General features: G+C 36.0%; 2 protein-coding genes across 2 annotated transcripts; both read right to left on the reverse strand.

Annotated features, from left to right (window-relative positions):
• Positions 1 to 13562: 13562 nt before the first annotated feature.
• Positions 13563 to 15078, reverse strand: LOC145572203 (protein FANTASTIC FOUR 3-like). Its single transcript, XM_081631207.1, has one exon. The coding sequence runs from the start codon at positions 14645 to 14647 to the stop codon at positions 13673 to 13675; it is 975 nt and encodes a 324-aa protein (XP_081487333.1). The 5' UTR covers positions 14648 to 15078; the 3' UTR covers positions 13563 to 13672.
• Positions 15079 to 29646: 14568 nt separating this feature from the next.
• On the reverse strand, positions 29647 to 53585 carry LOC145570443 (putative transmembrane GTPase FZO-like, chloroplastic). The gene is made up of 11 exons (XM_081629520.1): positions 52972 to 53585; positions 51378 to 51943; positions 51197 to 51265; positions 48136 to 48333; positions 45676 to 45807; positions 36870 to 36956; positions 36023 to 36454; positions 35478 to 35642; positions 32554 to 32784; positions 32252 to 32367; positions 29647 to 30207 (listed from the first exon to the last, which is right to left on the reverse strand). The coding sequence occupies exons 1-11, from the start codon at positions 53489 to 53491 to the stop codon at positions 29925 to 29927; spliced, it is 2799 nt and encodes a 932-aa protein (XP_081485646.1). The 5' UTR covers positions 53492 to 53585; the 3' UTR covers positions 29647 to 29924.
• Between the last annotated feature and the right edge of the window lie 18504 nt (positions 53586 to 72089).

Raw genomic sequence — 72089 nt, forward strand, 5'->3', positions numbered from 1 at the left:
GATTTCTAAAATCCATCTGAGCACGGCCATGCATTTTTCACAGTCTCGCTCTTCGAGAGGCCTTGTAAACAACAAGACATGTTCCCTATTGTTAGTAGGGGGACATTTCCAGTCTTGTAATGTAGCTTCTCTTACTAAGAGGACTCACCCGCCCGATATCTGTCGTTATAATCCCCAGTTACGGCAGACGTTTGGCGGATACCAAAGCGGACCAGTACTCAAACAAGAGATCTCCCACTACTCATGGTCAAAGGAAAAGAGTTCCGATAGTAATAATGAGAAAATACTTATGACGATTTTTAATCTCTTAAAGCATCCTCATAGGTCTGTCCAGTATGGTTCTAAACCAATACCTGTGCAAATGATTTGTATCCTCACAACACAAGAAACGGTGCTACAAATCATACTACACACTAATCTCTGATGGTCATTATTCGTCCACAAAATACGACCTTGATTAGGGATAATTTTCGATTAAAATATTCAACGTTCACTTAATAGGTGTTTCTTTATCCAAGCCATTGACTTGATACCCTATTTTGAATATTTATTAAAATCGAATGGACTCATTAATTAATTCTAAACCACAACTAAATAGTTTTGTGGAATATTTAGAAATATTTTATTCCACTATGAAACTTCACAATGTTTCATCTTATGATAAATGGTTTTTCCCAAATGTTTTAAGAGTAGTACTCTTCATAAAACATTCATAGAAATCACACTCATATTTGATATGCTTGATTTCTTTCATGCCATTATGAATGTTGTCGTTCACTTATTGCATAGGTTTAGTTATAATTACTTTGAAACCTTAGCATCTTCATTATCCACCATTTCCATAATAAGATGATAAAATTTTGAGAGTGTTAATGGATTATATGTGATTCAGGATTTATTGTCCAAGCAATGGCTCCCACTCATTTTCATGATTTGAGACCTTCTACTTGACAACCTACAATCATTAATGTTCAACAACGAACCTTTCCATTTAACATCTATCTTATTATTGCCTTTAAGGAAACAATATTCTCAACATATATTTTAGTAGACTCCCCGATGATGCCTTGCTTGGGTTTTACTCCAAGTGACTCACAACGATTTGGGATACCCTAATCACTTGTGATCATGGAAATTTTCCTTAAATTCCCGCACATTATACATGGATGCACATCCATGTTACCATTCTCAAGCCACGACACTTCTTGCCTCGTGCTTATAAATGGCTTCCTTGCTAAGGAACTAATCCTTGTTAAGGTTTGTGCTTGCAACATCAAAACTCAAATTATATTTGTTTCCATGCGTCAAGAACTCATCCAACTACTTATCTAAGTTCTTTGGATGTTCTTGACTATAATCTAATGATCTAATACTTAGATTAATGTTGATTGGTATTATATACGTACTTCATATGCTCTAAGCATGTAAGTCATTTGACGATTCCATATCATAGCTTTACATGATGGATTTAATTCTAGAATTATTCTCAATTTTATTCCATCCATGTGACATTTAGCTCATACAGTTACACTGAGTCTTGCCAAATTGTTCGCTATATGATATGATTGAAAGTCTCTTACTTGAGTCTTTCTTGTTTGATTTAGTACTTAGCCTAGCTTATACTTAGTTCAAACATTTACTTAGCTTCATACATATGGGTCGAAAGCCTTTCAAAGTCCTTCATGTTTAACATGGTAATTTCCTTTACTCATTTAAACATTTTAATTAAGTCTATACCATAGAACTTAATTCCCAACATGTACTAAGTATTGTCTTTAGCTCGGTTCATTGTTGAAAAATACTTTTGAATCTAAGCATTTAGCATTTGATAGTTGTTTCACAATAGAGTTCGTAAACATCTTGTTGGACCATTATTTTTGCTCCCACTAAACTTCTTGTTCATCAGAATTTCTATGTTTCTCCATAAGTCAATCCTCTTATTAACTTTATGAGAAAACACGTTCCAATTTCTTCATGCAATGCTTTCTTTAATCCCATGACGGATTCCATGTGCTTGCTTTCAAATCTAGCATTATTTAGATTTTCAAAACCCTTATACTATTCCATAGTCACTTCCAAAATTCCATTTTGGGAAGGCGGTTTTGGTATCTATTTTGCCATATTTCATATGCACAATTTTGCTAGATCAATCACGAAAAGACTTGAGCATTCCGATTGGTGAATGGGATTTTATTAAAATCAACTCCTTGAAATTAATTATATCCTTTACAACCAATCTAGCTATGTATGCATATACATTTCCACATTTGTTAGTTTTCTCCTTGAAAACTTATTTGCAATCGATGGATCTTTCACCTTTCATGCAGATTAATCAAGTTTCAAACATGATTTTCAAACATGGAGTCTATTTCGGATTTTCATGGCTTTTAACCATTATTCGGAATTTGGATTTGTCGTAGCTATCTTACAAGACATTATTCCTTTAATATCTAATAGTAAATAGTATGCTTGTAAGTCTTAGGTTTGTTTCTAACTTAATAGAAAATTTATAGGATTCAATCCAAGCCTTAGGTGAATTCTATACCTATACGGGGTAATTGCAACAAACACTGAGTTTTAAGGCGCTTTCAAAGCCCTTTTATTATGTTGATCTTACTCCAACATCTTTAATGTTTTGTGAGTAATGAATTCTCTTTTAAGGCACTTATAAAGTCCTTTTGAGTATTCTTCATCAAGCATTATCACGAAGTCCTTTAAGGTCTTCCGAGATTCTCAGTTCTAGGTTGTTGCTAAGCTCGATGGTCATCGAGTCATTTTCCTCCCACTTGTCGTTTTGGAAACGTGTAACTTTCCAGAAAGACACTACTTAGAGCAACAAACAATTTTTTTTGTCCTCAATTAGGATGTGGAGGTAATACCCGTAGTCTCACTTGAATGCTTACAAAGAGACATGTATATTGTCTTTGGGTAAAAGTTCGTTGTGAAACAAACAGTTAGCTCCTACTTGAGCTATCTTAGTCTTTATTGAGCCATTCAGCTCCCACTGAGTCACCTAGCTCCCACTGAGCCACTTTGCTCCCACTGAGACTAAGAGCCTTAGACATATAATTGAAAAGACTTTTAGAAGTTATTTCTATCCATAACTAAATATGGCGTCCTTTCTTAGCTTCGACATTTTGTTTAGTGTAACATTAGTCATTTGTGCAAATCTTTAAGAACTTTATAGGAAGGGTTGTGAACCATCATCGTTCGAGTCATTTTCAAATGACACCGAGGTCTCCGTGAAGACACACCATGTTCTTTGTGGAGTTTTTTATGAAATTTTCCATTCATAACTTTGAGATAGTCATGCTTGGCTCAAGCAAACATCGCTCGATCTAATCTAGACGTTTTGATATCTTGCCAAGTCGATTCTGTACTTCACTGAACTCTTGAGCTACTCAAGTCAAGTATGTTCACATTTGATGAATATAGCCATATCCTTTCAAATTCTTTGTGAAACGTTGAAGTAATTGAATCCTCTTTAGCCTTCGGAGTCAATTGTCTATACCGAGAACAATAGCTCTCTGCTTTGTCGGTTTCAACAAGTAAGACTTTCTTGTCTTAGAACGATTCCAATTCGAGCAACTATCAAGAGCCTATCTAATAGAGCCTTGAGTACGTTCTTGTCAATGTGACATTTCTAAAGATTTTTGGAACGCAAATCAAGCCCATAACTTGAGCTTAGTGAGTTTATCATGTTAGGGAAATGTTTGTTTATAATCAAGCATTCTTGACTCAACGCTTGGATAGCCATGCCATTCAAATAAATCTCGCAACTATTGCTCATTATTTTGAATGTGAGTCTTTCCGTGTGTAAACGGATCAATTCCTGATTATGGAACATAATAACCATTACTTGTTCCAGCCTTTGGCTTAAAAGGTTTTTAAACAAAACATACGACCTTACAACTGATGTAGCTCTTCTTGCTTCATCCTAAGCTTGTAAGTCGATAACTTAGCTTAACTTCAATAGTTTGAGGTCACTATCATAGTGGAACACTCAAGCAGTATCCGATACTTGTGAAGATAACGAATTGCTAAGTAAACTACAATAACATGAACTCATGAGTTGAAATGAAATCTAATTCCTTTTCTTCGTTCCTTATTTCCTATATTTCTTATCATACAATATCTCATAATCTTACTTTAAGAATCATTTCTTTAATTACCTTGACTCTTATACTTTGTTAGGCATAATCAAGCACCTAGTGCGCCGTAAAACAAAGTTCCATCTTTTCCATTAATTCTTACTCGAATTACTACATCAATGAGTCCTACTCAATTATGTATGATGCGAAAAGATACGTTGGTTGTCAAACATTGACAATCTTGAGTTTTCAACTCAATACCTCATGTTTTGTCAAAACTACGTAGTATTTTGATTACATGATGTCCAACCGTCCTTTTGGACTTAGTTATAAAAGTCATTTATGAGAATTGTATTTTAGAAATGCTTTTCCTGTCTTTGAGAACTATTCTCAAGGATTTCCTTTACCAATCATGGAAACAATATTATTTGATTTAGAGTACTATGAATATAAGTGCAAAGTATAACCATTTATCAAGAACATAATAAGTTTGAAATTTAATAGCATTCATGCAAACTTAAACGTCTTATTTACGCATAAAAATTGTCCCTATTTGGCGAAAATAAGGCGATTCCAAGATCCGAAGAAACAAAGAGTGGTTAAGCATGCTTTGGCTTGTCTTAAACACTCAATCTTCTAGGTAAGCATTGCCTTGCTAATGGCTCTAAGCCACTCTTGGTTAGACAATCGTCGCATCTAATGCATTTTTGACGATGTATCTCTTTTGCCACGGTATGTGAGGACTCCTCACTCATACCGATGAGTTAAACCAAAACCAACGTGCACACCCGGTGTGCCTTATGCCCCTTAAAGGAGTGATGGCACCTCGCTTTGGCGTAGCCTACCATCACCATCGTCCGGTTAGTAAGTGTTGTTTTGGAAAGGCAAGTTACTCAATATTATTAGGGACCTAGGATTTCTATGTTGGTTGATTTAAGTGAACTTAACTAATCATCGCAACATCAAGAAAACCTAAACATGCATCTAACGAATATTTCACACACATATATATGACCATAAAATATAAAGCGAAATAATAGATGCATATTGGCAACTAGCATGACCCCTTGAAATCTTCATATCTTCAAAAGGTCTTCATTTGCATTTCAAGGCTTTGTCTTCCAAGATACGCCGTCTTCAAGACTAAACCAAACTATGCAAAAACTAGTGTCTATAACTAGGAATAATCTAAATATTAAAGTACAAAAATACTTAACGGTGCGTAGACCGTATTTAGATTTACAAAAATACATAACGGCACGTAGTCCGTATTTTCTATCCTAGTCGGGTCCCACTAGTTGCCATTTCATAAAACCTGTGAGAGAGAGAGAAAATATATATTCCATTCATCCTTCACTATTTGTGAATGGCACATGCAATTTACAAAATTAACAACAAGTAAAATGCATTCAAACAACGCGCGCACTAGTAACTAATCTAGGTGGTTAATCCGATTAACACGCCTAATTAAAACTAGTCAAAGTTGTTTAACCGATTATATAAATTACGTCATTAGTAATTGAAGCTCCCACTAAATTCCGCATTTCCTTAATTAATCCAATTAATTAAGTCGGTAGCACCCAAATTTGTCAAAATGAAATTTTGCTAATGCCGCTTAAAAACCCGAGGCCTAGCCTCCCAAAATTTTAATTAAAATTAACAAAATTAATTAAAATAAATAAACGGCAAAATAATTAACATCAAGCCTATTACGGCTAATCACCTCACCACACCAAGCATACGCACACACCAAGACCACGAACACACGGCACACGGCCGCAAGCCGCTGCCACAGCACAGCCGCGCGTGACTGCTGCTGCCGCGCGTGAGCTGCTGCTGTGCGTGGCTGCTGCCGCGCGTGTGGCCCATAATCGAGGAGGCGAACCACCTTGGCAGCCACATGCGGGCTGCTGTGCAGCTCGGCTCGCCATGGTGGTGCATTGCCTCGTTTTGCGTGCCACTACCTTGGGATTTGATCCCTTTTCCGCGAGACAAAAATAATTAATTCTAAATTAATTTTAGAACTAATTTAGTGAGCAAAATAAAATTTTAAACAAGTCTAACTTAATAAAATTTTCAAAGTGCAATAACCAAAATAATTCCAAGAACCATCTTTAATTAAATTGGTTTAGCTTGGTGCAAAATAAAATTGAGGTAATTTCTCACTTTCAATTTAATCAATTTAAATTAAACTTGAGAATTTGACAAATTAAAGGGAAGTTGGAAAAATATGAACTTTAATGTTCAAATGAAAATTCCAACATCTAAAATTTGTGAATCCTTGAAAATTATATCTTCCAACATGAAGATAACCAAATTTCTATCACAAAAATCGAAACTTTATGTTTCTAATCAACTCAAAATGATTAAAACAACAAGGTTCAATTCAAAATAACATGGAATTTAGTGGTATTCAAAGTTTCAATCACTTATCACAAATAAAGATTGAATCTTTAACACTTAGGAAGCTTCAAAAATAAAATTTTCACACTAAAAAGCAATTAGTTTGCAATTATGTGAAAATAAATCAATCTTTAAGCATCAAATACTAGCAAGTAAGTGTGCTTTAAGGGGACATAAAAGTGCAGAAAATTATGCAAATAATCAACCATATAATCAACAATTTATGCCATTAATTTCAAGGTTAGAAAAGACTTAAAATTTTTCGTCAAAAACGAAAAACCCCTCGAAAAAGGCATTTCTGGTCAGAATTTGGCTAAAATCACAGTCCTAACAGGGTAAAACCCTTTCCAAAACACGTTTTCCACCCAAAATTCACTAGTCTTGGGCGAAAATCTGGGTTCTGGGCCAAATTCGACATTAAAAACGGGATTAAATAAATAAAACCGAGCTACTAATCTAATTAGCAACATAAACCAGAAAAATAAGCCAAAAAATAAACCTTGAAAAACATGATTATAAAAATAAACAAGCGGGGCTCCGATACCGCTGTTGGGGTTTAGTGAGTCCAACTCACCGCGGAAACAACCCCTCCCAAGGAACCACTCGCAATAATTAAAATCACAAAGCATAAATAAATATTCACAAAGAAAAGATAACGAATCTTACCCTCGAAGCGAGCTTCGCCCAAAACCCGGGGCTCTTACTTAAAAGCTACTAGCACGTCAAGCGCCGTGCCTCCGACAGTATCCACCCACAAATGGGCGAACACAACTTTAAGGTCTAATACCTTGGGGTTAGCAAGGTCCGACCTTAACCAGAGTGTTATGTGAGTTTAAGAGTTTTCCCAAAATTATGGAATGCTCTTTCTAACTCCCACTCAAGCATCATTCCCAATGCCCATACTTGGGTATTTATAGGAAATAATGGGAGTATCATTTACTCTCCCATCAATGTGGGATAGTATGATTTTTCCATTTTATTTTAAAGCTAAAATAAAATAAATAATCAAGCTAGTAATAAATCAACAAGTGGCAAGCTCATGTGAGTGGTTAGGTGAGGACCACTTAGAGAAGGGGGGACCAAACTTGCTCCCCACTCCCTCTCCCTTAGCCGTCCACCTCATACCACACACACTCAAGGACCACAAGCCACATGGCACTCACCCTTGGGCACCAAGGCAGCCAAGGTGGGCTGCCATGTGCTGCTGTCCGTGGCACCCACGAGCACGCAAGCCCAGCAGGCCCAACACTCGCATGCGGGCTGCTAGGCGCTGCTGCCCAGCACGCCCAGCATGCTTGTGCGGGCTGCTGTGGCTTTGTGCCTTGGCCTCGCTACTAGCAAGCAATGGCCCTCGCCATGCTGTTGCTAGCTGTGGCTAGCTGGCGCGCCTAGCGTGCTAGCTGCTGCAGCTTGTTGCGGCATGGCTTGCTAGCCAATGCACGCACAAGGCAGTGCCTAGCATGCTAGCAAGCACTAGGCAGCGCCTGGCTTTGCGATGCTAGCATGGGTGCGCTAGCACGCACTAGCCAGCCTAGGCTCGGCTTGGTGCGCATGCTAGCCACCATGCTAGGCCATACGCCCTTAGCACTCGGTTTGCTAGGGCATTCCGATGCTAGGGGTATTTTGGTCTTTTGTTGATTTATTACTATTTTCGTCTCGTCTTTCACTATTTTTCGACTCGACTTCCGACGATTGGTTTCGACGCTCTAAGCTCGAATTTACCGACGTCTAAATATTTAACACTCAGGCGACGAATTAATTTCTTCCGAATTAATTCGTCGATTTGGTTCGCATATATTTGCTTGGGTGTGACCCGAAGGGTTCAGTCAAGATTAAGCTGTAATATTAATTATATTAATATTACTGATCGGAAGCGGCCTCCACCCAGGCATTCCGATCACTTGACCTTACTGAATATATTAGCTTTCTAATAATTTGAACCCGCTATCAGAATAATACACTTGTTCGAAGGACATCATTACTTTCAAATTCGACATCTTAAAAACTATTTTTTGAATTCCATACGCCCGAAAAAGTTAGGACGTAAAGTTTCGACGTACAATTTGTCTTGTTCTTAGCTTTATTTCTTCTAATCCTATTCAAGTAATTCAAAATCCAAAACAAGATCTGAAAGTTGTACCTTTTATTACTAAGGCATGAAGGTAAGATCCCGAAGGTGATATTAATTTTTCTAACTCTTTAATTTAATTCTTGATTTATCATTTTATTGAAGTTACTAACGATTAGTATCAAAGTTGCACATTCGGAGTGAGTATCTATTTTTTCTTGATTTAATTTACTCCACTTATTTTTATTGCTTTCACTACTAGCATCATTTTGAGACGTTGTATTAGAATTTTATTAATAATTATTTAGTAACATGTTTAGAATGCATATTATTCGTTCTCTAATTATGATTTAGTTGCTTCCAGTACGTATTTCTATGCATGCTTATGTATTTATTATATTTGCTTTTTTTTTTTAGGGAAAATTTATTATATTTGCTTTGATCACCATAATGCATGTGTTTAATCAAGACATGTAATTTAAAATCAGGCCTAATAAGATAATTTGGACAACTAGTCTAGGTTCCTATTAATCTTGTTGTTTAATTCAAGTGATCACAATAATTAGATTTATGTGTGCATTAAATATTCATCCGACTAAGACTAATTAGTTTGAAGCGAATTAAATCTTGTTTGTATGTCTTTTGAGTTGCAATTAATACATGTCGTATAAGAATCGAATAGAGCATATGGATAGAATTGATGACTTCATGACTCAATCCATACCATCATCCTCGAATATCCAGTTATGGTTCAAGACCACTATAAAGTTAGTAATAATCTCATAGATTACTAATGGGGTGTAACCTTCATGGATCAAATCGTTGTTGCCTTCGGTTTGTCCCTTTTCGTGGTCAGTGGCGAATCCAGGATTTTGAAGGGTGAGTCACCATCAATAATTGATCACTTGTTTCAATCCAAAAATTATACTGGTATTAAAAAAAAAAAATTATTTTTCACCAAAATAATTTCAATCTAAAGGACATAAAAATCCATACTACATTAGTACTTAAAAATTCAATCTAACAAGTCAAAAGTACTCCAAATAAATAACATGTTACAAATAAATGGTACTTTAAAATTATTACATTAAATTAACTTTATAATTTTTTACTTAATTGATAAGCTTTGTGGAAAAATGTTAAAATTGGCTGCACAAATATAGTACAAATAGAAACACAAATTATTAAAAAATTATACAAAAAATAAAAAAATAATAAAAAAGTAAGATAATTTAGAGACCGGTTATTAAATATAACCGGTCTGTTTAATGAAAACAGAAAGCATTGTAAAAAATCAATGGCAGCATAAAAGAGACCGGTTATCAAAATACTCGGTCTCTTTGATATTTAAAAAAAAAAAAACTAAAGCAGCCTCATGTAGGCTATGGAGCAACAAATAGCAGCATTAAATAGATCGTCTATCTGTAATAGGAGGTCTCTTTGACATTTTTAAAATTAAAAAAAAAAAAGGAAAAATTTTAAATTACCACCCAAAAATATATCCATTTTCAAAATAACAACCCGTTAAATTTTTTATTTTATTTTACCACCCCTTAAATTAAAAAAAACTACTCAGATTACCACCCTTTTTAAAATTCTGGTGGATTTTTCTTATGGGGACCCCACCCAACGACTCTTAGTTGTGACTGGAAGAAGATGATCAGTAGTAGTGACAATTCAAATAGTAAGTTCTTGGTTTTTTTAGTTGTTTTCTTTTTGTTTTAGGTTGTCTTGTACTCAATAGATTGGTTTAAGGGGGAGGTGGAGTGAAGACATTGTAATGCTTAAACATAACCGTTACTAGCCGTTAGGTGGGTCCACATAATAGAAACCCATCAGAATTTTAAAATGGGTGGTAATCTGAGTAGTTTTTTAATTTAAGGGTGGTAAAATAAAATAAAAAATTAAACGGATGCTTATTTTTAAAATGGATACATTTTTTGGTGGTAATTTAAAAAATTTCTAAAAAAAATCAATTTTTTTTTCTAGTCAGTCACGTGCACCACTGTGCACATGAATAGATCCGCTCCTGTTCGTGGTTGTCTATAACGATCCATGAATGGTTTACACGTTCCATACAAACATGTTGGCGGCTTCATTCTTTATCGTCCCTTTCGTTATGTTGTCAAATCCAACTTCCTATAATATCCAAATATATTCACAACATGCTCCACGTAAGCGTACTTCGAGTGACTCCTAAGCTTACCTTTTCATATCTTTACTTGTGGCTTTTTATTTGGCGTTTTCACGGTCGAATTAGATCATAAAAAGCTAAGATTATAGTTGATCTCTTTTTTTTCATTTTTTTTATTTTTTTATTTTTAATACATTTTAGCTTTAATTTCATGATTTTAATTATTTGCATAATTATTTGCATGATGATGCACTCAAACTCAAGCGTTAAGTTCATTATAAATGTGAAAAGAATGGGTAAGGGAAGAAAAATAAGAGGAGAGAGTAGTGAGATGAAAGAGAGAGAGAGGTACAAGAGAATTAGTTCTAGAAATGAAAGTAGAGAGATGGTTTTACGGCTGTTGTCGAAATAGTACATATGGCTTGAGCCATTGGTCCAATATTGTGACCATCAGTAATTACTCCGATGGCTTTTTAAACCATCGAAATAATAGAGTATTTTCTAGTAATTAAAGGTGTTCCCTTAGATTTTTAAAGGGGTTAAGGTTTTTTTCTTCCTGAAAATCTTTTTCTTTTTATAAAAAAAAAATAGATAGATTATTAGCGATGGCTTTAAGGTATAGGTAATAATTATATCAAGACATTTTTTTCCCTGTAAAAAAATGTGTTATTTCTATAATTTCAAAATATTATTTATGGCTTACTAACGGCTTTAAGCAGTCAATACAGGGCTTGGGCCATAGGTTAGTTTTACGAGCGTCGTTAATTCAACGATCATTGCTAATTATAAATTTATCAAAAGTTTAAACCGGCAGTTCATAAGCCATCGATAAATTGGCGTTTTTGGGTAGTGGCGTGTTAAATTAGTCGGCAAGTTACCCAAGACGGTTGAAGCTTTGGGAAATTCCAGGGTAACGAGTGGACCGAGCATGCCAATGCGGTCTAGGGCCCTGTTCTTCTGAGCTTCTGGGCAGAGTAGAGCAGATTAAATTTTAGCAGAGTAGAGCCGAGCAGAGCCGAGCCGAGTAGAGCAGATTTCAACATTATTATTAATACTATTATTATTATTATTATTGTTATTGTTATTATTATTATTATTATTAATGTTGTTATTATTATTCTTATTATTATTATTATTATTATTATTATTACTATTATTATAAATACTATTATTAATGTTATTATTATTAATGTTGTTGTTATTACTATTACTATTACTATTACTATTACTAAGTGCATATACCATTGATTTAGGTGAGTGAAAATATAAATATATGTATACCATATTTAACATATGTTAATAGTAGAAAGATAAAAGACAACGGTTTACTTATATTTATTTCACAAAAATTTTAAAATAAAATGATTTAATGAGTAATAATGATTTTACTTATAAATTTGTCTTAATCATATATTTTATACCCTAAATATAATAATGATATACAAAGTATTACTTGAAAACAACCTCTTTTTTTTTTAATTCTTAAATTGTATGGAAAGATTTGAAAAATAATTCAACTCAATGAACTAACAATCAATACCCACATACATATAATGTTTCTACACATTGTGATTCTAATATCAAATATTTAAAAAAGAAATTGTTATTAATTGTTATTATTATTATTTATTTTTTTGAAAGAATTGTTATAATTATTAGAAATTATTAATTAATAATATTATTAAATATTAACTCTTAATAGTTTGAATTATTAAATATTAATAATGATAACTATTATTATTATGATTAATAAATATCATTTATCATTAATATTAATAATTATTATAATTATTTTATTAATAATTATTATAATTATTTTATTAATAATTATTATAATTATTCAAAATAATAATTATTATCATCAATACAATATTAATTATTATTATTTAATATTAATTATTATTATTGTTATTATTAATTATTATTATTGTTATTATTAATTATTATTTGAAAATAAAGTATAGCAGAGCAAAGCAGATTTCTTTTGAGCAGAGCAGAGCAGCTCTAAAGAACGGGGCCTAGGTGGCATTTGCAGCAACCATGCCTGAATCACACTGACAGTTCAGTCGCAGCGGCATTCCTTAATACGAGACAGCCGGCTCAGGTGCATTCTTGGCCTGGCAGATAGAATTATTCCACATAAAGTTGCGGAATTCTTACCAAAGTGGCTAATTTCTTGATATGTTTCTCTTCTAAATCAAAGTTTGGCGTCCATTTCCGGATTGTTAACTAGCTGTCACCAATCATGTACAGTCCCTGAAAAAGTACAAAATCTATCATAATCATCATGATTATGTTTATAAACTTAACGAAAAGATTGGTGTGGAATAGCTCATAGTCAAGAATATATTTCTTTACCTCAAATTATGTTGTAACTGTAATCTTGCTTCTTTAGTACCTTCCTGAGTTCCTGGTATCTTGTGATCAGTGGCAGAGCCAAGAATTTCAAACCGGGGAACATGGTGTGATTTCAGGCAGCAAATCCTGCTCTTGAAGTGGTATTTGCTACTTGGTAAAACTCCTGCATTAGAAGGAATTGTTCCCAAACCTTCTAATAAATGATACCCTCGTCGAATTTGTAACAGATGGCCAGGTTCTTAAATAAACTGATCATTTCAGTAGCTAGTATCTGTTTACAATTTATAATGTTTGTTTTCAACTTTAAGAGTACCATGTCTTGATTGCAGGAAAGATTATAAAAATAATAAGCATATACTTCATCAAGTTGCCTCATTTTAAATGCAATCATCTCAATTATCAATTATGAAACTAACATATGATCAATGAAGGCCTAATCAAATCAACATTATAAACTTCCACTTATCTAAACAATAGCTAGGGGGGGGGGGGGGGGGGGGGGGGGGGGGGGTCAAACTAGCTCCCTCGTTCGACATATTAATATAATCAACTCAACTGTATAGGTGGAAGATGATAACAAAGATTAAGGTGTTCTTAAAAATTCACACTATAAATAGATCAAGAGCTAGCAACCCAAAATGGCTCCCAATTTTGCAGTTCTTTGCACATCCTAGCAGCTCGTTCTTCGTTCCACCGGCTTCTTCTACTAAAATTACTTGATTCAACTTCATCTACAACATTTCCACTACTTTCTTCCATCTCATTGTATAACTGTCCATCATTAACTACATACTCATCATCATTGGCATCCCCTTCATTGTTGTCGTTACCATCATAGAATTCATCTCCGTGGGAAGATTCTCGGTTGCATTCATCTTCGGCCTCACACGAGTTATCTAGGAAACGAAGTGTAAGCCTTCCATTAGTCCTCTCAGCCTTGAAACAACTCTGACTGGTGCCAACACTAACCGCCTTTATAACTAACCTCCCATCTTGCCTTTGAGATTCGACTTGAAATCCACCCGAAAAACCACTCCTAAAGGTACTTATTGGTGGTGGGAAGCTACTGCTGCTCGTCGACCTCTCTTTGATCATAGTAACACAAGACATTCTAGGAGATTTTTCGAATTCTGACACGAAAGATGAAGAGATTAGTTCATCCCCACTATCACTGATAATGCTGCCAGTTTCACTCCCTAGGCTTTCAGTACACATCTCCAAGCTTTTCTCACTCAAAACTGAAGCTGATTTTTTGACAAGAGGATGAACATACTCTTTCTCTTTATCCTTGTCTCCCTCTTTCGCAGTTTCGAAAATATGAGTTGGGTTTGTAAGAGCTTGCAAGAAACTCCAACCACCCAAATCACCATTTCTTGAGGTCTTCTTTGGGTTGATTATTTCACTACAAATGTCAGTCTTGTGGGAAGTTTGTCGTTGGGAATGTGAGTTGTCTGACCTTGGAGACCTAGGAAAACTTACAGTAGACAGTGAAATCTTGGGCGCTGGCTGAGATAATTTGAACCCGATGATCCGTGGCTCGGCAAGCCATGGATCAAACTGTGATTGCATCCCTTGGCACACACTTGTTGACATAGTGTTAAAACTGAATACAGAGGAAATAAAACAGGGAAAAAAAAAAAAGACACAGAGTTGATCAAGCTTTTAAGGCTAGAAATTAAGTTTTGCTGATTTTATAAAGCAGAAATAAGAAGATATGAACATGGAATTGTAGTAACAGGAGAAATGAGGAGAAAAAATGGTTTGATGTGAAGGAGAAATGGAAGAGGTTGTTAATTTATAGGCCAAGATTAAGCACTGTAGTAGTGATGAGAGAGGATCGTCCATGCCCACCAATACTTCTTTTTTTTTTTTTTTTTTTTTTATTTTTAGCTGTTGAAATCCACCTCACACTACATATATTAAAATAAAAGAAAGAGAATATAGGAATAAAATTAAATTGGGTAAGAAAAATTTTAACCAGGACGGTTAATTCATAAATAGCGATTATAATTTGTAAAACACTCACTCACTCATTCACACAAGGAAGATGCTAACTTATATAGATGTCTTTATTGAATTCATTAGTACAATAAATATTCTTCGTAAATCACGGGGGGTTTTTATTATCTTAAGACTCTTGGCCTTGTGAAGATTTTAAGGAACATTATAAATATAAATTGTTTTTTGTAAGGGCAATTTCGAAAGAGATTTTTGTGTTCCTCACAATGATAATTTTGAATTGTAGTTAGGTGATCTTGACTATACCTATGGATAGTGCTGTCAAATTTCAAACCAAAACCGTTTAACTGTCCGAAATAAACCGACCAAAATGAGAACCGAACCGATTAAAAACCGTTTTTTTGAAACCGAAAACCGACCCGAACCGTATGTGAACCCAAAACCGAACCGATCCGAATAACGTTACACCGTATAAGAACAGAACCCGTTAATGAACCGAACCAGTTTTAAACCAAATTGAAATCAAACCGAACCGAAAAAGAACCGAACTGTTTCTAACCCGAAACCGCTTTCAACCCGAAACCGTTTGAACCGGGATAAAAACCGTTTACACCGAACCGTTAACAACCCGCGACCCGTTTGCACCGAACTGCATATAAACCGAACCGCTTATAAACCGAACCGCTTGCAAATCGGATCGTTTATGAACCGGACCGCTTATAAACGAATCGGCTATAAATTGCTTACTATAAAGGGAATATTAAAATCAAGTTAAAAGGTGTTTTAAATGAAATTTAATTATCATATTACAAAAATTCTTCCTGCCAAATTAATATTTATTGAAAATTTATTATCATAGTATAAAATATCTTCCTGCCAAATTATTATCATAGTATAAAATATCTTCCTACCACTAAAAATCCTCCTGCCATAAAATAAACCAAAAAAGAACCGAACCAGTTATAAACTGAACCGAAAAAGAACCAAATCAATTATAAACTGAACCGAACTAGTTATAAACTAAACCAAAAAAGAACCGAACTGTTTCTAACCAAAAACCGTTTTCAACTCGAAACTGTTTGAACCGGGATAAAAACCGTTTACACTGAACCGTTAACAAACTGCAACCCGTCTGCACCGAACCGTTTACTATCCGGACTGTTTACAACCCGAACCGAATTAAAACCGCTCAAGAATAAACTGAAACCGAATTGAACCGATAACTATTTAAACCGAAGTGGAACCGACCCGCGAGGCACTTAAACCGATTTCAAACCGACCCAATTTAATACCGAACCGATTTCAAACCGAACCGGAACCGAACTGTCAAACCGTTTTGACAGTGCTACCTATGGACAATAATAATCGTACTTTTTTTTTTTTAATACATAATTTATGTTGTTGGTGGTGTGGGGAAATGTATATCGAAAGGGTTTTGTTTATTTTATTGTTGTATCATTAGTTTTAGGCATAAACAAGTAAAAAAAACACATAGAAAAACCTTCTCTTTTTTTTCATTTAAAAGAGTTCAAAAAAAAAAAAAAAAAAAAAACCTTGACAATTCACTTGACCATTATTTTCCCTCCTTCCCTTGCACTCTATTTATGTCCTAATCTCACATAGTTATTGCACCTTTTATTTCCATCCCTTATTCCTTTACATTTTGTTTAATATTTTTTTTTTTTGTAAAAAAAAAATAGAGTCATGAAAATTTAATAACAGGCCAAGGACAATTGCATAAAAAAAAAAAAAAAAAAAAAAAACTTGAAAAGAAAAACAAAATCAACATCTAAAATTTTACAAAACACGGATTCATCCCATATAATTTTCCAAATCAAATCTCATCACTAGCAAAAAAAAAAAAAAAAAAAAAAAAAATGTAATAAAGAGACTTTAATGTTTTCGTCTTGAAAGATCAATACTACTCTTAGCATGATCTTTGGATCAAGAGTTACACAAGCATACAGCCAATCAAACCTCTTGAATGAATAGCCTAAATCATAACCTTAAAATGGAAGTGTTTCCCTTGATGTTTTCTTTCTTTTCTCAAAAGAAGGCAACAAATGGGACAGAAAGCAAAGCAATCTTCCCTGATATTTTGTTTAAAAAGGGATGGATGCATGTTGTTGCCTTTAGCTTTTTTCTTCTATACGTTTCACTTACATATTGGCACATTGAATTGGCTTAGAGTGCCTTTTTTTACCATATTAAGGTCTTTAGTCTCACAAACATATTTAGATTAAGTATAACCAATTTCTCTAATAAATAATTTCTATCCTCCTTACCCGAGTCTCATTATCAAAATATGAGAAAGTTAAGAATAAAAAGAGAAGGAAATTTAAATTTTAAACCAAGATGATGTGTTAAGAGATTAGTGGTTTTCTCATTTCTCATTCTAGCATATATATATATCACAAAGTCTTATATGTTGCTGGCCACACAGTATGGCTATCCATCATAAGAGTTACTTTGTTAGTGTTATAGGGATTACTCGTTAAGTTTTATAGGGGTTACTTCATCAGTGTTATATAAAGGTTACTTGGTCAGTATAACAAGGGTTACCTGATCAGTATTATAGGGATTACTTTGTTTTTTTTATAAGTGGCCACATGGTGTGACCGGCCGCACACAAGACGCGTTGTATTTGTATATATGCAATGAGAATAGCGTATGTTCAACTAGCTTCTAAGACGGTTATTTAATTGAACTCTTTTTTTCTCCAATTTAAAGCCTCGATGGTTCAATTTTTCAAGGTTAATAATAAAAATAATCTGGCGCGACTTTTAATCCAAAAACAGATAAGAGTAATATATAAAACAACACTCATATTTCATCCTATTATTGGAAAATGTGTACATATTTGTTGCAACATCATTATTTTTTGGCAATGGTTTATTTCTTTCCCTTAATCACATGAAACTACGTTAATTTAGGGCCACTATGTTTAATACAATCCTATTTGCGCGTGTATAGATTTACGATAATATTATTATGAATTAGGTTTACATCCAATTAGTCAAAGAAGTGAGGTGTATTAAATATTTACATCTATTGATACTAAAACACATAAAGTGAATCAAGTAAAGAAAAAATGGTCAAGAATAGCCAACCTTAGATTATTTTCGGTCTAAGATGATCTTGAAACTAAAAAACCATAGGAAAAAAAATGGGGAGGAGAGGAAACAGATGCATGCGGCTAGGTTCTACATAAATTATTTATTTATTTTTTTAATTTTTTAAAAAAGGTGCTTCGCAACACATAGAAATTAGATCCTCTTCTCAATATTGCATGTAATCTCATCACCATATTGAATACAATGTAGAAGAAAATAAGAAATTTTAGTGTCAATAAAGGATCTAACCCTTGATAACCAAAACTAGTTGCATTAGCACTAGTTTTGTAGGCCGAAAATATTTGCAAATGAATTAATTCCTTGTGTTCAAAATTAATGGTCATGTTTGTATATCTAGAATAAAGTCTTGGTTTACGACTAATTTTCTTAACATGCTACAACCACTTCAATTTACAAAATAGTATTCACATTAGTGTCAGGATGTTAATTATACACTCGAATGTATCATCCACTTAATATATGCAATCATATACAAAGTATTTTTTAACTTGTTTCAATCGTCTCCCCCAAAAGAGGATCCCCTCCAGACATTAACATTCATAGACATGTTTATGTAGGGACTAGAGCTTAGAGAAATACAAGCAAGTAAAATGATATTCAATACTTTGGGAGGTTTTTCACGACTTAAATGAGTTTCTTGTCATATATGTGCTACTTATCTACTAAGTACTTTAAAACACATGTCTATAAAATAAATACTAGCTATTTGATTGGAGTTTTTATTAAAATACATGTTTATACTCTATTTGTCCCGTAATAGCCGACACGTTTGACTTTTATTCATTATTCATTTTATTTACTTTTTTCGAATAGATTCATTTATTTGCTTTGATCGTATTTTATTAGTAATGTATTAAAATAATTTTTATCATGAAATATATTGTTAAATAGGTATTAATATAAAATTTAATAATATCGACTCTTTATATTTTTTAATATAAACAAATATTTAATTTAGTCATATATATCTAAATTTAAATTAATGTATTGACATGTGTGTTAAGTTTGATTGTGTCAATTATTTTAAAAAAGGGGTTGTATATAATTACTATAAAATTGGAGTTTTTTCCCTCCTAAATTATCCCCACTTTCTTTTAATATTATTGTCATTGATAATTAGAAGAAAGCAAGAAACTTTATTGTGGAGCATTGTCACAATTATCATAAGATAAATGTGACAGGGATGTGTATGTGCTATGATGGATACATGACCATACAAGAAAGTTAGAAAGGATTGGTTGAGGAATGAGATAATTAAGAAGAAAGTATATATAGGATACATCCATTGAATACAAGATGAGGTAGAATCGTCTAGAGTGATTTGACCACGTATAATGGAGACCAAGTGAGACTCCGATAAAGAGGTTTAAAGAGTACCAAATTAAGTGATGGGATCGCGAGGATAGGAAAAGAAAGAGTGAGAATGATACGATTACTTTGGGGATTAAGGAATGATATGATTATTTTGAATGATCGAAATTATGGTATTGGATAGGGTGGAGTAGATCTAGGGAGAAAATTCACGTCAGAGAAAATATGATTATTCTTTGTATTATTTAATTTATATTATTTACTTGTTTTCATATTATTTTATCTCAAATTGTGTTTTGCAAATTTTACTTTGTTTGTTAAGGTTTTCTAAAACCCCAATGTGTTTTACTCACATGTTTTTCTTCTCTTTATACCCCTTACCACTAGTTTAATTAAAAATTTTGTTCATACCCTTTTTGGTTCTTAGTTCACAACACACTTTTAACCCACTTTTATTCAGATTAATTTGTTATCTTCATATGCTTTGTTTTCTTTGCAAACTATCCCTTATGAGTTATGACTATTTATGTTATCCAATTCCAAAATCATTATGTAAGACTTTCTTGTTGCTATTGTTGATAATTAATGACATTTATTTTTCATAATTGAGCAGATTTTCAAAGTATGAAAATAATGGAGTAGAACCTAAACATATTTGAGTAAATCTTACCCTTAATAAGTACCGTATTTATTTTAACTTACAATTAAAAACGGTTACTATCATAAAATAAAATATAGGCACATCTTTCGAAAATGGGATATAAAAAGCCATAGAGAGTTACAATAATTATACCTTTTCTGTATTACTTTTTCTACTTCTGTACGGACATCTTGAATCAGAAACAACTTGCAATGTCTACGAAAATAAAAAAATCCATTAAAAAATATTGAACAATAAAATGAAAATAATAAGTAGCGGTGGTAATAGCAACAGCAAATTCTAAAAGATCCACTAGTTGAAAGTAGCAAGGTAAGCAAGAATGCCTTTGTGGGCTATTATTATTTAAGAATAATCTAATTTAGGTAAGTGTACATAACATGCATATCAGCTTTTTACTTAAAACTTTTCTCTTCTGTAACGATAAAAGGTTACTTTTTAAAGGACATGCACCAAAATCAGGAACTTCTCTACTTGAGTAATAATAGGTTCTTAGCTTGTCAATTATTTTAATTATTCATAACCCTCGACAATCCTCACCTAGTTTAATTTTAAAGAATTGCAACTTACAAGATTTTACTATCACATGATAACAGTTTCCTTCAATTGGGGATGTTGTTTATCGAGGTACCCATACAAACTCTCACGGGAGATTAGTCCACTCGCCAAAGGCGGTGGGAACTCCTCGTAGTAGTACCAGAAAAGAAACATGATTACAGTTTCCCCGATATCCCGGCATATTAGATCTCATATAAGGCTCTTTCTAGGTGTGTACTTATATTCATGTATGTGTCTTGGTGCAAGTTAGTATCATTGTTTGTAGTTATTTTTGCTTAAAATGTTTATAATACTTGTTTCATAAGGAAATGGCTAGCCTGGATCAAGCCTTACGGACTCAATTGTCACGGGCAATTTATGCTTGTCCTCTCCATGTAATTAAACGTTTGTCTTATTTTTGATTTTTGTTATTAGGTCATTTCTAAAAATAAAATTAGCCTATCATATAAATTTTACAAGATACCACGATTTTATTCTCAAAAAGATTACGCACCAAAACTAAATTAAGTAAACTATGGCTTTGAAGGCAAATAATTATGAACAAAAGGGGTAGAATGATAATTAGTAAAATTATCCATGCAATGTTTAAGTAGATTACAATGCTTAACTTTACAAAAAAAAAAAATTACACATATTATCCCTACTAGATTTTATTTTACATCAAGTGAGGACTTAGTCACTTCATTTTTAGGCATCATATTATATACAAATCGTCATTGATTCTTTATACATCATGTTATATATGTACTTATGTTTCAAGTTTAGCTATACTCATCTTACTAGTTTATTAGATAATCAATTAATCTGTTCCAAATTAATTAGATAACACATAGTTTGATTTTGTTTACTATTCACATAACTTCTTTTGACTTTGTTTTGTAATTTTATGTTGAGAAAAAATATAGTCAAATGGAGTCATGTTAGATTTTATCTCAACATCTATTTTTTGAATATCAAATTTTTATAATTTTTTGCTACGATGTAATCAATAATATTTGCATTAGAAAGTATACGTTGGCAAACGTGCCTAATTGAAATGTGTCATCTAATATGAATGGAAGAAGTATTGTTTAATTATCAGGCTATTATGTGCTTCTTGTTTAATTGATTTAGAGAGATCGGGTCATAATTACGATTTTATAAGTAAAATTTGCAATTCGATAATTCAATACTTGATTAGTCAACAAGGCTTATAATTAAGATTTGTTTTATAATTATTAATAATTTAAGATTATATACTATGTTACGATATTTAATAAAATTTGCAATTCAATAATTCAATACTTGATTAGTCAACAAGGCTTATAATCTTTTGTAAAAAAAAAAAAAAAAAAAAAAAAAAAAAAAAAAAAAGGCTTATAATTAAGATTCGTTTTATAATTATTAATAATTAAAGATTATATACTATGTTACGATATTTAAATTCACGAGTATACAACTTAGCTTCCTGTTACTTTGATAATTGATATGGTGATTAAGTATGAAAAATTATCATTATATATTTGCATAAAATTATTAATATTACAAAATATTTGACTTGTATAGTGAAAGAAAACATTTATGATTAAAAAGGTTTCATCGTTCCGTTTAACTGATTATATATACACATAATATCTAACCGTTCAATGGTGTTGAAATTCGAAAATTCTACTATGGTCTCCTTTATTTGGACCATCACTATACTGAATTATCGTTGGCCGATTTTTTAATTTTTTTTTATCCTTGGTCAAACCTTAATTTAAGTAATTTCCTTTTTTAATTCTTTTTTTATTTTCCAAAATTTAATTACTGTATTTTCAAAAATCATTTTATAATTTTTGAAAATAATTTATTAAAATTAGTATTTAATTAAATAAAAAAAGATTAAATTAAAAAAAAAAAAAACAAAATCAAAAAATTGTTCATCAATGTTCTTCATAGTTCATCATTATTCATCGACATTCTTCAATGTCCTTCAACTTTGTTCAACAATAGACGAATTTCTCTATAAATTAAGATCTAATGCCGTGCGCCATTGTTCATCGACATTCTTCAATGTCCTTCAACTTTGTTCAACAATCGAATTTGCAAAATCTGGCATTATAAAGCATATTGGCGTATATTTTTAATTCTACAAAAATAAATTTCACTAGTTCAATATCAATCAATGGTTGCAAAAACATCGAATTTATGTATCCGATCACAAAAAATTTGAAGAAATTCGGTAATCTACGTTCTTCAAGATAATCTGATAAGAAACGTATGATTTTTCTTCGAAACGCTATTTGATCCAAAAAAAAGGAGACCGAATTACAAATCGTGTTTGTGTTTAAGGAATTTACCCACATACAGATAGGACATTACCTATTATATACATTTTAAATATTAAACGATTATGACCATACATGATGATGGAAATAACCAATTATTTTAAAATACTTTACGACCTTTGCAAAATATTTGTAGCTAAACATGTACAAAAATTAAAATGAATATATTTTAATGATTATATGTAAAATTAAAAAAAATGGAATCAATATCTTTTAGGATATCTTTTAACATTAGAAATATTATTTAAAAAAATATTTCAATCACCAATTATAATAAGGATAGTTTCCTAATTTTTTATCTTATTATTATTGTATAGAATTTTAAAATCAGTATAATTTTTAAATTTCAAAAGATTATATTCTAATATTTTCTAAATATTAGAACATATATATCTTATTGATTTTGTCGACATATCCTATGATTTTGTAAAATTATTTATTTTTATCACGCCTAGAATTATGGTAATATATATCTTTAATAATGCAATAAACATGGAATGTTTGATAAATAATCGTGTAAAATGAATTTAAAAAGAGGATAAAATTTGTAAATAGAATATTAATAAATCTTAGGATAATAGCCGATTTACTTTCCCTCAAATTTTAGATTTTCCTGAGATTTTGTTATTTCTTCCCGCAATTTAGTTAATAGAATATTAACAAAATCTTAGGATAATAACTTACGTACTTTCCCTCAAAAAAAGATAAAATTAGGAAAATACCATAATTTAATTAAGGTTTATGATTTTAAATCTATCTTATTTTTTTAAGGAAATAATTTAAGTCTTTCTTTTCTAAAATAAGATCAAATTTCAAAAAAAAAAAAAAAAAAAAAAAAAAAAAAAAAAAAAAAAAAATATTGACATGCTTATCATAAAATAAAATCAAAATGTTGGTTTCTCTCAGCTCCACGTTGAAAAATCATAAAATTGGAATTTTTACAATATCCAAAGTACATATGGTCATTCGTCAAACTCAATAAACTTTCTTTTTTAGGTAATAACCAAAGTACATATAAGTTAATTCCTGAGCTATAAACAGATCACAAAATTCACACTTGTGTTCTACGTATCAAACAAGGTTTATGAGAAGAAAATTAAAATAAAAAATTGTGTCATCTTCCTCTAATCGATTTGCTCATTATACATCTTTGTATCCTAAAATATCATCTTCTTCCTTTGATCGATCTGCTCATTATATAGGTTTGGAAATTATTTTTTGTTTTTTGGTTTGTGTAATTTGAAATTCAGACCATCTTTCTATAAGATAAAAAAATCATGTATTTAAAGCAACCAATCAAAATTGAAATTTAGATTAATAATGGAATGTGTTAGATTTAAGATCTATTTGAAGAATATTGCCTATATGATGGCTGTTGATTGCTTATTTTTAGGAAATATTGTTACTAAATGATACATAAGTTATCCCATATAAATTGTTGTCCAAATCTTTTTCAAATATTCTATTATAATATCTAACGTATGATTTAGGAAATAAATCAATGATATACAATAGTGTTGCTATCAGTTATTTTTTATGACACATAAAATATAGATTATTAATTAAAAATGAAACTAAACTAATAAAAAAAAAATACTCGTAGAGTCGTAGTACTAACCATTGGGTAAAAAACTAGATACAAAAAATCACATTTAACATGTAACGCTATTTTGAAAAATAGGAAAAAGAATATTTTCGATTCTCATTAATATAACTAGAATACGTGTATATACAAAACAGAAGCATGATATGTCCTAATTATAAGGAATACAACCAGCAATAGTAGCATGCATTTAGCCTAAATATAAGGGGTTGAATGTTGGCTTTCTTAATTTATAAATACAAAAATATATTTACTATATTTAACAATTTGTCATTGTATTCTTTCAAAAAAAAAAAAAAAGTTTGCCATGTAATTGCTCACCTCCACCTTTTTTTTTTCATTTGGTTATTATATGGGATTTGTCCAATATTAGGATATGACATTACTTATATATTTAGAATTGGTCTCAATCTCCTTAATTATTGTAAAATTATAATAATAACACAAACTAGTATCCAAGTAATCCAACTATTGGGTCACACGATAGATAAGAAGATAATCATCTAATTTGACAATTAGGTTGCCATTAGAATAGCTCTAAAGGTGGTTGGTTTGATTGAGAGTTAATTAAATTTTGAGGAATATGCAAACAATAAGTGATCATTGATATCAAACTTGGTATATGTACATTGTGATTTGGCTAGTGAATGAGGATTGAGGACCACAATCCTATTTGCTATCAATTAAGAAAAATATTAGGATATTAATGCATGCATAGTATGAACTAATAATTAGCAATGTCCAAAATAATGTATGGTCGTAGACCAAATAAACAATAATACTGCGTTTTATAGGTAATGACCTATTAGCATTTGGGTTAATGCCTTATATGCAAACAAAATTGAAAGCTATATCTTTTTTTTTTTCGGATCAAACAAGTATTCCAAAACAAAAATCGTTGTCTTCTCCAATTTGCTCACAAACCCAGATTTCGATAAATTGTTATATATATATTTTTTTTTAATTTTCGCATACATATAATGACCGATTTTGCATCCCTTGTTTGTGATTATCCAATTAACATATATTGTTTTACGATTAAAACAATCACAAATTCATACACGAATCCTAATTTCGAATGAACTCTTCACATGTAATATGTAAATCGATGCATATTTTCAATTTCGTTGATGTGCGAGTGTATTTATGGGACAAAGCTTACCATAATGGTGGTTAATCTCATCTATGGATGAACAAACTTGAAGAACAATGATGAATAATGAAGAACATTGATGAACAATTTTTTTGATTTTGATTTTTTTAATTTAATGTTATTTTTTTGTATAATTAAAAACTGATTTTAATAAATAAGTTTCAAAAATTATAAATAATTTTCGGATATTCAGTAATTATATTTTGGAAAATAAAAATTGAATTAAAAAAGGAAAATACTAAAAATAGTATTTGACCAAGGTTAAAAAAATTAAAAATTTGGCCAATGATAATTCAGTATAGTGATGGTCCAAATAAAGTGGACCACAGTAGAAACATCCGTTGAAATTAAATTATATTGGTAAATATGTTCAGTTACCTTGTCTAATCAGGATGTCGTATCAAATTAGTTCAAAATATTAGTGATTATTACGATTTATAAGTTAAATAAGGTTAATCAATCTTTTAGGAGTAATGTTTTTATTAGTACAAAGTTATGGATAAGTAACATTTGTTTGGATCAATAATTCAAAACAACCTGATAGGACGAATAGACAAAAGTCGCAAAACCGTTAGAGAGCACAACCAAACAAGAATCGTCTGAAGTCATTTCTTCCATTAGAATAAACTCAACCCGTGTTTACCTCAATAATATCAATATATAATGTTAATAATATAATTAATCTTCCCTTTATAATTCAAACATTTAGATTAAGATGACAAAATTAATTGTAGTGAGGTTACCAATATACTTCCTCCGTTTTCAAATACTTACTCTATTTCTCCATGCGCGGAATTTTAGAAGAATTTAGAGAAAGTAATAAAATATAGAGGTAGTGGAGCAGGTGAAAAAATAAAATTTATAAAAAGCAAAAGTAATAGAGAGAATTGGAGGAGAGAGAATATAAAATTAATAAAATATGATTTATGTTGGATCTACAGTCAACTAGGTGAGAAAAATGAATTTAATATTGCAAAACCTTTCCAAATAAGGAAGTAGGAGCTAGTATTTAAAAATGGTCGGAAATGGATAGTGGAGCAAGTATTTAAAAACGGATGGAATATTACAATAAGCAGTTTGTAAACGGTTTAGTTTATAAGTAGCTTGGTTTATAAATCATTTAGTTTATAAATCATTTGGTTTATAAGCAGTTTGGTTTGTAAACGGGTCGGTTTGTAAACCATTCAACGAAAACGGGTTGCGGTTTGATACAATTTCGATTTAAACGATTTTTACTTTTTAACACGGTTCAAACGGTTTTGGGTTAGAAATGATTCATTTTTCGGTTAGATTCTACTTCAATTCGGTGGGTAACGAGTTTGATTCTTATATAGTTTAACATTAATCGGAGCGGTTCAATTTTAGGTTTATTATAATATAATTCAAGTCGGTTTTTGGTTTCAAACAATCGGTTTTAAATCAGTTCGGTTCTCATTTGGATTGTTCAGTTTCGAATAATTAATATTTTTGGTTGAAATTTGACGGTTAATAGTGTAAACTTTTTTAGCAAAAAAATACAAGAAACAAAGTTGTATCATAATGGAATTTTGTCAGAAACATTGCTTATATCTTCCACTAACTTATGAAAACAAATATTACGGCAGATTACGTAATTATTGAATTTTGTCACAGTATAATTTACTTAATTGAGGGAGTAATTTTATGTAATACCATAATAAAGAAAATATAAGTTTATCACCTTGATAAATCAACCAAATTTTACGCAAAAACTAAGTGAAATATCAGAGGCTAGACCAATTGAAATATAGTGTAGGATGGTGGAAGCATATGATATCCATGTGAATTGAGCAGCTTTACTCGACCAACTTTAGGCCCTCAATTTCGTATCACGAAAGGTATCCCTTAATATGAAACGCAAGCTCTCTTAACCACAAGCATTTTTGGCTAAGCCAGATAATTTCAGTTGCACAAATTTGCTCAAACTATAGATACAACTTCACTGCATAATCCTATCATGTAACATGTACCTTTACATCTTCACTAATAATGTTAGCATATTGAAAGTTAATCAAAACCTAAAGAATTTATTCATATCCCCTCTGTTCCTAAATATTCGCAACAATTTAACTTTAAGATTTTATGCATAGATTAACATTGAATACATATTTACTACTGTATTATATTAACCCCCTATTATCTTCATCTGATTTTTTGCTAAATTAAAATTATTTTGTATAAATTTAAATTATTTTTGCTAAAATTCAGTTGTTTTCTTACAAACATTTATTATTTTACTTAATTGTTACTTTAGGTCAAAAGTGTGCATTCACAAGTGTGTCAATTAAATTATTAGAATATATAAGAACAGAGATAGTTTTTCACTTTAACAAGAAGGCAACTAGCTAGGGTAGCATAACATTTACAAAGAAGGGTGATGGGACCATAAGTACTTGTAATTTTAACTTATAGAGACTAATAAGTCCTCCATCCAGAGGTTGAGGGATACCTCAGATGGTTAGAGTTTTCCTCCCAATTTCACGAGATCTTGAAATCAATTTTCATCATTTGACCATGTGGCTCTCTATACAAAAAAAAAAAAAAAAAAAAAAAAAAAAAAAAAAAAAAAAAAAAAAAACCTCCATCCTACTTCAACTCCACAATCTATCCACGGCTTAATTTAGAATCACTCGAAATTAATCATCCGCAATTCAAGCAGTCCCTGGTTGTCGAAAATATCATCTACTATTCACAAAATAACTACCATTTCCCCATATATAACACCATACATACCAAAGGGTAAAAGTCCAAAAAGATCTTTGGATTCACTTTCATTTTGTGTGGTATAAAAAGCACATCAAACTGAAATTCACCAAAAAGAAAGCTGAGTAGCCAGAATCCAACTAGGTATACAACTAGCAAAAAGCTATTTCAGCCAGTACACTAAAGATAATTCAAACAGTCAAACAGTGGGCTACTAAACAAACATACAGAAGTATTTTTAGCGTAATCTTGAAAAGCCTATGTTATTAAGGATGCTAAGAATATGTACTCCTAAGAGCCTAGCTAACACACAATTTGGAGCCTGAACCATCGAATTTGCTGCCGTAATCCATCTTTAGCAAATTATTTAATCGATGTGGACTAGCTAATCAAGGGTATAAGTATCTTGCAAACTAAGCAAAAAAGTTCTTACTGTTTGTTTCGTCACTAGGCTTTTCCCTTGAGAGACAAAGGTACTATCTCAACACGACTTTCTTCGTCATGACTTTACAGTAAGCTCGTCATATTATATGCATTATATAGGACTAGCTTTATTATTTTCCATGTACCTTTAATCGGAAAGACAAAGGAGGAATCAAAAACATCGCTTACACAAGCATTTTCAAAGCCTCCATCTTCTTCCCGTCATCTCCTTTAAAGCTTTTGACTACATTAAAGTGTCGCCTTTTTCCTCCCACTGATAATTCAGACATACCTTTCACATAAGATTAAAGAAAAGTATGTACGAACGCAACACTTCATGAGAATGCAGAGATGTCAGCAGACTGATGATTGGTAAAATAACAATTCAACAGATAAACATATACCCTGCTGGCCGGTCCTGAGAGAATTTCAGTTCTATAAAAAGACAAGTAGTGGAATGCAGCAGAAGCTTGACTGCAGCTTGATGGACGAATCTGAATATCGTCTGTGCCGCATAATTACTATAAAATAACATCATTATTTATAGTATAGTGATAAAGACTTTGTCGTGGAGCTACCAAATTTAGTATAAGCCAATAATCACACAGAAGAAGTCAAAACTTTATTTAATCAAGGAACTAAAAGAACAAAGGAATAAACTTCATTTAAAACTGTTTGACACAAAGTATTCGTTTTACAGCATGCAACGTTCCACATCCATTAGCGAAAAGCCAGCAGCAACTGACACATGTTTGTGCCAAGATTCAAAATCAAGAGAGCCACACATTTAATCACCACAAAATCTGTTGACTTACAAAGCCTACAACCACATTTTCTGAGAACGTGTCGAAAAATAAAAATAAAAAAAAAACTAATGCAGATGTGTCTGATTGATCATATAAACAGCCGCCCGTATTATTGTATGATATATCAAAACAATTTTACAGAATATAGTCATATAGAGTTCACGAATCACTTACTATACATTATATACCAATGAAGCACGATTTGCCTTCAGTAGAAAGTGATTGCCAAGAAAGCTCATGATAAATGTAAATTCTGAAGTTCAACCTGTAATGTTTGGAGTTTTTTCTCAACAACAGTCAGCTGTTCTCGAGTTTCCAACAACTTGTCTAATCTTTGTTGAGCTGCTTCCTCATATGGCTTCCCAACCAAGGATACAAAGTCTTCCATGTTCTTGACAGTGATTGACAGATCCTTCTGCATGGCTTCCACAATTTCTTTTTCTACAACATCTGCAATCTTTTTAACACTATCTAGAACCTTTTGCCTACGAGCTGGAAAATTTGAGATAGCCAACAAACTGAAAAAAATGAGGACCTGTTAGCTAAATCCATATTAAAAAGCATGAAATTATAAGCATTTAAATGGCAAAGGCTCAAAAATCCACAGCTTCAATTCCCAAAGTTTAACCAAGTTGAAGGATTTGAGACAGTTAACATATTGCCTAATTTTAAATCCCCTGATGGAATAGCTACTTTCAGTACACAGTATGACCATGTGATTTCTCGATTGAGCAGATGAATTAAATAGCACCTATTTTGCAATCATCTAAGATCCGTAATAATTAAAAGCAAAATCTCAAAACATGTGAAAGCCATGCTAGATTGTAGTCAAATTCTGAATTCATAAGGCTTACTGATCTTATGTTTCTAACGAAAGCAAGACAATTCTAGCTGTTCAGTAAGCAAATCAAAGTTCAAACTTGTAATATTGGTAAAGATACTGATAAAACAGTTGAATTAAGCGCACATCACCTTAGCATTAGGTTAACCTTCTGCCAAGGTGATCAAGCCTATAGGAGGTGATCAAGTAGGTTAACCTTCAATTTCCCTTATAGACTACTATTCAGACCAACATTTAGTTAACCTAATTACTCAGTTAATAGAAAAATAAAATGCTTATTGGAGAAGGCATTAGTTCATGTCATCTAAGTTAGCTCTAATAGAAGTGTCAGACTGAAAGGTAGGATATTTTGTCTAAAGTTAACTCTACCAGAAGTGTCAGGCGCAGCTGCACAGGTATGTGCCATCTAAATCTCGGACACACCCATTTCAAGTGTCAGACAGCCCATCTTAAATTTTGCATATTTGGTCATATATGGAATGTCCTGAAAGTTTGGAATGAAAATTCGAGGAGCTGGAAATGGAATCACAAAAAAAATTCCATCATAGGTTGTGTTGTTTGAGGGGTATGGTACAATTCTCCTTGCTTGACAGTAACTGATTCCTTAACCTCCACAATCTCCTATAACCCTCTCAAAGACAGAGGTACCACATCATGTACCCTCCTTAATCTCCTTCCTCCCTCATTTGTTTCCATTCCATTCTAACATCAAACAATCCATACAAGTGATGTTATCACCCATTCCCTCTCATTTGATTCCATACCAGTCCATTTTCTTCAACCATCCAACACACCCTAATTGTCATACCCATGTCCAAGTTTCAAGTACCCGATGTGGGTAATCAAGGTGAAATGAAAAGTCAGAACAACTTAGATGTTAATATAATACAATTTTGCCCAGAAAAAATACATGAGGATTCCTAAAATCTCGAAAAAGACCAGGATTCACTACTATCTTTGCACATAAAACTACATCAAATTTTAATGCAATAGGATAAATCGGAGAACTTGCTCATTAAGAAATTACTACAACAGTTTTCTGTAATGACTCTAATGAAAAGTCACATGCCTTTTATCCTAAAACAGAGGGAGTATATTATTAACAAGGGAAACAGTTTGATATTGAAGATTTGAAGTCCCAGTTGTCATGCAATTGTTTATTAAAGATAAGAATATTTATAATATGTCAACTCCTACCATTTTCATCAATTTATAAAAAAAAATAATAATAAAATAAAATAAAAACAATTCTACATCCCAATAAAAGCATGTGCTTTTGATAGTCACAAAATTTGAGAGAAATCAAATGAACTTGTCACATCGTAGGTTGTTGTTTGGTTTAGGTTGAATCATGTGGTAGATTACATCTTGAGGTAGAAGTGTGGGTGATATGGGATATTGGATAATAATATCATTAATATAAGATTTACGTTTGAATTTATGTTAGCAAGCCTACATATTTAATCATTGAAACATCACTTCAAAGAAATGTAAACATATTTTTTGTGAAGGGACTCAGGAGTAAAAACTACCCTTAAAATACCAATTAACATGTTCAAATAAATTTCTGATAAAGAGCATTTACAAACTATATAGACCATTAATGATGCTCCATCAGGTAACAGGCCATAACTCTCATCATAAAAAGAACAGATTCTATGTGCACAGCAGATATTGTGGAATCAGACAATTCAACAAGGAGATGGAAAAAGATATATCACCCGCCAGCAGAACAAAGTCCAAGTGCTAGAAGGTCTTCTAATGTAGTTGGCAAAACTGATGTGAGTAGTGAAGCAGATAAACCAGCAGCTCCTAGACCTCCAAAAGCTCCGAAGAACTACAGAAAGAGAAGAAACGGGCAGTTACCTATACATTAGTAAAAATGTGACAGTAAAACTATGCTGTGGTTGTTGGCAATATCTATCAGGTAATACTAATTTGAGGTAAAGAGCAACATAGGCTCGTTATTTCCAAATGTGAAATCAAAATAGATGAAAGAAGATTTGCAGAACATGGCACTCACCACTTGACGAACTTCTTGGTCAAAAAGTTTTGAAGCTGCAGTACCACTAAACTTTTCTATTGATTTCAAGCTCTGGGTATCAACTTCTCTCAGCAGAAGATTACTGGTAAAATCCCCTTCGTGGTGTGAGTCAAAAAGTACAGACCATCTTTTCTCAAATGTCTCCTTATACTGCATACCTTCACACTTGTTGTTTTCTCTTAACCAGGACGTATATTCCCTAAGAATCCTCTGTTTTTGAAACCAAATCAAATAAAGAAAACAAAGACTTCTGCTATGATTATAAATTAAGAGAAAATAGTTTAATGCCAGACAACAAAACAAAAACGACTAGAGACACCTGCTCTAAGAGGCTAAACATTAAAACAACAAAGTTGGCCAAAATTAGGAAAATCTTTTTGAACACCGCCATATTAAAACTCACATAATTCAAAGTTTCTCAATACCATCCCTCAAAAAGTATTAAAATCTGGCCTAATTTGTTGCCCACTTTATCCACAAGATTTAAATCGATCATTCTAGGATGTGCAAAGAGATCAGCATTTTTTTTCACATCAATTTATAACAGGGAGATTAAAACAAGTATGCAACCATTTGATGATCAAAAGTACAATTATATCCTTCCAATACATCTTCAGAAAAGTATTAATTGTAGTTTAAGTGTATTTCTCCATTCAACATTTTATTTTTGTACCAAAAGAAGGAAATAGATTAATTACTAGAAGCGTATCTAAATGCTGAGCAGCTTTAGATCAACTAAATAATTCACATATCTTCACATATAGACACATTGGTTGGTTGAAGTAGTTAATACAAGGTGAGTAAAATAGTCTCATTCTAGCCTCTTGGACAAGAGCATCAGCTACGCTGCCCACTTTTTTTGGTCCATGCACATTATTTAGCTTGATAAACCTATGCAGTGACTTTGGCCTTCTAAATGAAGGTTCTTAGCTACTATAGCCAGGCAAATTGTGAATAGAAGAATGATCTGCATCTAAACAATCCAGTATTATGGATTTCCTGTGTTCTTTAAGCAAATGCAGTTTATTAATCACATCTCACTAACATGTCCCACTAAGTTAAAAGACCACTTAACAAATATGTTACCATAATGCAAACAACAAAAAACCAACCAACAAACAAACAAAACGAAGACGGGGAGGGGAGGGGGGGGGGGGGAACTACTCTACTCTTCTTGAAGAAATATTTGGTTTAGTTTTTAAAGGAAGGTTCTTAGCTTGAAGAACCAGGTTCACAGTGAAGATTAAGATATCAAAAGATGATCTACATTATCACATCATATCCATTGTCAGCAAATACAGAGCAGGTTCAACAAACCATGCAAGTCATCAAATTCGTCTAACTAACATGTCCCCTTAAGTTGAAAAGCCGTTTGGTTGTCATGCAAACCACAAAAAATAAAATAAAATGGATCTACTGCCATTCATCTTGTAATAATTGAGCCAAACAGAAGCACATGACACTCGTGAACAGCAGTCAACTCTAAAAAACAGAAATGGTTTCCTTCCTTTCCTCTTATTAGCCTAATTTCAAAATATATGTGCCTGCTGGAATATGTATCATTCTTCCTCAAACCTAAATTTACTTTGCGGGTGACCTAAAGCTTGGAGTGCTATAAGTGCTACCAGCAAGATGGCCAAGATCATCAAATCTCGCAATCTTTCTACCTTTCTCAAAAAACTGGAATGCAACATTTCAGTAATTATTATCCAACTTTGGATTTGTCATTGATATCTGATGATGGTCCTAATAATCTTATGGGTAACTGCAGGGAAAAAAGACGCTAAAGTAACAGAAATATGCTATCCTCATAGTGAATATTCACAAGCAAAGAGGTTTGGATGACTCAAAGACAAATCAAGGAGACAGCAGGCAAGCACTTAACAGATATCTCTATCTGTCCTGGCTCTAGAGTCAATAACAGTAATAATTCCAAGAATTGCTATAAATAATCCTCCGTCATTTTAATATGGACTAAAAAGACATTTGAGGGATCAGCAGAGACTATCAACCACTGTAAATAGATGAACAAGATAACTGAGGTGTCAGACCCAAAAATCAGTCATCTAGACGTAAACACAATTAGTATGAAAATTCATGCCAGGAGGAAGCAACGTAGTTTCCATTCATGATATTCGAAGAACTAAATTTGGTTCTTTACTGCATGGACTATTAGGCTACGATAGAGACTAGAGGTTTTTCCCATCTCATTTGAACCTTTTCATAATAGCTTCTAGTCTTAAAGCTCTTGAAACTATGGGTTCCAAGTATCAGTCTCCCTACTATTCTGAAACCTGGAGGGTGGGGGGGGGGGGGGGGGGGGGGGGCTAGAACATAATTGAAGATTCAATCAAACAACTTCTTTAGGAATAATGGAGAAATCCAATTTTTTGAAATTAATAATTCAAAATTAAAGAATTGAAGACCACCAAAGGATGGGAAGAGAAAATATGTCCTCCACACCCCCCCCCCCCTCCCCCCTCCCTCCTTGGCCCTCAGCAAATTAAATAGTGGAAGTAGCATATACACAGTTGACAGTACTGATCTATGCAAGTTGGTTAAAAGAATTCCAGTCAAAAGACCCAGCAAAATCCTCACAAAGGAAGCTAAGTTGGCAAGGAAAAATCAAACCAATCAAAATCTACATCCTAATTGATTATAGCAAAAGATTCTCATGCCAAACAACCTTCTTTTATTAACCAAACACACCCTCCCCCAAATCAAATAATCAAAACTAAAAGCCCTCCACCAAGGTTCCGAGTAAAGTTTCCCTTTGTAATGACCCAAAATGGTAGCAAGACACATTCACTTCACCCCATTGCAACTCCACATAAAAGGCTAAAAGCAGCAGCACAGCTTGAAGGGGAAGATACAGGCGTATAGTTACTAGGAATCTAACTTACTTGAGCATCAGCAAGTGCAGGGCTGACAATGTCATTTTGAATACTCTGTGTGGCGGCTGATGCAGATTTGTCTCCTCCCAAAAACATTGAAAAAGCAATATCCAAATTGGATAGCTGCAGGGTAGATTCCACAAGTTTTAACATACGCTCTTTTGCACTGCCAACCTACAGTCATACAATTACACCCAGGCATCAGTAATCATCTCATAGATTTTTTTTTTTTCAGATAACCAAGCAAGTTAATACTACAAATATAGACTCAGATCAAGTGTAACTTTTACCACACTTTCAAGGTAATACTTCATCTACCAAAGGCTCATTTAGTGCAAGAGTGGAGAAAAAATATATATATACAACTTTCCAATATGTTTGTGGGAGCCAGGACTAGAGAATCAAGGCAGCAAGAATGGAAAAATCTGACACACTTTTCAATTTTTCATTTTATTGCAGTTGATTCACAAGGTCAAATCAATAGACTAGTGAATAAAGCAATGATGAAACAAGATTAGCTAAGCCTAAAATTTGGAATCATTTATGCCGTATACCAGTGAGATAATTTGCCGACTCCACGAATTGCTCTCGTTTTCCATTTTCCTTCCATACTCCTCAACACTGCGAACTAACTCCTTCACTGATATTAAGTCCTTCTGGGCATACCTGCAGTCCTGTGTCACCAGTGTTTGACATGAAGACAATAGTCGCTCAGCAATTGCAAGAGGTGTTTGAAGCTTAATTGTCATCCTCTCAAGACCAGCAGTTGTTGAACCATCCATGAAGTCATATAGAAATTTCTCAAATTCATCAAAAGTATGAGAGCTTGGGTAGGATTCAGACATTAGATTTTGTTGAACTGTTCCATCATTAGTCGCAAGTTTTGCTTCAAGAGCAGAGCGTGCAGATACAGGAAATAGTGTCACATTTTCTACATTCAGCAAATTTCGCACATTATCTCTTACAAATGTAATGGCTTCATCAAGCTGCATCAAATTAATAGAAAGGGTTATGTTACACCTCAGGAAATAAAGGACTAACAGATAAAAACAAAAGGCATATCATGTGCAGTAGCTAGCTAGGACTGCAATTCACAGTCCCAATTCCCAACTATACACTTAAATGTCTGGATCCTCTACATTGCTACGCTCATTGCATACCCGCAGAGGATCTAAGGCAACAATGAGATCCCAAATTTTCAAAATTCAGTGCACATAGGTCATGAACTCTGCTGCCTCATACGTCTACTAGTTGTTTTTTCATCTTCAAGAAAAAATATTTAGGAAGATAAAAAGGAGCACTTTTTTATCGTATCTTGTCTCCTGATCTATTATTTGCTTATAACTAATCACCAATTAGGTTTGTGATACTTTCAATGCTCAATTTAAGTTACAATCATACCTCATTGCCATTCCTGTACAGATCGGCTTTATTCAACAAGAATAGTACTTTTTTCTTCCACTGCTGAGTATAGCGTAGGAATTCAACCTGAAAAACATAAAATGAGGTCTGAAATTAACACCAGTTTGCAATAACATTCAAAAGCATCAAGTTATCCCAATGTGTTAAAAGGTTAATAACTACACAAGACTTGCTACCATACGGTAACTATCATTAGCACCATTAATTTCTTCTACAATCAACCAGACTAAGTTTCATCAATACTCTATCAGTTCAGAAAACACAACACCATCACAGTCAACATGCAATAAAAAGTTTATTTCTAACCTTTAGATAAAATGTAATAAAAATTGTAGCCAAAGGAACTCAAATAATGTAAAACCTATCCTAGGCATTTAGGCAAGAATATGATTACAGATTGGTTATCTAGAATAAGATCAGCTCAGGATTTCCTAAAACCTTAAGCTAGAAGAAGGAAATCATCAGATTATAGGTAAACACACACATAGGAAAAACTTTTTCTATACCTCCCAAGTCCAACCACCCAAAAGATTGTGGTGTGTTTATCAATTATTAGCATACCTACTGATTAGTGGATGACCTAGGAAACATTCCCGTTGCAAGGTCCATGTTTTACTTGAATATCCAAAATTTTAGTAATATTTCGCTATTTTCTACAATAACTACTCAATTTCTGTTATCGTAGGTCCATAAAGAACAACTCATTATAATCTTATTTGGCAGATGAGATAAAATATTTCACTTAACTTGGACCACCGTTTTTCTCTTCCATACTCTCTTTTTATCATCAGAGTAGTAGTAACAACAGTATTACATTCTGAAGTTTTCTTTGATTTTATTAACTGGAGAAAGTATTATATGCCAGGACCTGCAAACTCTGATGAGTGGCATTTATGCAACAATATCGGTAGCACTCTCGCTTGTTTTTCCCCTTTCTAGACCTACTTTACCCTTTCTTTCCTTTTTTTTTTTTTTTTTTTTTCATTTTCATACTTATTCATCTATTAGTAAGTTAACCCTATCTTACCCTTTTATGCCCTCTAATTGCACTTTTCCCCTTGTTTTTTAGTAGTTTGTTACTCTTACGTGTTTTGTGTTGTAGGAAAAGAAATCAAGGAACAAGAAAGGGCAATAAACATCAAGGAGGACTCAAAGAGCAGCAGTGTAAAACGCTCCAACTACAATAGAGCAGGTTGCAAATAGTCTCAAGTGGCTTTGTGGCCTCTGAGTGACCAAGGAGTGGGTGCCCAGTACTCTGGCATTCATGAATTTTCTGAAGGTGGACTCAAAATTTCTATCTACTATCCAAGTTGTTTTAATCCACTTTTAAGTTGTAATTTAAGGGGGAGCATAAATAGTTTCATATGGAGTACATCAATAAATTAGGACAGCTAATATTTTTTGGAAAGCTCAGCCTATAAAAGAGAGTAATTTTTTAAGAGAGAAGTTGAAGAGTTCTTGGAAAAAATTGAAGATTTATCAAGCATATTAGTTTTTTTCTTTCATACTTCTCATGTTTATCCTTTATTATTTACTAAAAAACCAAAAGCATGAACTTTTAGCTCTCTTAATCTTAGTTCAATCTTAATCCAGCTAACTAGTGTTGATTGCTTGAAACTAGTATGTTTGATTAGTGATAGATTATTCTATAGATAATGATTAGTCCATTAGTTGATTAGTGATAGATTATTCTATAGATAATGATTATCCATTAGCCCTTTGATTTCTCTTTGTTTAGTTCCTATCGAGAATGATGTTATTTACCATAGTGACTAGTTGAATCTCAACTCTAGCATAACTACGTCAATTTCCAAAGACTTCTTAATTAGTGCTATGAAAGAGTTTTTAAACATTAGTGAGTAGTCTCTTAGTTAGGGGTTAGCTGGAGACCCAACCATGCATGTTTGTGACTACTTGGGGATTTGGGGGAATAATCAAATGGTTATTATGATTCTTGAGTTCCCATGTAGTTTGATTGCATTGATGGAAGCCTAATTAGTGCATCTTTAGGATTCTAGATTTTGTAAAGCTAACTATTAGCCTCTTGAATTGATTGATTAGTTGAATTTAAACGTGTTCGCATAGGCAGAACATGTGAAATTAATATAGTGTCATTAGCAATCGTGACTATAAAATTTATGATATTAATGATACCTTAATGTGAAGTAAAAGAGGAACTCTTGCGTCTGTCAATTTGTTCTTGTTCCAATTAATCAATCTCGTATTCCATTTATGGTTCGAAGTAGGCTATCAACTCTTCCCTAATTTCCACCAGTTAAACTTGTGCATGTGTGTTGAACTTATCTTTAACGTTTATTCCTATAATACCTTTAGATTTCATCTCTATAGTAGTGGTTAACTAATCAACTCATCCTTTTTGATCTAGCTTGTCACATGCTTTACACTGTATTATTCGCATTACTCCTTTGGAAATGACCCTTGCTTATCACGTTACTTAAGTTGGTGATTGGAATAGCTGGCAACGATCATTATCTCCTCAATCACATAGACTATACTGTTATAACATTGAAGAAAATTATGAGAAATTTCTTGAGCCAGTTGAGGTACAATCAACAAGTTGAGCTCATGAGTTTCAAGAATTACTTTACAAGGTCCAAATGAGGAAAATCTAATCACTTTCTGTAACGACTGCTGGGAAGAACAAGCACAAGGATTGGATCACCTATGAGCGCAGAGGGAAGGAAGGACAGCCACAGGCACAGCAGGGAAGGCCACCAAATCAGTGCACCAATCAGTGGTGAGCAGCTCAGAATTTGTAGCAACATCCTATGTGGGTGGACAGCTGCAATATTACATTTTTGTCTCTTTTGTTTTTGGCTTGTTATGTAAATATAAGAAAGGGGAAGAGGGAGTGTGTTGGGTAGGCAGTCATTTGTAATCCCTAGAGTTAGGAGAGTTGTACCCTAAAGGTACTTAGTAGAGAGTAGTGGCCTCAAGCCACCCTTTTGTCCAAGCTTCCATCTTTGAATCAATTAATTAATCAACAGCCTTCTTCCCTAAAAATTGCACCTTTATTGCCTTCCTATTTCCGATTTACAATCACAGTGAGGTAGTGTGTTACAAGTGGTATCAGAGCGGTGGTCCTGCGACCGCCGGCATCGGAAAACACACACCGCAAACTCTGTCCTATTAAAAAAAAACGGTTGCTTCTGCAACTCAGAGGTGCAACACTCTGGAAGAGCAAATGGTCGAAGTTCACACCCAATTAGAGGCTTTAGAGATGGTGATGAAGACTCACAAGGAGTCCCTTAAGAAATCGATGGAGGAGGCTATTTAGCGACTTGACAACCGATTTGAGTTGTTCCGGCAACAACAAGAGGCTCAAATGACGGGGAACACCACCACCCAAACTCAGTTTTTCGAGGAGTTACGAAACTTGGTGAACCAGAGGAACCACGAACAGGGGCAAGGGATGCGTAACTGGAATGATTTAAATGGCGGCGGCGACCACCGTTGGAAGCCGAGGAAGCTAGACATGCCGCTCTTTGAAGGCACGGACCCCGATGGGTGGATACTCAAAGGGGAGAAGTATTTTCAGCACTACCGGCTCACGGAGGACCAGAAGTTGCAAGCTGCCGTTTCCGCCATGGAAGGCGATGCTCTGAGGTGGTTCCAATGGGAAAATCGAAGGAGACCTATACTGAATTGGGAGAGTATGAAGAGCCGTGTTTTGCACCAGTTCCGGCCAACTCACGCCGGTAGCCTCCACGAACAGTGGTTGGCGGCGACTCAGGAGACCACCGTGGCGGAATATCGAAAGAGATTCATCGAGTTGTCTGCTCCTTTGGAAGATATACCTTAGACGATAATGATGGGGCATTTTGTTAATGGATTAAAGGAAGATATAAAGGCCGATGTGAGATTAATGAACCCTTTTAATCTGGAGCAAGCTATGGAAGTAGCGGGTCGGGTCGAAGAGAGGAATCGAGTCGGTGGCCTTAAGAAAGGATCCGGTTATTTTGGGGCGGGTAGATCCGCGGCTAGCGGTAGTGGGTCGAAAAGGTCAATTGGGCCAGGTGGGCCAAGCCTCATACAAACTTATGGGACTCCGACCCAGCAAGCCTCATCTTTCAAAGGCTGGCCTAAGGCTCCGACGGAATCGCAAGCCTCAGTTAATCTTCCAAGAGCTACCAGCTCGTCTTCTACCAAGACCGGCGAACCCCGGCGGTTGACCGATGCCGTACATTAAGAGCGAAAGGCGAAGGGCCTTTGTTTTCGCTGTGATGAGCGCTGGAGCGTCGGCCATCGGTGTAAAAACCGGGAGATGAGCGTTCTCCTATTAGGAGGGACGGGCGACGGCGAGGCGGGTCCTTCAAGAGCCGCTGACGGCAACACCAGCGATGACGAGCTCACACCAGGGGTATCCTTGTGCTTTGTAGTAGGGATCTCTAACCCTAAAACGATGAAGCTCGAAGGTAAAGTGGGACCAAGGTCGGTGGTGATCCTCGTGGATCCCGGAGCCACCCATAACTTCATCTCCGACAGACTAGTGACAGAGGTGGGAATACCGCTATCAGGTACGCAAGAATTTGGGGTTTCTTTGGGGAATGGGGACATTATTGTGGGAAAGGGGAGATGCAAGGGAGTGAGGGTCGTCATTAATGGTGGATTTGTGGTGGTCGAAAATTTCTTACCCCTACCCAATTAAATGGTTGGAAAAGCTTGGGCCGGTTGTACACAATTGGAAAACCCACCTCATGAGCTTCATGGTGGGAGGAGAGAAGGTGACCTTGGAGGGGAACCCTGCCTTGACTCAAACTCGGGTCATTCTCAAGGCCATGATCAGGAACTTCCGCCATGAACGGGGAGGATTTTGGGTGGAGGTCAACTGTGTTGAGGAGAGATGGAGCAGAGGGCAGAAACGGAGGGAACTCAGGTGCCGGGGTGGTTGACAGAAATTCTGGAGCAGTATCGGGGGTGTTCGCTCCTCCAAACGGGTTGCCACCTAAACGTTGACATGAACATGCTATAGTGTTGAGGGAGGGTAGTAATCCCGTGAGCGTTAGGCCCTACCGGTATCCACAATTCCAGAAAGACGAAATTGAGCGATTGATTAAGGAGATGCTCGAGGCAGGGATAATTAAACCCTCCATCAGTCCCTTTTCGAGTCCGGTTCTATTGGTTAAAAAGGACGGTTCGTGGCGGTTCTGTGTAGATTACCGGGCCTTGAATCGGGAAACGATTCCCGACAAATACCCTATTTCTATCATAGAGGAATTACTCGATGAACTCCATGGGGCTGCTGTGTTTTTGAAGTTAGACCTCAAATCGGGCTATCACCAAATTTTGGTGAGGGAAGAAGACACGCACAAGACGGCCTTCCGGACCACCAAGGGCATTACGAATTTCTAGTAATGCCTTTCGGACTCACAAATGCGCCGGCCACCTTTCAAGCACTCATGAACGATGTGTTTAGACCATATTTGCGGAAATTCGTGCTAGTGTTTTTTGATGACATCCTAATCTATAGCCCGGATAAGGAGAGTCGCTTGGAGCACATGAGAGTGGTGTTGTCCAAATTAAGGGAGCATAGCTTGGTAGCCAACTTCAAGAAGTGTGAGTTTGACCAAGCTAAGGTCGCCTATTTGGGACATGTAGTGTCCAAGGATGGGGTGGCTGTCCTCTTCGAGAAGGTAAGGGCTATGGTGGATTGGCCAATTCCACAAAATCTGAAAGAACTGCGCGGGTTCCTCGGATTGACCGGTTACTACCGGAAATTTATAAGAGGGTATGCTGACAGAACAACTACGAAAGGACAATTTTGGGTGGTCCACTGAAGCTACAGCAGCCTTTGAACGGCTGAAATTAGCTATGGTTTCAGCCCCTGTTCTAATTATGCCTGACTTCAGCAAGAGCTTTATAATTGAAGCTAACGCTTCAGGCTTTGGGCTGGGAGCTGTTCTAATGCAAGAGGCTCGGCCCGTGGCATTTTACAGCAAGTTACTAGGGCCAAAATCGCAAGCTAAAGCCATTTATGAAAAAGAACTAATGGCAATTTGCTTGGCGGTAGTCAAATGGCGACATTATTTACTTGGGCGCCACTTTGTTGTGAGGACTGATTCAACAAAGTTTGAAGTACATCATGGAGCAAAGGGAAGTAAGTGGAGAATATCAAAAATGGGTTCGAAAATTATTGGGGTTTGATTTTGAGATCCAATTTAAACCCGAGGCTAGCAATCGGGTGGCGGATGCCTTGTCTAGAAAAGGAGAGGCCAAGGGTGGATTAGCAAACATGGTTTCAATGACTGGAATCAATTGGGATAAGTTGGAAAAAGAGGTTAAGGCTGACCAAGACTTGAGCCGAATTGCAGCAGACATAGCAGCAAATGCAAGGGCTCATGTGGGTTTCACGCTTGAAGGGGAGAGGTTATTATTCAAGGGGAGAGTGGTGATTCCTAAGGGGTCACCCCTAATTACCAAGCTCTTGGCAGAGTATCATGACAGTCCGGTTGGAGGACACCAAGGGGAAACCAAGACTTACTTGAGGATTGCTGCGGAATGGTATTAGTCGGGAATACGGAGAGAAATAGGAGCGTATGTGAGGCAATGTGTCGTGTGCCAGCAGGCTAAACACTCACAATTGCAGCCATCCGGATTGCTCCAACCCTTACCCATTCCCGGGGCCATATGGGAAGACATGTCGATGGATTTTGTGGAAGGGCTTCCCTTCTCGAAAGGAATAGATTCGGTGTTAGTGGTAGTGGACAGGTTGTCTAAGTATGTGCATTTTGTTGGTTTGAAGCATCCGTATAGTGCCTTGACAGTAGCAGAGGTGTTCACTAAGGAGATCGTAAGGCTTCATGGAATGCCGACCTCAAATGTATCGGATAGGGATCGCATTTTCATGAGTGTGTTTTGGAAGGAATTATTTAGGCTACAAGGGACAGACCTCAAGCGAAGCACTTCATACCATCCTCAAACCTACGGCCAAACTGAGATCGTCAACAAAACTCTAGAGACATACTTGCATTGTTTTGTGAATGGTAAGCCCGTATCATGGGGAAAGTGGCTGGGCGGAGTATGCATATAATACCTCCTATCATGCTTCTACGGGGTTCACACCTTTTCAGGTTGTATATGGGAGGGAACCACCCAAGCTGATTAAAGTGGGTCGTGGGTGCCAGGTTAGAGGAATGGCTTCAAGAGAGAGATTGGGTGCTAGATGACTTGCACATGAACCTAATTCGAGCTCAACACAAAATGAAGTTTCACGCGGATTGGCGAAGGAAGGAAGAGGAATTTCAGGTTGATGACTTGGTCTATTTGAAGTTACAACCATATAGACAAAAGTCTCTTGCAAGAAGACCAAATGAGAAGTTAGCACCTCACTTCTATGGCCCCTTCAAGGTGGTTCAACGCATTGGGAAGGTGTATACAAGCTGGAGCTGCCACAAACTTGTAGAGTTCACCCCATGTTCCATGTCTCTCAGCTCAAACGCGCAATAGGTAATCACTTGGTAAGCCCTACAATACCTCTGACTGAGGAGCTGGAACTTAAAGCTGAGCCAGAGAGTGTGCTGGACATCAGGGCTGCCAAGAGTAACCCCAAAGCTCGAGAGGTGCTAATTAAGTGGCAAGGGCTGCCCTTAATTGAAGCTACTTGGGAGGAAGCATCCACCATTCAAGAGAGATTCCCATCATTTCACCTTGAGGACAAGGTGACTCTTGAGGGGGGGGGGGGGGGGGGGGGAGATGTAAGAGCAAGCACAAGGATTGGATCACCTATGAGCGCAGAGGGAAGAAAGGACAGCCACAGGCACAGCAGGGAAGGCCACCAAATCAGTGCACCAATCAGTGAGCAGCTCAGAATTTGTAGCAACATCCTCTGTGGGTGGATAGCTGCAATATTACATTTTTGTCTCTTTTGTTTTTGGCTTGTTATGTAAATATAAGAAAGGGGAAGAGGGAGTGTGTTGGGTAGGCAGTCATTTGTAATCCTTAAGAGTTAGGAGAGTTGTACCCTAAAGGTACTCAGTAGAGAGTAGTGGCCTCAAGCCACCCTTTTGTCCAAGCTTCCATCTTTGAATCAATTAATTAATCAACAGCCTTCCTCCCTAAAAATTGCACCTTTATTGCCTTCCTATTTCCGATTTACAATCACAGTGAGGTAGTGTGTTACACTTTCCAACCTTCATTTATATGGCATTCTTTCACAACAATCACAAATTTCAATTGCACTCTTTAGATGTTCACATCTGCAATTTTATACAAAAAGATCCCCACATAATTACGATGTCGCACAACACTTCAATTGATTTTTGTTTACTACAAAATCTTATCAAGCATCTCCATATTATAATGGCTATTTGACCCCTAAAAACAAATTAAACTTGATTTTTCTTGATTTTAAAAATCACATTCTTAGCAATTTTTTACATAGATCAGAAATATAGCATTCCATCTATTTAATTGCTCACTTTCCTTTTTGGTCCGTCTTACTTTATATTGTTAACCATAGCTCACTAATGTCAAGTCTAAACAAAGCATCGATTGATACAAATCATCATAGCAAACATAGAATGTGTGTTGTCTATATAAATGTATAATTTATAACTTGATTTGACTTAGTACATACAACTTTTTGGGGAAAAATAAGATCAGATCAAACACATCAAAATAAGTTGGATAGAACAGTCAACACACCCTTAGTATAAACCAATATCACAAGGACAATCATCTTATATTGGAGAAGATAATGAGTTGTGCAGCCTGATTCTCATTCTTAACAATGAGCATGACAGGATAGCACAAGAAGCAAACATACCTCACTCTCACTTAATGGACGGTCAGCAGAAAGAACAAAAAGGAGTAAATCAGCTCTAGGCACAAATTCTTCAGTCAGGCGCTGCTGTCTTTGCAGAATGACATTAGTTCCGGGTGTATCAACAATAACCATCTGATTTAACATAACAAAAGGAAATTCATTAACTTAAGCAAACGGCTCAAAAATATTGCCTCATAATTAAAATAGTGTAAACATTCTGCATTAAGGAATGTCAATGGAATATTTTCTTTACATATATACAATTGTAACTACTAAAAACTTGTCGAAGGATCACAGTGAAGACAAAGAAAAACGATTGCATCATATTTGGCACAGATCATGCATCTATTATTCTACATGGCTATATGCAACTACAATCTAAATTTTAAAAAGTCAATACTTCTCAAAAGAAGTCCAAACTGCAAACCAGATTATCATTTTTTGCACAATAGATGCAACACTGCAACGGCTGAGAAATGAACATGATTTAGGAAATACTCCCTCGCTAAATTAGTTTTGACACTTGTCTTGACATATAAAAGAATCCAGTAGGGTATTATTATATTGAAAAGGTAGATGTGATAGAAAATAATGGGCTATATTCAATGTGAGATATTGTGGCTGTGTGGAAGCATAAACTTTTTGGTAGTGGAAGGAGGGACAAATTGGTAGTGGGATCTTTCCAAAAATAGAATTGTAAAAATTACTACTTCAATCACTTTGTCCCTTAAAGTTGGCCCCACTTTCCCTTTTGAGTTCTCCCTTTGAGTATTCCCCATAGTCCCATACTATCATTAACCATGGCAATAAACGCCCACCACTTTACTCTCACATATATTACATTGGTTCCACCGATTTTATCTCTCATCAACTATGCCCCAATTTAAAATTGAATAAGTAAAAACTCGGGACAAAGGAAGTAATCTGGGACACATGATAAATAAAGTGTGGAAACTAATCTGAGACAATTGAGGTAGAAAGATACTGAAAATTGATAGGAACTAAGAGGTGTAACATAAATGTACACAAATGTTATTTCCAAAAGTAACTTGGTTTTTTATTAGCAATTGATGAAGAGAAAACAATTATTAAAATGCATCTATAAAAGACTAAAAAGACATGAAGTGAAATTAGACCAATTATCAAGTCATAAACAGCTATATTACACTCCCTGCTATCTTATCTTACATACTCTAACTTTCTATTCTCCATATTGTTTCAATTACATACCAAGTCATATCTCGAAGTTTGAGTAACTTATACATATAGCGGCTATAGACTAACCAGGGGTAGACTGCAACCAAACACTACAGAAAAAGACACATAGCAACCCTACAACAGTTTATGCATGGGATCCACCATTGCCCACAGAAGGCAAATGTTTCAAAAAAATTACATGTTACAAAATTTATTAAAAATGGATTGCACGGGTGTATGCTGAAAAATAAGATGCGACACTACATCCATGTTCTTTGTTTTTCCTCTTTGTTGATAATTAATAAAATGCTAACAGCTATTGTACATAGAATTCAAGACTCAGGAGGCTGTAGAGCTCAATATTACAAGGAAAGATAGAGCAATATGCTCTTGATTAACATATTTTTGTCATCGTTAACATATGCCTTGAATCAATCTATCATTTAGGCTTCGGGTGTTTCAAAAAAAAAATATATCATTTCGGGTGACCCTACAGTCTGCAAGTCGGGGGTCTAGGGGTCAAAGAACTCCAGTTTAGGAGTTTAGGGTGAAGTCCCAAAACCTATGCTATCCGTTTTAATGGGCTATGGTGTTTTTTTCATAGCTTATTCTACAGGCCTATTCTGTTTTAGTTTAAGGAATTATTATATATTTCCCTAATTCTTAACCTCACCTACTTCCATAATCTATATTCTTCAAGATCACAAAAAGCACTTCATCTCACCTGCCTTTGTGGACATAGCTAATGAATTAATAATGAACCCCATAAAAAGTATGTGCTCTTGACGCCTCTTGTTTGTTGATTTCTCTTAATCTTTTCTCTTGCCTGTTGTAACAGTCATCTGATTTCTTGAAGCTTAAAGGGTGTTTTCATGTTTTTAAGGTATACAGATAGAGAGGCGTCAAGGTGCAAACCATAAATACGACAGTCTTATAATTCATCTCATGACACAGTCACACAACATGATGACAAATGACTGAAGATGACTAAGATTGGGTTCAATAACACCACATAAGGCCCAGCCCAGCCCAGCCCAGCCCAGCCAGCTCAGCTCCAATCAGTTAGTTCAGTTCAGTTCAGCTTAGTTCAGTAAATGTGAACGGACCCTAAATCTACATAAAATAATGTTGCTCAATAAAGTTGTAGGCATCTGATAATCAAACATTAAAATAATGGAATATATGGATGCATAAGCCTATGAGCAACAGCACCAACTTAAATTAAAAAAAAAAAAAAAAAGTAAAAAAACCAAGAAAACCAACCTTCTTTAGAATTTTGGAAGGTAGGAAGCAAATATTTTGACCATCAGGAAGCCTTACACAACGTTGCTCCTCCTTAGCATCCAAATCAGCATAGCGCAGGAAAGTAATCTCATTGGTGGTGGGAACTACCCCTTCCATCATAAATTTTCCTCCAAGGAGTGCATTGATGACCGACGATTTTCCAGAGTTAAATTCACCCTGGTACACAAAGACAGTAACAGATTAACCGAGTAATAACTTCTTCAACAGAGATAACACATTATGTTGTAGGGTGCACTCATAGAGAAATCCAATCATCAAATTCTTAAATGAACACAGTTTTGCTAAAAAGTTCACTGTTGCACTGTTCACAATCAAAGAGCAGGAATGACTCTGACCCAAAATGAACACTTCCAGATTCAGGAGTTCAGTGTTAAGGTTCAAAGGTATTTTGCAAAGTAACTGAAAATTTTAAGCTAACAGAAACTAAGGGGAAAAAAAAATTTATTCTCCCACATTTAAAAAATGAACCTGTCAGAAATTTCTTTCAGTATTTTTCTCGTGCTAATGGCCATTCAACATCAATGGTAATAGAAGTATCTTTCAAATCATTTACAATCATTTCCCAGTTCAATAATCACATTTACACAACGATCCTTGCACAATCAGCTTTTGGCTGCTTTTTTCACGGAAAAGCATGCTCGAAAAATTTAATGCTTGAACACTGCAAATATGGGGATATCTTTATTACTTCCTCCGTCTAATAATGTTTTTTCCATTGTCAAATTTTCCATGAAATAAGAAATTTGGGACAAACATGATTTGCAATCAATATTGTACATTTGTATGTGTACTTCTATTGAAAAGTGCACAATTCAACGTTGGGAGAAGATAGAACATTAAATGCTTTTGTTGTATTTAACTTATGTCTGAATATAAAACAAAAGGCACATTTGCATGAATTCTATATTCAATCTGGGCAAAATTTTCTGGAAAAGGTGAGGACAAAATGATTAGATAGGGACACCATAAAAGGAAATGGGAAAATCATTTTGGGACACCCAAAATGGAATATGGGAAAAACATTATGGGGCAGAGGAGATATGAGGTTTGACAATCATTACAAAATTGAAACTAGCATAATTGCATCTAAAATAAGTTCAATTTACAGCTAAAATAAGTTCTTATAAGGTTTAATAAGGCTTGACAAGATCTGATAAGTAAAAATGAGGTGAATAGAGCGCATCCTTAGATGGATGAATAATATAAGTGATTTTAGGATGAAAATCATATAATTTCATCAGGAAGCAACAATTCTTGAGGTAAAGTTGAATGGTAGTTAAACTATAATTTTATCATAAAACGGTCACCTAATAATAGCATACAACAATCACTTTATACAGGGTATTCGACTAACGTTAAACCGGAATTAGAAGATAAATCTAAAGCTAATCATGCCAAAATAATTATTGAGAGGCATAAAGAAAACTTAATAATATCCCTCATGTTCAGAAGATCAAATAATCCTATAAGACTCTAAATAGGAAATATCTCATATAATGACCTTATTGAGACAAAGGATCAATGATCTGCACTCTTTTAATTATCTCTCTCAACTCTAGAATTATTTCCTCCCTTATCCACAAAACCCTTCATTTGCTCCCTTCACTCCCTTTTTCCCGTTTAACAAATCCACCACCACCACATCCATTGTCTTTTACCATCATAACCAATAGCCAATATGATCAAGTCAGCCACCACAATCATCTTTGGCTATCTCTCTATCACTGTCCTATCTGTCTCTTTTCCCCTTCAATGTCTTTCACTCTTGTAGCACAAACGTCTCCTAATAAAAATGATAGGCCTTGATCTTCCTAATTGCACTAAGACCTGGCACATTTAAACTTTAGGAGTAGAGTTACTAGAACCTAGTTCTAAAGTGTTGAGAAGAAACAACTAAAACAAGCCTTGAAGCCATAAAATGATTCACATGTATGCAGTGTTTTAAAACGAAATTCATAAACATTCATGATTTATGAGGTTATTGATCAATGATTACAATGCAATATCACCCAAACCCAAACACATATGCAGTAGAAAAGCAACAAATTCAGATACCCAAATCAAGGAGAGAGAAAGATGGATAGCGAGTAGTGACAAAAAAGGGAAATAGCCAAGAAAATTTAAAAAGAAAACAAGAAGCTGTACATGTAAGAAGAGACAGCAAGAAATATAAAAAATACTGCTATTTCCATCCTTTTCAATTGCAGAAAATTACAGGAAAAGTCCCAAAGACCCAGATCTGGATCCAAACCCAATCTATGGCTGCTGCTCCTAATATATCAGCAACTAAGTTTAAGCTGTGTCAAGTTCACATTTCTAGGTTTTTTTTGTTGGGGATTACAATCACAGATATTTGGGTAAAAATTCTGCCTGGTGCAGCCCCTTCCATATTTGATGTCTCAAGATGAATAATGAAGCAAAAAAGATGAGGGAAGGGAGAGAAGGAAGGAAGGCATGGAAGTAAAGAAAGGAAAAACTTCAATGCAAATATAATTAGTCATTTAAGACTGAGAATGAGAATATAGAGAGAGAAATGCATCAGAGATCAAAGGGTTCCAAGATTGAAAGAGGGGTTTTTGTCATTAAAAGTCCTACCTGAAAAGAGATACTATTTATTACAATCAAAGTTTAAGAATAGTAAGCCAGGGATCTTTAAACAACAAAGGATATTTTGAGTTTTCTATACCCTCAGTCCTCAGAGTTACCTAATACAAGACCTATAACTTTCAGAAAACACCTTATAAAACCAAATTCATGAACCTCAGAGGGAGCAAAAGTATAAGTTAGCCAAGAAGATACATGAATAGGAAAATTTTATAAGAAGCTCTATAATGGGTTAGAGGCTGATGATTCCCTGATTTTCATGCACAATATATTATTTTTACCCTAATGACAACCCGATCACAATTACATTTTGTAAAATTATACCAACATGACAGAAAAATTTTCATTGAAAATCAGAGCTAATACCCATATTATCCTTGAACCAGAATTTTGTTGAAGTTCAGCACTCAATTACCACTATGACCAGCAAAAATGGCTCATCAAGTTGTGAGATAGCATCATTGAGAAGTGAAATTTCCTCCATCTGCATCAGTAAGTAATCCTCAATCAAGAGTCACGTGCAACAAGAAACAAATGTTCAAGTGTTAGGACACTTTAAATAACTTAGCTACCCAATGTTAACAATAAATGATCACCAGTGGTGCAGCCTTCTCAATAGTGTCAACTGCTTCCATTAATAACCGTCTCTCCTTCTTTATGAACTGCATTTCTCTGTACTCTAGATTGACAAAGCTAGCTATCCCCGTATCAACAGAAAAGCCATTAGCAGTGTTCAACGCGTGCTTATTGAAGCTTAAATCTTCATCCTGGCGTCTTATGTCTGTAGCAAGTCTATTTATAGCTGATGGGTCATATAAAATTTTGCTAAGACCATCACCACTAGACTTCAATTCCTGCAATGAAGTAACAACTCCACTTGCACTGGACATAAGCACCTTTGATACTTCATCAAATGACCCACCATTTGTTATCAATTCCACTTCAACAAACACGGGAATCTTGACACTATTATTAATAGAATTCAGGAAATTTTCAGCAGGTTCTTCGGCAAGAATACTATAAATAAGAAAATCAGCGCCCTCAGCACTAGAAGCATTGAGTGCAGCTTTCACAGTTTGCACAATCTTTCCCACAACTGGAAGGACTACTGAGTCTGATTTTGAACTCATCAATGTATTCCTTGCTACAATTGATGGAAGACCTGTAGATATATACAAGTGGTATCAGCCCATTACTGAGACATTTGCTTCCATTGTTATCATTTTGAGCCTCCAGTGTTTAATATTCAAGAGGCAAAAATTGGTGATCATGTCTGTAATATTTTTGAAAGTTTGATCAAAATTATTGACCCTCATACTAAACCTACTAGAATCAAGAAATGGAAATAACAAAAACTAAATAAAAAAAAAAAATAATAATAATAATAATAAAATAAATAAAAAAAAAAAAGCCACTCCGTAGTCTTTAAGAACTTGATATCAAAAGTAAAGAACTCTAAACCAAAATTTAAACCCTCAATACCTCAACTGCGCCATCTAGAGTAAAGGTTTATTGCACAAACAGACACAAAATCAACCAATATATCATCCCAAATGCAACCCATCAATAAATCAAATAACGAAAACAAACGACGGTCATGTTTTGTTCACCTTATTTCCAATTATTTCAATATAAGTTCATTATACACGATTATTTCCAATTATTTCAATATAAGTTCATTATACACGAGTGAATAAGTTCAGGAAAAATATGTTCTAATAAGTGGCAAGGGACACCCCAGTTCAATTTATAACTAAAATAAGTTCTAATAAGGTTTAATAAAATAAGTTCTGATAAGTGAAAATCAGGTGAATACAAGACACCCAACATACCACAAAAACTAACAGCACACCAAAATTCGACGAAACCCATATCAGTTATACCACAAATTAGGCAATTGAAACTAACAACATACCACAAATTCATTGAAACTCATATCAGTTATACACAAATTAGGCAATGAAACTGACAACAATCCACAAATTCAACAAAACCCATATCAATTATACCACAAACTAGGTAATGAAACTAACAACAAACCACGAAATCAACAAAACCCTCATCAATTATACCACAAATTATGCAAAGAAAGTAACAGCATACCACAAATTAAAACAAACCTTACTTAACTACACTAAATTATAAAAAATAAAAAATAAAAATAACTATAAAAAAGGTGCAGAAGATAACCTTGATCAGATAACAAAACTCCACTAGCATTAACAGCAACAGCAATATCAACACGCTCAGCAACCAACAAATAAGCCCGGTCTCTAATCACAGACTTCAACAAACAAGCAGCCTCATAAAGCTTTCCACCACTACCGCCTTCGTCTCCATTAACAACCACAATTCCAACCCACTTCGAAACCGCCATATCCACAAAATCAACAACTGACCCATCATTCAGAACCTCAGAAGCATTTAATTGGAGCACAATGTTGGGGATTTTGATCTCAGGCCGCTTATACCCACCAGGGAAAAGTGTCCTAGGCGTCGGTTTTTCGGGGACGAAAGCATCTGATGATTGAGCTGCATTGTTTTGGAGTGATTTTATGTTGAAAGAGTGGAATTGAGTGAGTTGGTGGGGTGGATTTGGGTGCCTGAATCTATGAAGAAAATGGGTGTTTGTGGGAATACTTGATTGTTTGAAAGAGAGGAAACTAGTGGAGAAGAAATGGGGTGAAGAGAGAGAAGTAAAAGATGACATTGATGGAGATATTGAAGGTGGTGCTATGCTACTGTTATTGAGAAGATGGATTTGGTTTCACGGTTTTGTAAGGAGGTTGAGGAAGGAGTATTCAATTTGGAAAGCTTATCTAAAATCTTGAGTCGTACTAAACAACGCTTCCCTTTTATGTTGAATGGACTAATTTACCCTTTTTTAAAAATATATCAATCTCTTTCCTCTTTCACTTTTGACTCCACTCTTTCGTCATTGTTCACATCAATTAAATTTACTCCTTTCGTTACGAATTACTCGCAAAAGATCATAAACTTGATTATTGAAAAATAAGGGTATACTTAAGTATTAACAAACCAAAAACAAAATTAAATCAAAGTTCACAAACCACCACAACCCAGCACCATAAATTCACGAACCACCACCTATCACCACCACCTAGCACAGTAGCACCACGCAACCACCCAACACCACCACCACCACCTATCACCACCACCTAGCACAGTAGCACCACGAAACCACCCGTAGCAGCGCAAACCCACGAAAGACCGAATCCACCACTACCCAAAAGCACGAACACCCACAACCCACCACCACGCACAACCTCAAAACCCACAACCCACAAATCCAGAACCACAAATCGCAATTGACAACCCTGAAATCCAGAACCAGGACCCAAAACCCACGACCCACAACCCAGAACTCGAACCCCGTACCCCTAAATCCACAACCCACGAACCCACAATCTACGAATCTACTAATACCTTCTCCATCTTGAATTAAAGCTATAATTGGTCAAATTTAACCATCAAAACTCTAGATCTAGAGTTTTCATGGTTAAATTTGACCATAAAACCTTCAAATTTGAGCTGCAGCGACAATGACGAGACAACAAAGAAAGGAAGAAAGAGAAAACGAAGGCGGCGACAAGCAAGGGGATGGCGTCACTGAATTCCGACTACGGTGGCGGTCTCCATAGAAAATTGTGGTCGAATTGAGGGGAGATGAACAAAGATAGGGAAATTTCTAGGTTGATGAAGAGAGAATAGAGATCGGTGGTAGTGGTGGTGGTGGTGGATACCAATGAAGGTGATGGTGAATTTACAAGTAGATGGAAGGTGAATGATTTAGGTGGAAATGGTTAAGTTAATCAATGTTAGGGTTGAAGTTTAAGATAAAATCAATAGTTTAATTAGGGTGTTTAAAAAAAAGTAAGGGTAATTTTGTAAAATCACACAAAAAAACATACTAAAAAGGAAAGAAAAAAATTTGTTGCAAGTAATGTGTACCGGCCATTTTTAGTAATTGTTGCGAGTAATTTGTAACAGAGGGAGTATATTTTTTTTAAAAAAAACCCTAGAATCCATCCCCAAACCACTACATCTAGCATAATAAACACCAAGACAATGTTCGGTCGGAAATGAAAGGGAAAGGACACCCCAGGCAGCGGCGGTCAGGTAAATTTTTTTTTTCTTTATTTTCGCGTTTCAAGTGGAAACGCTTGGTTTTTTCAGAAAACCAAGATGGTTAGGCGTTTCAACCTAGGTTCCGCCTAACTTAGGCGTTTCCACCTAGGTTTTCCGAAAAACCAAGCATTTTCATCTTTTTTTTTTAAACGTACATAATGTGTTTTGATATTGTTATTATTGTTTAGGGTAAAAATGCCCTTGATATGTGGACCAGTGCCATAACGATACGTGTCCCTAAGCTCAGCTCTCAATGAGCCAATTAAAGCATGACACGTGTCACTTAATGATAGAAAGGGTAAAAATGGGCTTTAAGCCCATATCCCTAGAAATCGTAAAACGGTGGAACCCAATCTACTTAGGTTAAATAACCTAAAAGGCACATGTCCCAATGCACTATAAATACTAATCATTTACATCAGTTGGGATACAATCAATATCCTCCAAGTGCAATGACTCCCAAAATTACTTTCCCTTCTCTCTCTTTAAAAAACCTTCTTCTGGTCACTAACTTGATCGTCGGAGGCAAAACCTCTAGCACACCGGAGGTTCATTGTTTTGCAGGTGACTAGGCCGTTCGAGTGTTGCATTGCGGATCTGTCTCCCGCGGAACGTACACACCCTCCACTCAAATACGTACAAAAAACCCCAAAACAATTATTGTTGTTATGCAAAGTCAAATTTTGCTTCTTTACAATTCGTTGCCCAATATTAACGATTATCACTTTGCAAACCTGACCTTCTCTTTTCTTCTCTAGCAACAAATAATACTCTATGTATATATATATATATATATATATATATATATATACCAACCTAGTGACGCCACTGTAATGAGGGTGTGCCCATCATAGGGGATCCTTCATTCTCTTCTATGCCCATGACCCTTTAAAAGCCTAGGATTTTTACACATTTTAGGGTGTTTTAGGATTTGAATTCTTGACTGTTTGGGAGACCTTTGAATTAGAGTTGATCCTATTGTTTTGGGTAATTTTACCCATGCCACGTGGGCCAACCAGATGGTGACATGTGTCAACCCAAGATTCGTCCAAATTGGACCAATCTCCCTTTGACACGTGTCATTCCCAAAATTAGGAAGAAAAGGCGGCCCTCAAGGGCCCAAATCCCGAGAAAGCCGTAATTCAGCGCAGCCTAACAGGATTAGGTCAGAGTGACCTAATCAGGGGCACATTTACCAATGACCCTATAAATAGGGAGATTTTCCCCATTTTGGGGGCACCTACAATTTATGACAGCATACCCTACATTCTCTTACATAAAAAAAAACACCTGATCTCGGAATCCGAGAAGATCCTACTTTACTTTCCGCACCTTTTTTACATTCTCCAATGCGTTCTAACTTGATCGTCGGAGGCGGAGCTCCAACCAACCCGAGTCTCCGTTGTTTTTGCAGGTACAGGCGCCGTCGGACCAGTCTTCGAGCTGTAACTCTCCCGAGGGACAAAAACACCCAAACCATTTGGTGCCGTCTGTGAGGAGAGTACCTCAAGGATGTCCAAAGCGACTGCCAAGACGAATCCGGGACAGTCGTCTAAGACTGTCTAGCCTACTAGTAACTCGGACACCGAAAAGGATCCGGTCTACACTATAGCAGGCGGATTCGCCAGTGGTGGCCCGACCATTCGGGGCACCAAGGATCATCTGAAGAAGATGATCCACTCAGTTGATGATGGACAGGCGTCCACTAGTGGAACATTCCCATACATCCTCATCACTAAGAAGGATCGGGGCAAAGTCCACCGACCGCATGACGACCCGGTCGTCATTGAATGTAAGGTCTCCAACTAGTTGGTTGGTCGGATCCTTATAGACACCGGTAGCTCCTCTGACCTCATCAGCAACAAGTGTCTGTCCAAGCTAAGCTATAAGCTGGACAACCTGCGCGACGTCTCCCATCCACTGGTTGGCTTTGGGGGAGGGGTCGTGCACCCAGTCGAACAAATTGACCTACCCATTCGGCTGGGACAGAAGGGAAAAGGGTGACATATAATTGTCCGATTTTTGGTGGTTAAAGAGCTGATCGCCTATAACATTATTTTGGGCCGACCCACTCTGAACGAGTACAAGGTCGTCATCATCCCAGCTCTCATGCTGCTCAAGTATGAAAAGGACGATGGCTTTGTTGGCTTCCTGAACGGGGATCAGAAGACAACAAGGGAGTGATAACTCTCAGACGTCAAGCCAACGACTACCGCAGCCGGTCAACCTATGGAGCTGATATGTCTATTTTATATAGTGTTTTATCCCCTTTCCTTGGTCATAATTGGTAGTATTTTTGGCTCTTTAGAGCCACTTTTATTACTAATTTGTGTTTTCTAGTGTCTTTGTAGTTTTGGTTGAGTTTTGTAGGAAATTGCGCGTTTTCCCGGGATTTTATGGAGCAACTACGAGCGTTGGAGGAGCACGACCACTTTTCGTAGCCCAGGGCCGGTTAGAGTCATCAAACCGGTGATTAAGGGCTCGACATTTGAGATACTGAGGCATTGGACCAAGTTTTAAAGCCCCAAAAGAGGAAATCAGGATTGGACCGAAGAATCGGAGCCCAATCAAGAGTCCAAGAAGTGCCCAAGTGGCCTTGCCCGGCTCAAGGGTCTCCGCCCGAAGGCGCGCCCGGCCGGGCGGGGCGAAAGAAGGAAGGGCGTTGCTTCGCCCGAGCTCGCGCCCGACCGGGCGCGAGAGATGCTTCAAGGTTCAAAAAGGCGCGCCCGACCGGGTGCGTGTTTTAGAGGAGTGATTTTCGACGATTTTACTTAGTTTCTAATTAGGATTTCTAGGAGCTTGGTATAAATACGTTTTGAGTGTTTTTAGTACATTAACCTATTCTCTTAGATTTTCTCTCTCTACTTAATTTTTAGATTAAACTTCTCTCTTGTTTTCTTTCTCTACAACTCTACAACTTTGTTCTTAATTCAGTCCATTATTTCCGTTAATTTTGGTAACGATTCTTTCTCTATTATTTTCAGCAATTTAATTTCTTTATCTCATCATGACTTGTTTAATTTCTTTGATTAGTTTAGATTTAATTATGTGTGAGTAGTTTTCTTTTTAGGGTTTGTGGGGATCCATAATTAATATGAAGGGGTAATTTATTGTTGTTGATTATCAATGCTAGATTAATTTCCTATTGATTGATTTAATGCTATGCAATTAGACTTGCGCAGGTTTAATATGTATGAGTTTAGCAATATTGATTCGAGATTCGAGAGATGAGAATTGATGTTTAGGCTTAGTTTCAATAGGAAAGTTAATTTATAAATGGTTAAGTCAAGATTCGAGAGATGCGATTTAATACCGGTAAATTAATTCTCTGATTGTAATACATAGCGAAAGACCTTTATGATCTGATTAATTGATGCATTGATGATTGATTATTATGTTTTACCCTGAAATATTATTTATTGGTGAACCTATATCCTAGGCTTTTATTCATTGATTTCTCCCTACTTTTATCCCCCTTAGTTTACTTCATCATATCTATAATTTAGTTATTCTATGATTTAGATTATATTAATTAATTAGGAATAGGAAGACTTGTTTCCCTGTGGATCGACCCTTCTTCCCTATCTGCATAGTTAAAGGAACTTAGGAATTATTTTTGATTAGGTGATACGACTTTATCCTGTCAGGAGCCAATAGACCTTGACGATGTCAAGGACTCTGATTCACCCCCACGAGCAGCCGGAAAGGAAAGAAAAGCTGACCAGCTAGTGGAGGTGAAGAAAGAAAAGAAACAGCAATCATTGACCGGGGAACGGTCAGATGAGCTCCGTCCCCAGCCGACTGGTGAGCACATTGATATTCCTCTGGACGACAACCGTCCAGAGCAAACTGTTAAGGTTGGGATGGCTGCTTTCGAAAGGTTGGGTGCAGACTTGCACCTCCTTTTGAAAGAATTCAAAGACATTTTTGCCTTTGAAGTGGAAGAGATGCCAGGCATCAGCCCGGAACTTGTTATCCACAAACTCGCCGTGGACTCTAAAAAGAAGCCCATCCGGCAAAAGAAAAGAAATCACAGCGAGGAGAGAAGTCAGGTGGCAGCTGCCGAGGTCAAAAAGCTGTTAGACGTCGGGTTCGTTCGGCCATGTAACTTCCCTGATTGGGTTGTGAACGTGGTGCTTGTAAAGAAGCCGAATGGTACTTGGCGCATGTGTGTAGATTACACTAACTTGAACAAGGCATGTCCAAAGGACAGTTACCCGCTTCCAAATATCGACAGCCTGGTCGACTCTACAGCCGGGCATGCCTTGATGAGCTTCATGGATGCTTACTCCGGCTTCCATCAAATACCCCTGTGGAAAAAAGATCAAGAGAAGACGGCCTTAGTCACTGATCAGGGGTTATTCTGTTATACGGTGATGCTGTTTGGCTTAAAGAATGCGCCGGCTACTTTCCAACGAATGATTAATACAGTCTTCATTAATCAGATTGGGAGGAATGTAGAGGCGTACATTGATGACATGATAGTCAAATCCAAGCTACAGACGGATCACCATGAGGAACAGGAAAGCCAGAAACAGAGCTATCCAAAAAGAAGAGTTCCTTTGGAGGAACTGGTGCTTCAGAAATGGAGACTTAAGAAAAGAAGGTTCCCCTCAGGGAACAAAAGCTTCAGAGCAGAAGCTTCACCAGAGAAGAGAAGTTCCCCTTGAGGAACGGAAGCCTCGGAGTAGAAGCTTCACTAGAGGACATGAAGACTAAATATATTTTTATATTTTAGGATTTATGTAAGTATGAGATATTAAGTTGCACTCGAAAATTCTGTGTGGAATTGGTCCAAAAGATAAAATTGTGCATGCTAATTTTTAGGAAAACTGTTGCTTTCTAAACGCTTATCTTTTTCCAAATTAAAAGGGATTTTATTTTATTTTTGTTTTTCGAAAATATCCTCTGAAAATAAAATCTCCCACGTTTTCTAATAACTTGCGGCCTACTCCTCCATGATTTTCTTCAAGTCATGGTCTTGCACATTGAGGAGTTCATGTTTCCTTAATTTTAGGAACATGATCTTCTTAGTGGGTTGGAGTAGTGGCGTAGTGGATTTGTTGCACAAAGAAGTTTTTCCTAAACGAATTTGATCTATAAATAATCTTTGAAATCAGTTGGAAAAACTCACCTTTACTCACATAAGTTTTCAAGCTTTAATTCGAGTTAAGTGTCAATTCCACAAAAGTGATATAGAGTGTTCTTATGTTCTTATACTAGAGTTATTTATTTTTCGAGTTGTAATTTGGGGAATGGGGAAGTTTGAGTGAATTTCTGTATGTGAGAAAGAGAAGTGAGAAAGAGAAGAGAAAGAAAAGAGAAAGAGAAGAGAAAGAGAAGAGAAAGAGAAGAGAGATAGAGAAGAGAAAGAGAAGAGAAGAGTATCAAGTTGGGTGACTTGTTCCTCGGGGTTTCAAGTTCGTTGAGGAACTTGAAGTTTGAGTCTTTAGTTTGTAATAGGACCATTTGTCCTATTCTAGTGAAGATTCTTTTCCCAAAATCCCAAGTGGTCGTGGTTTTTCTCCTTGTTAGGGCCAAGGAGTTTTCCACGTAAAAATCTCTCTTGCATCTTTTAGTTCCTTCAGTTTATCTTTCTGTTCCTTTAGCTAACTTATTTTTAATTCCGCAAGAAGTTTGGCTAAACTCTCATACTACAATTCAACCCCCTCTTCTTGTAGTATTCATTGAAACAACAATTGGTATCAGAGCCTAACTTATAGGAAAATCAGGAAACCCTGAAAAAGAAAGGTCTTGGAGAAAATGAATACTCATGAAAAGCTCGAGGAAGGATACTCAACTCAGAGGCCTCCTATGTTCAACGACAAGTTCTACACCTACTGGAAGAACCGCATGGAAATCTTTATCAAGGCGGAGAACTACCAAGTCTGGAGGGTCATCGAGGTTGGTGATTTCGAAGTCACCAAAACAAACGCTTAAATTGAGGTATTCCCTAAGCCTATGTCTGAATTTGAGAAAGAGGATTTTGATAAAATGGAAATCAATGCTATGGCTATGAAATTGTTCCACTGTGGACTTGGACCTCATGAACACAATCGTGTTATGGGGTGCAAGAACGCTGAGGAAATCTGGGATTTGCTGCAGATTACTCATGAAGGAACCAATGAGGTTAAACACTCAAAAATCGATCTGCTTAAGTCAAAGTATGAAAGATTTGAGATGCAACCTAAGGAAACCATCTAAGAGATGCTAACCCGTTTTACTAACATCATAAATGAGTTGGTTTCCCTTGGTAGACAGATTCCTACAGATGAGCAGGTTAGGAAGGTTCTTAGAAGTCTTCCGCAAGATGAGAAATGGAGAGCTAAGGTGACAGCCCTTCAGGAAACTAAGGACTTTACCAAGTTCAACATTGAACAACTAGCAGGTTCTCTCATGACTCATGAGCTACACCTTGGAGTCAATAACGAATCCATGAGGAACAAGGGATTGGCTCTTAAGGCTGATGAGGAAGAAGACTCAGAAGTAGACGAGGATGAGGCTGCCCTAATTGTGCGAAGATTCAAGAAGATGTTCAAGAAAGGCCGCACCTCAAGGAACTTCGGGAAAAAGACCTCAAATCTAAAAACTGACTATAGCTGCCACAAGTGTGGATCCCCAGATCACTTTATCAGAGACTGTCCCCTCTGGGAAAATGATAAAGGAAAAGAAAAGGCTAAGGAACAAGGAAGAGAAAAATTCAGCAAAGCAAACTACCAAAAGTCAGACATGAGGAAGGCCATGATAGCAGCCTGGGGAGACTCAAACAGTGAAGAAGAAGAGGATAACCAACCAGAAGAGGAGACGGCTAATCTTTGTCTGATGGCTAAATTAGATGATGAAAAGGCCTACCTTGAGGAACTCCAGAAAGAGGTATTTCTTGATCCTAAACAACTTAAAACTCTCTCTAAAGATGCCCTAATAGATATATGTCTAGAAGAAGAAGAATTCTTTAGAGATACTTGTGTGAAACTGAACAAATGTGAAAAAGCTCTTAAGGTTTGCAAAGAACATGGTGCTTGGTTGGAAACAGCTTATGCAAAGTCTCAAAGCAAATTAAGAGAGCTTGATTTTAAATATAAACACATAACAGAGATAGCTGATAGAATCAAGAATGAAAGTATTCTTCTGAATGTTGAATTAACTCAGTATAAGCTCATGAATTCTGATATCAGTTCTAGCAGTTCCTCAAGCGATCAATTGCTTAAATTCAATGTTGATTTTGAAAATTTGAAAAATGAACTCTCTACTTTAAAAACTCAAAAGGATCAACTTGAATCAGAACTGAATGCTAGAAAGGGTAGAAGTATTGACCCAAAGGTCATACCTAAGTGGATAGCTAAAGCTCAAGGAAAATGAACTGAAGGCCTTGGTTACATGACCAAGAGAAAAGGTAAACAAAAGAAATATGTTGAGCTTCCTAGCATGAAGGTATGCACTTTTTGTGGTAAGACTAGACACCTCTATGGTCAATGTAGAATAAGAGAAGAAGCTGATAAAAGAAATGTAAAACAAGTGTGGGTCAAGAAAACTGATATTGCATCCACGTCTAAGGAACCCAAGGAAACCTGGGTTCCTGATCCTAATGCTTAGTTTTCTTGTAGGTCCTAGTGAGGGGGAACAACTCATGGTATCTCGACAGTGGGTGTTCAAAGCATATGACAGGTGATAAATCAAAATTCCTCTCACTAGAAGACTACCCTGGAGGAACAGTAACCTTTGGGGATAATAAGAAGGACGAGATCATTGGAAAAGGCAAAATTGGAAGATCAAAATCTCATTCCATTGATAATGTGTTCCTGGTCGAGAGCTTAATGCACAATTTGCTCAGCATATCACAATTTTGTGATAAAGGAAATTCTGTAAGTTTTACTTCTGACTCTTGCAACATCATCAACAATAAGTCAGGAAAGGTTGTTCTAGAAGGAACAAGAAGAGGGAACACTTATACAGTTGACCTCAACTTAATCCCAAGGAACAACCTTACATGTCTGAGTGTTGTTGAGGATGATCTCCCGCCATGGCATAAACATTTTGGATATGCTAGCTTTTCATTACTAGACAAGCTAAGGTCAAGGAACCTGGTTGTGGGACTTCCTATAATCAAGTTCCTACAGAACAAAGTTTGTGATGCATGTGTGAAAGGCAAGCATGTTCGTTCATTTTTTAAATTGAAGAAAATGGTAAGCACTACAAAGCCTTTGGAATTAATCCATATGAATTTGTGTGGTCCCATGAGGATTCAAAGCAGGAGTGGCAAGAAATATGTTTTGGTTATTGTTGATGATTATTCCAGATTCACTTGGGTTATTTTTCTTGATAGTAAAGATGAAACTTTTAACGACTTTGTTGTTTTTGCCAAGAAAATACAGAAAATCAGTGGTCACTCCATAGTCCATCTCAGATCAGATCACGGAACTGAATTTGACAACTCAAGATTCGATGAGTTTTGCAGGGAAAATGGCATGAATCATAATTTCTCAGCTCCAAGGACTACCCAACAAAATGGAGTTGTAGAAAGGAAGAATCGAACCCTTGAGGAAATGGCTAGAACGATGCTGATTGCAAGTGGATTGCCAAGGAACTTCTGGGTTGAAGCCGTGAATATAGCATGTTACATCCTTAATAGGGTATCGATCAGAAGTATCATCAACAAGACTCCCTGTGAACTATTCAAGGGAATGAAGCCAAGCATATCTCATCTTAGAGCCTTTGGTTGTAAGTGCTTTGTACATAACAATGGTAAGAAAAACCTAGGGAAATTTGATGAAAGAAGTGAAGAGGCCATATTTCTTGGATATGCCTCTGATAGCAAAGCTTATAGAGTTTACAATAAAAGTTCAATGTGTGTTGAGGAAAGCATTCACATAATCTTTGATGAAGTTAACCAATTTGTGAGTGTGCAGGAACAAGAAGATGATAATGATTTTGAAATTGGATTGATAAGAGACAGGGATGAAGTAAAGACTCAGAAGCAAACCAAAGAAAAGCAGCCTGCTCCAGAAGAGGATCATCAAGAGAATGAGGAAGTTCCTCAACCAGATGAACAGGCGAATGAGGAACTAGCAGAAGAAGCAGAAGGAACAGATCCAGAAGCTCCTCAAATTGGAGTTCCTGTTAGGGAATTTTAACCTAGGACATTCAAGTATAAAAGTTCCCATCCAACTGATCTCATAATCAGTGACATAAGAAAAGGAACTCAAACAAGATCACAGATGAGGAACTTCTGTGCGTTCCATGCATTTCTGTCCATCCTAGAGCCTCGAAATCATCAAGAAGCCTTGGGGGATGCTGACTGGATAGTGGCCATGCAAGAGGAACTAAATGAGTTCGAGAGGAACAAAGTTTGGCACCTTGAGCCAAAGCCTAAGGATAAGAAAGTCATTGGGCTCAAATGGGTGTTCAGGAACAAGCTTGATGAACATGGCACTATAGTAAGGAACAAGGCCAGATTGGTTGTGAAGGTCTACAACCAACAGGAAGGTATTGATTTCGATGAAACCTTTGCTCCTGTAGCCAGATTAGAAGCTATTAGAATCCTAGTAGCTTTTGTCTCTTTTATGGGTTTTAAACTCTATCAAATGGATGTGAAATGTGCTTTTCTTAATGGTTTCTTAAATGAGGAGGTATTTGTTGAACAACCTCCTGGTTTCGAAAATCCTAAATTTCCAAATCATGTTTTTAAGCTTGATAAAGCTCTCTATGGGCTTAAACAAGCTCCAAGAGCCTGGTATGAAAGGCTTTCTGAAAAATGATTTCAAAAGAGGAAAAGTAGATAAAACTCTTTTTCTTAAATCTCGAGGAACTGATTTGTTAGTTGTACAGATCTATGTAGATAATATTATATTTGGTGCTACTAACAATGGTTTGTGCAAGTACTTTGCTGAGCTAATGGGCGGTGAGTTTGAAATGAGCATCATGGGTGAATTAAATTTCTTCCTTGGACTTCAAATAAAGCAAACAGCAGAAGGAATTATGATTCATCAACAGAAGTATGTCAAGGAACTTGTAAAGAAGTACAACATGGAAAATGCCAAGACAAATGTCACACCTATGGGAACAACAACAAGACTTAATGAGGATCCACAAGGAACAAGTGTGGATCAAACCACTTACAGAGGTATGATTGGTTCATTGCTATATCTAACAGCCAGTAGGCCTGACATTTCTTTTAGTGTTGGATTGTGTGCTAGATTTCAGTCTAATCCTAAAGAATCACATCTAACAGCTGTTAAGAGAATTATGAGATACCTTAAAGGAACAGATGACCTGTGTCTGTTCTATCCTAGAAGTGATGACTTTATGCTTAGAGGATTCACAGATGCTGACTATGCAGGTGACTTAGTCAACAGAAAAAGCACCTCAGGTATGGTTCAGTTCCTTGGCTCTTGTCTAGTTTCTTGGGGTTCCAAGAAACAAAATACTGTTGCATTGTCTACTGCAGAGGCTGAGTATGTAGCAGCAACTGCTTGTTGCTCTCAAGTCTTTTGGATCAAACAACAGTTGCGTGACTTTGGTATTAAATTTAATTGCATTACTATCTATTGTGATAACACTAGTGCAATTTGCAAATCTAAAGATCCAGTCCATCATTCAAGAGTCAAGCATATTCATATAAGGCATCATTTCCTTAAGGATAATGTTGAAAAGGGTTTGATTAAATTAGATTTCTACCAAATCGACAATCAAATTGCAGATATTTTAACAAAACCCTTGAATAGAGAAAGGCATGAGAAGATGAGAATGGAACTTGGGATGATTAAGTTATACTAAGAAAAATGCATCAAGTTCCCTCAGGTATGAAACTCAAACTGACGTGCTTAATCATGGTATACTGTGCACAAGTGTTATATGTTTAATTACATAGTTAAGACAGGTTGTAAGCTGGAATAATATTTGCTAAGGGCATGTAAATTTGAAAGACATAGTATGTGAAAGTCCAAAATTGGTTGCATGAGCCTTGTTAAATTGTTCTATGTATCAAGTTGTATTTGTAAGTGATTTTTAACTGATTAAATTCAAGAGATAAAATTATTGTGTTTATCTATTTTTCAAAATTCCAAATTCTTTTTATCTAAACACAAAATTCGGATGAATGCATCAAATATTCATCATTATCTTTTGTTCAAAAGTAGCCCACTCACATTACTCTCTTAAAACACGGTTTGCGTTTCCCTAAGCAATAAATATGAGTTTCAAATCAACTTAATTCACCTCACCTCCCAAACGACACCTCACTTCACCAATTCACCTCCACCATAAAACATGTCAGCCTCACAAAAATTTATACCACATAAAAATTACCTTCTCTCTCATCACTCTGATCAAAACTACTCTTCGATGTCTACCTCTCCAAAAACCCAAATTGAAGCCGACTCAAACACAAACCCTAGCCCAGACATTACCATGGAAATTCCACCGGAAATCACTCCCATCGAAGTTCAAGAGCCTCCAAAAGTCGAATCGACTACCGAATCTCAGTCTTCTCGCAAAAGGAAGTCTGATGACATGCAAGATGAAGAAGAAAGTGCTCCGGAACTAGGGGTCAATTACCGGGACAAGCCAGCAGCCATGAAAAGGCAAGAGAAAATTGGTGATCACTTTGTGACAGGTTTGGCTATTAATCTCCCTTGGTGTAAGTCTGTTAAGCTTTATGAATTGCTTGATTTGATTGAGTCTCAAGATTGGGTGAATTTGTTGAGTGAATGCTTCAATCGGAGTTTGTATGTTGATGCTATGAAGGATTTTTGCAAAAGTTTCAAGTACTCTAAAGGTAATATTCGTTGTTGTGTGTATGAAAAAGAAATTGAGTTTGATGCGATGTACTTGGCTGAGTTGTTTGATGTTCCTAATACTGGGTATGATATATATTTTAAAAGTAATGTGATAAGAAACCCTTTTCTTGATGCCAATATTGATGAAATAGTGGAGTTTCTAGGCGGTGACCCGGAGGAAACCTACATAAATCACAATGTCCTAACCCTTCTTGACAAAATCCTGCTAAAGTTTGTTTTCAATGATATAATCCCTCGTTCTCAAAAGAGAGACAGTGCCAACAACCTTGATTCTGTCTTGATTTATTGCCTAGCCAAAAAGATCCAAATCAACTTTCCCTCCATCATGATCCAACACCTTTCCTACTGTGTTCCAAAAGGATGGAAGGTGGGATATGGAAACCTACTTACCTATGTGTTCGAAAGTTTTGGTATCTCCTTTGCTGATAAAGAACCCCTGCCCCTCAAAAACACCGAATACATGCAGCCTATTTTTCTTGAAAACCATAAGATGAAGGTTGTGGATGGATGTTTTGAAGCTGTGCTGGAGGAAAAGGAGTAAAGGCCAAAGGAAGTAGGAGCACCATCTGAGGGGGAAGAAGAGAGGGCTACGGGGATAGTTGAGGAAGTGGTGCAGGATATTCAGGAAGAGGAAGAGGAAAAGATAGTTGAGGAGGTCACTGAAACAGGGGAAAGGAAGAAAAGGAAGAGCTTGAGGTTGATGAAGAAAAAGGAGACCTCTTCACCCATTTGCATTGATATCACTGGGGTGCAGGAGGATTTGCAGAAAGTCACAAGCTCTCCTATTTTGGGTAAGTATGCATCTGCAGGAACAGGTTTTGCAGCTTTCAGTTCCCCTCCAAAGGTTCCCAGCGAAGATGTGAAGGAGCTGAAGGATACGCTCCTTAAGGTGCTGAAGGAACAAGAGCAGTCAAAGTTGCAGATAGAGGAATTGAAGAAGAGTGTGCTCACTCTAAATGCTGATGTGAAGAAGCTGGTTACAAGCACTGATAAAGGGAGACAGTCCATTGTCAAGGACATTATGTCTCAAATTAGCAAGAAGCTAGAGGATCTTGCTGTTGATGATGACCAGAGTGCTGCTTCATGATCTTACCTTACCTTGCAGCCTTTTTATGTTGATGAAACTCTTATTTTATTTGCTTTTGGGAACAATTTTATTTTGGTCTGTAATATTATGGGCACTTTTAATTTTCTTTTGGTAAACTTGCAAATTTGGTACATTTGGCCGATGTTTTAAATCGGTTTTGGATGATTAATACCTATGTTTATTCTGCCTATATGCTTTGTGAATGCTTTCTCTCTATGCATGCTTCTTGTCTTAACACTAAACCACTAGATGGTGCTGTGTTATGGTATACTATTGCTTGTGTGTTGGTTTTTGATAATGCCAAAAGGGGGAAGAGATGCAAACTATAAGGAAACTTAATCATTCTATGGTCTCTGTTCACAAGATGCCTACTCTCTAAGCAGGTATAATGTATATACAAGTTTTCCTTAATTTTTTTTTCATTTCAGCATTGCTTTTATTTCTTAGTATTAATTCCCTTTCTGCATTGTACTTTGTTTTTGTATTTTCTTTCTTTTAGAATAAGTTGGATTATCTTTGCTTCCTTGTAAGTAAGTTTGGTTTGTTTGTCATCATCAAAAAGGGGGAATATTGTTGGATTTAATGATTTTGATGATGACACAACCTCACTTACTTACAGACTAATAAGAGCTTGATTGTTTAAGTGTGTGATCAGATGCAATGACTAGGAGAATTAAGTGTTGTGCAAAGATACCATGAGGAACAGGAAAGCTAGAAACAGAGCTATTCAAAAAGAAGAGTTCCTTTGGAGGAACTGGTGCTTCAGAAATGGAGACTTAAGAAAAGAAGGTTCCCCTCAGGGAACAAAAGCTTCAGAGCAGAAGCTTCACCAGAGAAGAGAAGTTCCCCTTGAGGAACGGAAGCCTCGGAGTAGAAGCTTCACTAGAGGACATGAAGACTAAATATATTTTTATATTTTAGGATTTATGTAAGTATGAGATATTAAGTTGCACTCGAAAATTCTGTGTGGAATTGGTCCAAAAGATAAAATTGTGCATGCTAATTTTTAGGAAAACTGTTGCTTTCTAAACGCTTATCTTTTTCCAAATTAAAAGGGATTTTATTTTATTTCTGTTTTTCGAAAATATCCTCTGAAAATAAAATCTCCCACGTTTTCTAATAACTTGCGGCCTACTCCTCCATGATTTTCTTCAAGTCATGGTCTTGCACATTGAGGAGTTCATGTTTCCTTAATTTTAGGAACATGATCTTCTTAGTGGGTTGGAGTAGTGGCGTAGTGGATTTGTTGCACAAAGAAGTTTTTCCTAAACGAATTTGATCTATAAATAATCTTTGAAATCAGTTGGAAAAACTCACCTTTACTCACATAAGTTTTCAAGCTTTAATTCGAGTTAAGTGTCAATTCCACATAAGTGATATAGAGTGTTCTTATGTTCTTATACTAGAGTTATTTATTTTTTGAGTTGTAATTTGGGGAATGGGGAAGTTTGAGTGAATTTATGTATGTGAGAAAGAGAAGTGAGAAAGAGAAGAGAAAGAGAAGAGAAAGAAAAGAGAAAGAGAAGAGAGATAGAGAAGAGAAAGAGAAGAGAAGAGTAACAAGTTGGGTGACTTGTTCCTCGGGGTTTCAAGTTCGTTGAGGAACTTGAAATTTGAGTCTTTAGTTTGTAATAGGACCATTTACCCTATTCTAGTGAAGATTCTTTTCCCAAAATCCCAAGTGGTCGTGGTTTTTCTCCTTGTTAGGGCCAAGGAGTTTTCCACGTAAAAATCTCTCTTGCATCTTTTAGTTCCTTCAGTTTTTCTTTCTGTTCCTTTAGCTTACTTAGTTTTGATTCCGCAAGAAGTTTGGCTAAACTCTCATACTACAATTCAACCCCCCCTTCTTGTAATATTCATTGAAATAACACTTTACTTCTTCCAAGCAATCAAGAAGAATACTAGATTCGAATGGGGGGAAGATGGTGAGGCAGCCTTTCAAAAATTGAAAGAACATTTACATTCCTTGCCAAGGCTTGTTAGCCCTCTGCCAAAGGAGACGCTTTACATGTACCTAGCCGTCTCAGATCATGCCCTCAATGCCGTTCTCCTTGCTGTGAGAGACGGCATTCAGCTCCCGGTCTATTTCATTAGCATGTTCTCAGAAATGCTGAACTACAGTACCTCGTGGTTGAAAAATTTGGCCTTGCTCTCTACATGGCTGTTAAGAAGTTGAAGCCTTACTTCTTGGCACATCCGGTGGTGATCTACACAGATTAATCCCTCAAGCGGCCAATGACAACCTTGGACTCATCCGGCAGAATGCTCAAATGGGCTATTGAAATGCAAAGTCTTGAAATCACCTACGAACTAAGAAAGACAGTGAAAGGTCAGGCGTTTGCCGACTTCATTGTCGAAATGACAAGGCCGGTTTCTCCAAACAACCTTGATCAGGTTTAGAAAGTGTATGTGGACGGGAGCTCTACCATGAACGGCTGTGGTGCAGGTATAATCTATCAGTCTCCGGAAGGAGATAAATATGAATATGCACTACGGTTCAAGTTCCAGGCCTCATACAACGAGGCGGAATATGAAGCCCTTCTAGCCGGTATCCGCATGTGCAAGGCGGCAGGGGCAACAAAAATAGACGCCTGCTCAGATTCTCAGCTGGTTGTTAGCCAATACCATGGTGATTATGAAGCCACCCATCCAACAATGATCAAATACTTGCAGGCGGTCAAAGCTGAGGCTTGGACACTTGAATAATTTCATTTAAGTCAAGTGCCCAAGTCTGAAAACAACCAGGAGGATGCTCTGTCAAAACTGGCATCCTCTGCCTCCTGTGATACGCCTCGGTCAATCTTCTGGGAAGTTATGGAAAAACGGAGTATATCTGTCGAAGACCCCATTGGAGTGCATGACCGAAGCTCTACCTGGATGGATGGCATCCGGGCATACCTTACAGACGGTACGGTTCCTAATTCACCCCAGGAGGCGGTCGTATTAAAGAAGTGTGCTGCAAACTTCGAGATGAAAGACGGAGAGCTCTTCAAGGCGGGTTTCCTAAAACCTTTGTTGAAGTGTGTTACCCTAGAAAAGGGGAAAGAAGTACTCGAAGAGTTGCACTCGGGATATTACGCCTCTCATATATGCAGCAGATCCCTAGCTGTCAAGACCAGGCGGCAAGGTTACTTCTGGCCCACTCTTGAGGAAGACTCCATGGAGATGGTCAGAAAATGTGACAAGTGCCAAAGATTTGGCAAGCTCATCCATCAGCCAGCAACTGACTTGACAGCAATCCACAGCCCGGTCCCGTTTTCTAAATGAGGCATGGTCATTCTGGGTCCCTATACGCCTTCACCAGGCGGAAAGCGCTATATTCAGGTGGCTGTGGATTATTTCACCAAGTGGGTTGAGGCAGAGGCGGTTAAAGGCATGAGGACAAAGGATGTGATCTCTTTCATTTGGAAGAACATCATCACCTGGTATGGGGTACCTATGTCTATGGTGTTTGATAATGGCCCTCAGTTTGAGATGCCCGAGCTCAAGACTTGGTTGGGAGATCAAAGGATCTCACATTGTTTTGCATCAGTCGGTCGACCCCAAGCAAACGACCAAGTTGAAGCCTTCAACAAACTCATCTCAGACGTCATCAAAAAGAAAATTGAGAGAGCTGGTGGTTTATGGGCTGAAGAGTTAATTCATGTCCTATGGGCCATCCGAATAACTGAAAAAGGGGCAGCCGGTGAAACCCCATTCCTCATGGTTTACGGTGCTGAAGCCGTCTTGCCCATCGAGCATTATGAGCCGACTCTACAAGTCATGCTATACGATGAAGAAGCAAAGTGGGAGGCCATGTGGCTAGCATTGGACTCGCTCTCGGAGCGCAGGGGCAATGCCGCCCTGCGTCATGAGATTTACCGCCTGAGAATGACCCATGCCTACAACAAAATAGTACACAAACAGCCCTCGAAAGTTGGGGACTTTGTGCTACGAAAAATGGAGGCAACTGGTAGGGCCAATGAGCAGGGAAAGCTAACTCCTAATTGGGAAGGCCTCTACCGGATCTATGAGGAAGTGAGAAACAGAACCTACCGTCTGGAAACTCCAAATGGCAGGCGGCTGCCCAGAACTTGGAATGTAAACAACTTGAAAAAGTATTACTTCTGAGATTTGTAAAGTTTTTGTAAATGAAAAGCTCATCAATGAAAAAGCTGCTTTTTGTTTTCAAATTATGTTAACTCATATGTATACATGCGTAGTGTTAAAATGCCGCCTGAGCAATGCGCAGACGGTCAGCTGAATGAAGTAAACTAAGTTAAAAACTTAGTGGCTAA

Source organism: Chenopodium album, chromosome 12 (assembly GCF_948465745.1).
Source record: "Chenopodium album chromosome 12, dcCheAlbu1.1, whole genome shotgun sequence".
NCBI classification, from domain to species: Eukaryota; Viridiplantae; Streptophyta; class Magnoliopsida; order Caryophyllales; family Amaranthaceae; genus Chenopodium; species Chenopodium album.

Excerpts from the sequence above, each read along its gene's own strand:
- LOC145572203 (XM_081631207.1), bottom strand. The coding sequence starts at position 14,647 with ATGTCAACAAGTGTGTGCCAAGGGATGCAATCACAGTTTGATCCATGG.
- LOC145570443 (XM_081629520.1), bottom strand. The coding sequence starts at position 53,491 with ATGTCATCTTTTACTTCTCTCTCTTCACCCCATTTCTTCTCCACTAGT. Across the intron at positions 48,334-51,196 it reads CATTTTTGCTGGTCATAGTG|GGTGAATTTAACTCTGGAAA; the intron begins GTAATTGAGTGC and ends TTTGTGTACCAG. Across the intron at positions 30,208-32,251 it reads GGACTTTGTTCTGCTGGCGG|TTTGTTGGCTATCTCAAATT; the intron begins GTGATATATCTT and ends CATTTTTTTCAG.